The sequence below is a fragment of the Suncus etruscus genome, chromosome 1 (assembly GCF_024139225.1).
Source record: "Suncus etruscus isolate mSunEtr1 chromosome 1, mSunEtr1.pri.cur, whole genome shotgun sequence".
In the NCBI taxonomy this organism is placed as follows: Eukaryota; Metazoa; Chordata; class Mammalia; order Eulipotyphla; family Soricidae; genus Suncus; species Suncus etruscus.
The window spans coordinates 157,579,412-157,651,085 of NC_064848.1; the positions used below are offsets into that span (position 1 = coordinate 157,579,412).

General features: G+C 35.6%; 3 protein-coding genes and 1 pseudogene across 3 annotated transcripts; 2 read left to right on the forward strand and 2 right to left on the reverse strand.

The window, feature by feature from the left end:
• Positions 1–6,091: 6,091 nt before the first annotated feature.
• LOC126020995 (olfactory receptor 1P1-like) lies at positions 6,092–7,080 on the reverse strand. The gene is given in 2 exon segments (XM_049782613.1): positions 6,092–7,059; positions 7,062–7,080. Coding segments are annotated over 2 exon segments (987 nt in total).
• A 3,865-nt stretch (positions 7,081–10,945) lies between these two features.
• On the reverse strand, positions 10,946–11,920 carry LOC126029098 (olfactory receptor 1P1-like; annotated as a pseudogene).
• Positions 11,921–36,506: 24,586 nt separating this feature from the next.
• Positions 36,507–37,433, forward strand: LOC126021538 (olfactory receptor 1A1-like). The gene has a single exon (XM_049782647.1). The coding sequence runs from the start codon at positions 36,507–36,509 to the stop codon at positions 37,431–37,433; it is 927 nt and encodes a 308-aa protein (XP_049638604.1).
• A 12,881-nt stretch (positions 37,434–50,314) lies between these two features.
• On the forward strand, positions 50,315–51,244 carry LOC126021140 (olfactory receptor 1A1). The gene has a single exon (XM_049782623.1). It carries the CDS (start codon positions 50,315–50,317, stop codon positions 51,242–51,244), a length of 930 nt encoding a protein of 309 aa, XP_049638580.1.
• Positions 51,245–71,674: the final 20,430 nt, after the last annotated feature.

Below are 71,674 nucleotides of genomic sequence, written 5' to 3' on the forward strand. Positions count from 1 at the left end.
TGTGCCCACTTGTTTTATGTCCTGCTTTGCTCTGTACAGATCTTCATTTCAAAATACATACTATGTTGAAAGATAGGATGTGGTCTTTTAGCTCAAATACAGACACAATTATATAATTATTATATATTATAATTATATAATAATTGTACCCACATATTTCTTAAACTATTTTAGGGAACTACAAAGACTTGCTTCAGTTCCTGGCACTGCTTAGAGTCCCCTGAGCCCTGGCAAGAGTAATCTCTGAACTAAGATACAGAATTAAGCCCTGAGCACAACTGGATGTGGCTCTCAGGCTAAAGTAATTGCACTTTTTAGTATATCCAAGATAATAATCATGCTAACATGTCTTTATATTCCTCTATTCTCAGTTACATATTATTTCCTACTATTTTGGATATTTTTTAGATTTATTATATATATATTCATTCTTTTAGTTATGAAAAAGTTGCTATGTTGATTTTCTATCTTCTTCCCATAACACATTATCTTCCTTGATAAGTTCTCATTCCTCTTTTAATAGTTTATTATTTGAGTGTTTCAAGATAGATACTCTGTAAGAAACATTTTATATCTTGAACAGTTAAAAGTAGCTTCATTATATCCTCAAATTTAAGTAACTATTTGGCATAGCAATAACTTTTAGATTTCAAGCTATTTTATCAAACAGAATTTGTTAAATATTGTTTTATTACTTATAGTATGCTCCTAAGAAATGTGATTAAAATTCTATTATTGCTCCTTTCATACAATTGTCTTATCTTTAGAAACATTAAACATTTCTCAACAGATGTGGCTGGAGCAATAGTCAAGTAAGTTTAGTACTATGTTTTGCTTTTGTTTAGAGATTCATGGATACTTTCATTCAGACGTTATCATGTGGTATATCTGAAAAATTAATCATCATTGTTTCATAAGATATATTCTTTCATTGCATAATTTTCAGTTTTATTTCCTTGACATTGACATTTTATCCATATCCCCTATATCATCTTTTCTCTTAATATTTACCTTTATTTTCTATGCCTTTTAAAGTAAAATATTTTATAAATGTGACATTTTGGTTTGTTTTATTTTTTGTTTGCTCATAGTACCAGAGATCAAATCCCAGTTCTCATGAAAGGAATAAAAGTTTACTGTGAATAATTTGTAATCCACTTTGGTCAAAACAAAAATGTTTATTAAAAAATAAAAGTAAAAAATAAAATAAATGAATCTTAAATGAAAAAAAAGTGTATGTCTTCCCTCAGATTTTGCCCCAGAGGGAAAGTTGTATCCTCCATGTCCCTTTATTAATCATCTTGGTTACAATTAACATATGTTATCAAAAGTTATCAACTGCTTTGAGAGCTGACAAGACACTCTATTTTTTTTTGTCTTGTTTTGTTCTTCAGCTACACCTGGTAGGCCATTTTATAAACCAAAACATTTTGACTGGTGCACGAGGAGAAAGTAAAACTAAAATTTAAACTTTGCACTTCAAAAGTACAATTTATTATAAATTCAACAAATAATTTGAGGAAAACATACCTGCAAGATAAAATTTTCTGAGATTTCCTCCCCTGGAGATATTGATGCAATTTTTTTTACTTATTTTCTTGGCTAATCAGAATTGTCCCAATCTCTATACAGGTTCAGTCTCCTTTAATTCTCTTTTATTTTCAATATTTTAATACTTTAATTTTGAATTTTTTTTTTTGTTTTTGAGCCACACCCGGCGGTACTCAAGGGTTACTCCTGGCTGTCTGCTCAGAAATAGCTCCTGGCAGGCACGGGGGACCATATGGGACACCGGGATTCGAACCAACCACCTTAAGTCCTGGATGGGCTGCTTGCAGGGCAAACACCGCTGTGCTATATCTCCGGGCCCGAATAATTTATTTTTTAACCACTAAAGATTTTGTAGTTTACAATATTATTATTAATGATTTCTTATCACATTATCCCAACAGCACACCCATCACGAGTGCACTTGTCTCTCTTTTCAAAGATGACAACACTCTTCCCTTTCAATATCCCACCCCACTATATCAATTGTGTAACTCAGTTTTCATAGTGGGTTGCCTTTGGTCTGTTGTCTCTACTTGCTGTGTATCTTTAAGTATCACATATAAATGAGATTATTTTGTATTTATCTTTTTCTTTTTGACTGACTTCAATTAGCATTATATTCTCTCACTTCAAACATATTGCTGCAAATGTCATGATTTTATTCTCAGGGTTGCATAGTATTCCTTGAATATATATACATATAATATGCATATGAGTCTTTTTTGAAATTATGTACTGTTTGCTCTGGGGGTCATACCTGGTGGTATTACTAATTTGGTGTTCAGAGATTATTCCTTGGAGGTGTTCAGAGTACAAAATGTTATTGGGTTTTGAACCTGAATCTCCTATAAGTAAAGCACACATGCTGATTTTTGTGGTTTCACACTTATTTTATAATTGATAGTTCTAAATCCTTAAAGAATAATGTCTGAATTTGCATAGGGATTGCATTAAATCAATATAGTAGTTTAGGTAAGATGGACATTTTGATAATTTATTTTTCCACCTTATGAGCATAGGATGGTCCTCCAATTCCTTAGGTCCTCTTCAATTTTTTTCTGAAGTGTATTGAAGTTCTCGTGGTAATAGGTCTTTCACCTCTCTTGTTAGATTGATTTTTAGGTACTTGATAGTTTTAAATACTATTTGAAATGTGCTGAACTCTTTTTATCTCCATCTCCTATGATTCATTATTTGTATAAAGAAATGCAACTGTCTTTTGTGTATTGACATTGTAGCTGGCAATTTGCTGTATTGGTTTATTGTTTCCAGGAGATTTTCTGTGGACTCTTTAGTTTTTTCTTATGTATATCATCATATCATCTGCAAATAGATATAGTTAGATTTACTTTTTCACTATTTGAATTCCCTGTTTCCCTTTTCTTGTCCAATTGCTAGTGCTAGGACTTCTAATACTATGCTGAATAAGAGTCAAGACAATGAACAGCCTTGTCTAGTGCCTGACCTTAGTGGAAATGCTTTCAGTTTTTTCACCATTAAGGGTTATGTTAGTTGTGGACTTCTTATAGATAGCAGTAACTAACCTGAGGAAGGTTCCTTCCACCCCTATTTTACTGAATGGATGTTGGATTTTGTTAAATGCCTTCTCTGTGTCGATTAATATGATCATGTGGTTTTCTTTTAAGCATTGTTAATTTAAGCATTGTGTGAAATTTAGGATCATAAGCAGGTAACTAGAGATAAGACCTTGAGTAATCCATTCTGGGAGATGGCCAAAGATGAATAAATCATAAATTATAGAATTATGACTAGAACAGAACAGAACATTAGAGACTGATATATCTGGTTGCCCAAACAGAAATGAAAGAGAAATAATCAGTAAGTGTCTATATAGAACTAGCAGCTGGGACTCATAGTAAGTCTCATGAGTACACTCCTGCCTTTATGTAATATTGACCATAAGATCCTTAGCAACAGGCAGAAGTTGTATGTCTCATGCTGTATACTTCTGCCTTGAGATATTTTGGTAAAGTAACCAATCATTAGACCAGTCCAAATCCTTTTAGGCATTTCCCTGAGTTATTGAAATATGTAAAGTAGGAAAGCTATAGCACTCTTCTCTTGAAATTATCTCTCTTGCTCCCCACTTCATGTAAAGTCACCTACATGATTTAGTAGTCAAGTGACCTACAAAATAATTTGTGAACAACCTGGGAGACCCAGCGATTTTTAAGGAACCACTGCTCCCAACATCAGAAACAACCTAACTCAATAATGCTCTCATTTAAGCCTTGCAGAGTTAGAGTTCCTGCCCTGGTAGAGTTAAAAGTTTGTGAGGAAAATGAAAAACACTGATCCCCACCCTCTCTCGTTAATGCCTTTGGAAGAAATTACTTCTGGTTTGGGGGACCATATGGAATCCCGGGGAATCAAACTGTGGTTCGTCCTAGGCTAGCATGCACAAGGCAGATGCCTTACTCCTTCCGCCACTGCTCTGTCCCTACAAGAAACTCTTTTGAGGCCTTCAGGTTGACTAAAAATTAGGAAATAAGTAACTTGAATCTTTGGTGTTTATGTGTTTAATATATCAGACTTACATTATTATGCATAAAGATGTATTCAGGTTCAAAAGATATTTTTGAAGTTTCTTTATTAAAATAGTCAAAACCTTAAGAATTTTCTTCTCAAAATATCACATTGAGGGGCCGGAGAGATAGCATGGAGGCAGGGCGTTTGCCTCGCATGTAGAAAAATGGTGGTTTGAATCCCGACATCCCATATGGTTCTCTGAGCATGCCAGGAGCGATTTCTGAGTGTAGAGCCAAGAGGAATCCCTGAACGCTGCCGGGTGTGACCCAAAAACCAAAAAAAAAAAAAAAATCACATTGATAGTATAACAAATTATAATCATGTGTTAATAGGCATGATAAATAAGAATGGCATTTTATAGATTAAACATTTATAATCTAAGTGATGTGTGAGAGATAGTTCTGCATGTATGGAATTTATTTGACTTTTAAGTGGCCAATCTGGTTATATCACAAGTACCAGATATGGTCCCCCCCAGTCTCCACAAGTAAGAATTCCTGAACACAGAGATAGGAAACGCTTAGCACAGTCAAATGTGGCTTCCCAAGTACTGCCCCTTCTCTTCTGAAAAAGAGAAGTGACTTAGGCAAGAATCTTGAGTACTGGGCACAAATCCAGAGATATTTACTCATGATTTTTTTTTCATTTTCTTTGTCTCTGTCCTCAAACTTAGTTATGACTATGAACTCATTCTGAGTATTGGTATAGAGTTTGAACACAATAAAACCCAAATTTATAACCTAAATATATGTGTATCAGCCTTGATTGAAATAGAAAGGCATGTGTTTCAATAGAGCAAATGACAAAAACACAAGAGTTCTTTACTGATATGCACATACCAATATATGTAATAAAATTCTACTTGAGATACTAAGACTTCAAGATAGCAATACACTGGTCACTGTAATATGTTATTTATTTAGGTTTTATAAATTTTATTTAGATTTTATAAATTATGTCATTGAAAATATATAACCTGTTCTATAATACCAAGAGTTTAGCTTTAAGCTAAATATTTTTACTGACACTCATAAGGCATTGTTTATTTTTATGAAAAAGTATTTACTCATTAAATTTATAAAGCCTATGCCACCTAATAATGATTTCATGTTAATTATTCTTTTAAGTTTGTGTTATTAAGGCACTATGATTTAAAAATTATTTATATTTGGGTTTTAGACTTACTATGTTCCAGCACCAATCTCACTATCAGTGTTATCTTCCCTCCAACAGCGTTTCCTGTTTCCCTCTGACCCACCAACCAATCCTCATACTGCCATCATGTCAAGCACACTTATTAATTTTGGTTGTTGAAGCGTGGATCCCTTGTTTTGAGCATTGCTGGCTGATTCAAATATTTAACTATACTACTCCTATACTACTGATATACTCAGATTCCCTTGACCCATGCTTTCCATTGCTATCCATATATCTCTTCTTTCATCGATTTCTTTCCTTCTCTGTCCTTCCCCTTATAATCAGAGACCAAAAAGTGATCCAGTCATTTCCCTTCCAAACATTGCATTCCCTCATCCTATATACCACATATAAGTGTGATCAGCTCATGTTTGTCTTTCTCCTGGTTTACTTTATTTAACACAATATTATTCAGTTCCATCCATGTTGCAGGGAATTGAATTTATCTTTTCTTAAGTTCAGTGTTTTTATTAGTATCACACTTTCATAATTATAACTACATAATTTTGATAAGCTAGAATGAAAAACTACATCGATACTTTAAAAATATGAGCAGTATAAAATGTATTCCTCCTATACAAAGCTACTTTATAAGACAAATAATGACTAAATAAGCAATTCAAAAATTAACTTTAGAAAATATAATTTTTCCTAAATACTATCTACCCCATAATGAAATTTACAAAGGAATGTGATTATGTGGGATTCAGTAAAGGCACATTAGAGGTAGACATTTGGTAATATTTCTCACACTATCAGCTTAAAAAGGACACCTGAAATTTATAAATAAAAGCTATTGGACCCTCAAAAAAGAGACTCTCCCTCTGAAAAGTCTCCCCAGAGCTGCCTTTATGTCTTTATTTCTCAGGCTATAAATGAATGGATTTAGCATGGGTGTCACCACTGTATACATGACAGCAGCTGTTACATCTCCTTCCACCACATTGGAGGAAGTAGATGATGGGAACAGGTAAGTCCTGAACACCGTTCCAAAGAAAAGAGTAACAACAACAAGATGGGACCCACAGGTAGAGAAAGCTTTGCACTTGCTTTGATCAGAGGGCAACCTGAGGATGGCTGAAACAATACAGATATAAGAGATCAATATCAGTGCACATGGTATTGCAACGGCTGCTCCCCCCACATAGAAGAGTACCAGTTCATTGACTTTCGTGTCAGAGCAAGACACCTTCAGCAAAGGCACCAAATCACAGAAGAAGTCAGGAATGATTTTGTTAGGGCAGAAGGAAAGGCGAAATAATAGGAAAGTATGGATCATGGAAATAAAGTTGCTGAAAGTCCAGCAGGTGGTAATCAGAAGTATACAGCGCCTGGGACTCATTATCATAGTATAGTGAAGAGGGTGGCAGATGGCCACATAGCGGTCATAGGCCATTGTGGCCAGGAGGAAGTTGTCCATATCCCCAAAAATCAAGAAGAAATAGAATTGGGTCAAGCACCCCCCATAGGAGATAGACCTGCTCTGGGTCTGAATGTTCACTAAAGCTTTGGGCACAGTGGTGGAAGTGAAGAGGATGTCTGCACAGGACAGGTTGGAGAGGAAGAAATACATGGGCATGTGGAGGCGTTTGTCAGTGCAAATAGCCAGGACAATGAGTAAATTGCCAGTCACAGTGACTAGGTACATACATAAGAACACCAGGAACAAGACGTGCTGTTGGTCAGGCTTCTCTGAGAGTCCCCAGAGGAAGAGCTCAAAGCTACTGCTCTGGTTCCCTCCTTCCATGATCACAGAAGAGAGATGTCTTTATTAAGTCCCATATTTTTCTCTAAATTAATTTCACTCAAATGGTTGGTGAGCATTCCATTCTTGGTATTCTAGGAAAAAAAGTGCCCTTAATATTTTGTTTTGTAGGTCACAACTATGTTAACTATGTATTTTTCCTGAGCACTACTAAATATGGTGTCTTAAGAAGTGTTAGGACACAATTTAAGCAGATTATAGTAGCTTTATTGTTTTAGGTTTCTATACTCCTTATTTATTTATAGCATCATTTCATCTGTTATAAACCTTTTATTAACCAAGCTATGTGTTAATTTCATTCACTAATTATAAACATAAATATGAATTCATCATATATTATGCATTTCTCATACATTAAAATAGTACAAGCATATTTATTACCTTCAAATATTTCTTAGTATTGGGCCAGAGTGATAACACAGATGTAGGACGTTTGTCTGCAAGCAGCTGACCTGGAACGAACCAGGGTTCTATCCCCAACATCCCATATGATCCCTTGAGCCTGCTAGGAGCAATTTCTGAGCTAGTAGGAACCACTGGGTGTGGCCCAAAACACAATATATATTTTTTTCTAGGTATTGGTAAAACTACATACCAAAATTCTGTTAATTTCCTCTCTTCAGCTGCCTTCAACTCACTCTTGGATCTCATAATTTTCTTGTCCTTATTTTTTTTTACTAGACACATTATTCTAAAGACATAGTTTCCTGGTACCTATTTGGTCAAAACCAAATATGACTATTGATTAGTTAAATAACTATATTTAGTAATTATATTGGGTAAAGAAAAATAATGAACTATAATTTCCAAAAAATTAAAAACTGGTTATATGCATTCTTTAACATGTTTTTCTGCCTCCTTCCACACATATACATACACTTCCAGTAAAAACTAGACTGGGGTAGAAAAAGATTTTCTTAGTCAAAATATGTATTTTAGTATCATTACAGATGGTTATGAGCAGAATATTGAGGTAAAATGTTAACAAGTGTGACCAATAAAAAGAATTGAATGGTTCAGGGATACAAAGAAGGAATTTTGAGCAGAGATGAAAAGAGATTTTAGAGTGAAATGAGGGCTGCTAGTCCAATTTGAGGGTTTTGTTAATGAATCTGATTAAGTTATTCATATATGTATCTGCAAGGTATTCAATATATCCTAAATAGCCACTAAGGCTTAGGCAGAAGTGGAATTATGGCTTGTGTAACAAGATTAAAAATCATGTTCTTCCCATATTTGGAACCAACTAAGAGTTAAATCATTGAAAAGAAGATAAAAAAAATCACATTAGTCATGCTTTGGGTGCCAGATATTGAGGTTTGATCCATAGATTACATAGTCCTCTGAACATCATGAGGAACAACCCTGAACACCAAGCCAGGCAGCTCCTAAACAGTTTCTAATGTGCTCCAATCTTTAAAAATAATTGTAAACCTGGGGCCAAAGTGGTGGCACAGTGGTAGGGCATTTGCCTTGCACAAGGCTAACCAAGGACGGACCACGGTTGGATCCCCCTGGAGTCCCATTTGGTCCCCCAATCCAGGAGCAATTTCTGAGCATATAGCCAGGAGTAACCCTTTTGCGTCACCAGGTATGGCTCAAAAACAAACAAAACAAATGAAAATAATAATTGTAAAAGGTTTTGATATAATTATTTTGACAAGTTATAATATATATAATATTCACTAACTTGGTATTTGTTAATGAAAAAAAAAGCATGAGAATGTTTCAGCTTTGTTCAGCAAGTAACTTAGATACTCCTGAAATTAAATATTGTATATTTTCCTTTCTACAGTCTAACTAAAAAAGACACTTTCTTAGAGTGCTCAAGAATATAAAATCAATAGACATTCTGAACTATTTTCTCTGGGATTTGGGATTTTCTCTGTGTGAAGAGAAACACTTCTCACCAGTCTCTCCACCAGTGTAGGACTACAAGGTCTCTGTCCTGCTTCTACATCCTTCCTGTACTGTGAGCATCCTTTTTGTCTACTCTCCTCCATATCTCTTTCCTATGATCCTCATTTGGTGAATCCTACCTATCTTGATCTTCTGATTAAAAAAAAACACTTTAGATTAACGTCTTTCTTCCAAACTAAGAAACTGTCAAGATTTAACTATATTCTCATAATCAAATGTTAAGCTTTTTTCTTTATTTTTGATGAGAGAATATTCACAGCTAAAAACCATGCCTTATTTCACCTTCATATTACCACTGAATTAGGGTATACTTGGTCAATTATTTTCCCATCACTATGAGATGTGAATTTGTAGGTTGGGTCCTTCCCCAGCTATGAAGCTTAACTTCCTGCTAATAGTTATTTCTAGAAACATCTCTGGATTCTTATTACATCTTCCATCTTCTACATAATTAGAAATTAGCATAACAAACTACCCAAGTTTCTATACTTAATAAAAATGAACTTAAATCTAGCTTCTTTACCTTACTGCAGAAATATATTTCAAGGCCTTAATAGAAAAAGACAGCTGATAAGTTTTTCTCAATTAACTTCAGGAATAGTCCCAGGAATCTTCGTCTGAGTTTGCCATGAAACATTTATATCCCTATAACTTCAGTTTGTTTTAGGTGTCCTGTGGGAGACTTTAGTTCAGTAATTGTCCCATGTCTTATACATTCCCTTAGGAACATTTTCTGAGAGTGTAGATATACTCTAACAGTATTATGATTTGTTCTAAGAAATTTTATTTGAGATCTTTGAGTTTTGCTTAATTGAAAAGACACTTTATCTACTAAAAGTATCTTCTTTATTCATTAATATTTAAAATAGATGTTTACTTAAGTCACAAAAGACCTCAAAAAATATTTGGATTTTTTCTGTATAACTTAAAATATCTGAAAATGTAAACCTCTGGTAACTCATAATTTTATATGTATTTTATCCTACATTTTATGATGACCACTGTAAGCAGAAGGAGGTATAAGGGGAGGGAATATAATGGAACACAATAGTATCTGGACTTCCATTCAGAAGTTGATGAGAACCAAGGAACATCAGAAAAAGTGGTCTCCAAACACTTCAGACTCTGGACATGTTCTATGTACTATCTTAAATTTTTATGTGAATGGTTCTGGGTCACTGATGATTGGCCTCCCTCCAGAATATGCACCCAGCATTTTTTCTTGAAATGTAATTTTACTATGATGATATCCATCACAGACTATTCCACCAGCACTTCTGTACTGATATTTCCCTTTTTGCGATAAAAGTCAATAAAGCTTTATAAAGAAAAATTAACCTTAAAAACACAAAGTCTTTTTTTTACAGTGCACTTTGTTAAGTTTATTTGCACCTATCTCATATAGAACTTCACCAGAAGAAGATGAGGGAATGTGACCCCCAAATGAGGAACTTATGAATTACAATAGTCACATAACTGAGATGATGATGATATAAAGATAAATCTTGCTCTGTGTCACACAACATTGCCCTGGTTTCAAAACACAAAGTCTTATGGGCTAGTATGATAATATAGTAGATAGAACATTTGTCTTGTAAGCTTGTCTGTCTTCAATCTTGATATCCCAGATGGTCCCTCAAGCATTGCCAGGAATAATTTCTGAATATAAAACCAATAGTAGTAAGACTTGAGCATTACTGATTGTGCCCCCAATAAAAGAAAGAAAAAAGAAAACAAAAATAACAAGAAAGAATTTAACTTAGCATAATTAATTTAGGATTTAATTTAGCATAATTCAAATTTTTTATTTTCCCAAATCCTTGTCCATATCATGGGGAGTGTAGTGGGACATGGATTTAAGGGGGTGTGATTATGTAGATTCAGAAATGGTATAATTGAGATAAAATTCTATGAAGCTTCTCACTAGAAGGTACAAAAATATCTGAAATTTAGGGATAGAAATTAGTTGTCCCTCAAAAAAGAGACTCTACTTCTGAATAGTCTCCCCAGAGCTGCCTTCATGTCCTTGTTTTGCAGGCTGTAAATGAAAGGGTTTAGCATGGGTATCACACTGTGTACATGACAGCAGCTACTATTTCCCCTTCTACAGAGTTGGAGAAAGATTAGGGGAACAGATAAGCCCCAAATACCATCCAAAAAAAACAGAGCAACAACAGCAAGATGGGACCCACAGGTAGAGAAGGCTTTGTGCTTCCCCTGGGCAGAGGGAAGTCTGAAAATAGCTGAAACAATGTGGATGTAAGAGATGAGGATGAGTATAAAAGGGATGGCAAGGACTGCTCCCCCTAAGCAGAAGAGTACCAGCTCATTGACCTTAGTGTCAGAGCAAGACACCTTCATCATGGATACAAGATCACAGAAGGAGTCAGAAATAATTTTGTTAGGGCAAAAGGAAAGGCAAAATGTGAGGAAGGTGTGGATTATGAAAATAAATTTGCTAATAATCCAGCTGGTGGTAATTGGAAGTATGCAACACCTAAAGCTCATGATCATAATGTAGTGAAGAAGGTGGCAGATGGTCACATAGCAGTCATAGGAGAAAACTGTACATATCCTCAAAAGTCAAGTAGAAATAGAGTTGGGTCAGACATCCCACATAGAATAACGTGCTCTGTACTTGGATGTTCACTATGGCATAGTGGTATAGTGGTAGAAGTGGAGAGTATGCCGGCATAGGACAGGCTGGCAAGGAAGCAGTACCTGGGCATGTATAGGTGCTTGTCAGTGCAAATGGCCAGGACAAATGAGCAGATTGCCTGACACAGTGACCAGGTACATCTGCAGGAACACCAGGAGCAGTATATGCTGCTGGATTGAACTCTCTGAAAGTCCTCAGAAGAGGAACTCTATGCTGCCATGCTGGTTCTCTCCTTCTATGATCCCAGAAGTCAAAGAGATGACTTTCTTGACTACCATATTTATTCTCTAAGCATACTTCACTTTATATGGTTAACAAATTTACCATTCTTAGTACTCTGTAAAAGTAAAAGAATACCTTTAATATATTTCATAGATCACAACTATTGTATATATAGCAAAGTACTCAGTACAATATACCTGGAAGTGTTAAAGCACAATTTAAGAAATTTGCAATCATGTTTTTGTTTTGCTTTTCAGTACTCCTTTATTTTAATTTCTCTTTCATCAGCCATAATCTTGGAGGGTTGTAAAATTTTCATTATTTAAGTCAAGTGCATTAACTCCATTCATTTATCACAAATATACATACCAACTCTGTATCTGATATAGTATTTTTCTAGTACATGTAAATAAAGGAATCACATTCTTACCCTCAGACCTATTCATGGAATTAATAATTGTATAACAGAAATTCTATAAATTAATATTTATTATCATTTTCTCAACTTTCTTTAAGTTGTTTTTGATATATATTAAGTATTTTAAATTGTAAAAATATTAAATTTTTGATACTTTTCTATTCTAATTTATCATGACAAAGACAATATTCTGAATTCTTAATTGCATGTTACTTTCTGTCAGAAACTAACTTGAATAGCAACCAAATAGCCAGCTAACAAGTGCAACTCAGTAATGATCTCAGTAGATGAAGGAACCATGACCTCCAGTTTAAATTAAAAAATTTATTGGATGTCCTCTTTAACCTCTTTCCCTGTCCATATATATCTATATTTACTCACTTCCAGTAAAAATTAGATTGACGTAAGTTAGAAACATTTTCTTAGACTCTAAAATGCATCCTAGAGGAAGCCCTGAATGGTTCGAAAATAGAGAAAAAAAACTGCACACGAAGTGAGGAAATAGTAGAAAGTGGAAAGCATACTGTGAGTTGAAGTTAAAATTTGTAGGAATATAAAATAAGAATCTGAAGCTTTAGTCAATGTGTTGGTGAGGGTCACTTTATAAAGCATTGAAGTATTAGAGTTGGAAAAAAAAAACTTAAAATCATTTTTCTTTCCCCATGAGTGAACCAATTGAGAGTTAGACATGGAGACTTTCATTGAAATGAAGGGGGAAAGTTAATTGTTATGCTTTGCCTCCCAGAGCTTTGGATTTGATCTCCAGCATCACAGGACCCTGAAACATCATTTTAACAGAAGATACAGAAACATGAAATACATCCCTATTCATAGATTGAAGGATTAATGTCTAAATACAATCCTACCTAAAACACTCTATAGATTCAGTGCACTACTATAAAAGTACACTTGATATTTTTAAAGACATACACCTAATGTTGATGAAATTGATGAAGAGTAATAAACCCATTCAGACATCTAATGCAGTCCTATGAAGAAAAGATAGGATGACTATCTTTACCAAACTTTAAAGCCACAATTATCAAAACAATGCGATACTAAAATAAAGACATTTTCTCAGATCAATGGACTAGAAATGAAAACCAACCCAAAGATAAAAGATGCTAAGTTCTGATTGGAAACCTCAGATATAAAAACAGCTCATCTTAGAAAAAAGTAATGAAGAATAGAAAGTGGAACAAGGAATATCTATCTCTTCAACAAGTGGTGATGAAAAACTGGTCAGTCATATATAGAAAAGTTATCTCATACCATGCACAAAAGCAAAATAAAAATGAATTAAAAATCTTGATATTAGATCTAAATTCATAAATTATATTGAAGAAAACATAGGATCCTTCATTATACTAGATGTAAAGGTATATGCAATGATTCAATGTCAAAAGCAAAGCAAAAAAAGAGGAAAAATAAACAAAAGGGAATATAAAATTTAATCATATCTTTTGCAAAAAAACAAAAAACAAAAAACATTTCCATCCTCAGATGTTTCAACAGATGAACCTTGTCTTCACAGGAGAGGTCTGGGGGAATCTTCCAAAAACCCTCTCTACTCCAACAACGCGGACCATAGCTTGACAAGGGTGGGGCTCAGGAACCCCCAAAACACCTCTTAAAATCCAAGTATGCACAAACCAGACCCTCTCCTAACTTTCCTTCCCCCGGATGTTACAGCCTCTGACACCAAAGTCCCGCACCTGCCCAGGAGCGGGCTATGCAAACTGCCCATACTCTCACTGCCCCCCCCCCCAGCAAACCTTGCTGACCAGATGGTTCTAGGATATCAGGCCTAATGTTTCTTTCACTTTAAAAATATAGAACACCAAAACCAGAAGAAAAATCCAACAAACTAGTTTGCAACATTTATATCATACTTGGGTTACATCAAATACCTAGAATAAATAAACCCTAAAAAAAGATATACTTCCAAATACCTCTTGTACAATTAAGCAAACCACTTTTATAAACACCCTGAAATTCCAGCACTCCAGCCCACTAAATGCAAAGAACAATAGGAAAGCTAAGAAAGACCCCAGCAGCTGGGGGTATGAGAAAACCTAGGAAATTTCCAAGTCCTCCAAAGTGCATGAATCTTATAGATGAGGACCTAAAATCAGCATTTAATGTCTTAGCATTGGAAATAAAGAAATTACTAGCCCAAGAAATTAAGAAATTCATAGATGAACAATTCAATAAACTCAAAGAAGAACTTTTCAGAAGATAAGAGAATCAATACAAATGGACCTAAAAGAACTAGAAAATAAACTAGCAAGCCATAGTAGCAGAATTACACACATGGAGAATTGCATGATTCTTGAAGACAAAATACAAGCCAGAAACAACAAAGAAGTCAATAAAAAAAATTGAGAAAAAAAAACATTGGAAGAATATGTAATGTACTTAATGAACAAAAACAAAATAAATAATCAACAATTTATAGGAATACCAAACAGGGAGGAAAAGGGAAAAGAGGAAGAACAAGTAGGGAGGGAAAAATAGCAGGTAATTTTTCCACTCTCTGGAAAGAAACTCTATGCCAATCCAAGAGGAGAAAGGAGTACCAAACAAGTAGACCCTAACATAACAACACTACGACACATAGTCATTCAAATGGCAAAAAAAATAGAGAGATGGACTTTTCAAAAAAAAAATCTCAAGTACAAAGGAAGGAACATAAGAATCAAACCAGATATTTCATTTGAAAATGCAGGCAAAAAGAGAGTGGAACTTTAAGCTACTGAAGAAAGAAACTATCTTTTTCAAACTACTAAATGAAAAAGATTCCAACCTAGAGTCCAAACAAACAAACAAAAAAAACCTTCAGTATTTGTGCTAACCAAACCGACTCCAAATGAACTACTCAGAGATCAATTACACAAACCAAACACCCAATTGTAACAACAACCCTACACAATATATAACAGTATATATAACAATATATATACATATATAACTATATGTACTCTCTGTCAATGACTTCCTTAAGTTTCAATGGACTAAACTCTCCCATTAAAAGGCACAGAGTAGAAGGTTGGATCAGGAAACAAAACTTGGATATCTGCTGCCTGCAGGAAACACACTTAAAAGTTCAAGCTATAAATTTGCCTCATTTTGTTGTATTTTATTTTATTTCTTTCCTTCAAACAGAACCACATAATTTGAACCATTTTGTTCCACCTCACAAACTGAGGGGGAAATAATGGAGGGTACCAAGACCAGACAGTCATGTGAACATTAAGTATAAATAAAAAATGATCAGACTTAAATACCAAATCCAATGACAATATAATCCACACCCAATCTACAACATGCTAGCCACGGGGGGGGGGGGACCACTTATACTAACAATCCGGGAGGTAAAAAGTGGGGGATATGGGGTGCATGTTGGGTACAGGGGTGGAGGGAGAACAACATTGGTGGTGGAAATGCCCCTGATTCAATGTCATTATGTACCTAAAAAATTACTGTGAGAGATTTGTAATCCACTTTGGTCAAAATAAAAATCAAAAAAAATTTTTAGGCTAGACACAGGCTTAGAGTAAAAGGATAAAAAAAAAATCTAGGACGGCCATACTTATATAAGACCAAATTGTATTCAACCTCAAGAAAGTACTCAAAGACAAAGATGGGCATGATTTATTGATCAGGGGAACATTAGACCAAGAAGAACTAACTCTGATCAACGTTTCTGCACCAAATTTAGACCCAGCAAAATATGTAGGGCTTTTGCTAACCTAGAGAAACATATGGACAAAAAGGTGACAGTAATGGGAGATTTCAACACACCATTATCATCACTAGACAGATAGTGATATGGAGAACACTAGCAAGTACATAAAAGTCCTAAATGAGAAACTAGAAGAACTACAACTAAAGGACTTAGTTCATCCATCATCAGAAAACATAATACACATTATTCTCAAGTGCACATAGAACCTTCTCTAGGGATAGATTATGCTTTACAACACAAGTATAACTTACATAAAGTCACAAATATAAGAATTATACCAAGTACCCTATCAGACCACAAGGTAACAAAGATCAAGATTGACAGTAAAAAGATGTGGAGAAAATATAACACCTGGAAATTAAACAACATGCTGCTCAACAAGAACTTGATCAAAGAGAAAATCATTGAAGAAATAAAAATATTTTTTAAACAAATGACAATGAAGAAATATATGGCCAAAATTTATTGGACACAGAAAAAAATAATTAGGAGGGAACACATAGAAATACAGGCATACATTAGGAAAAAAGAAAAATGAAAAAATCAACAGCTTAAAGGAACATTTTAAGTATCTGGAAAACCAGCAGGAAAGGAACCCAAACAAGGATAGAAGAAAAAAAATAATAAAAACCAGAGAAGAAATCAACAACAACAACAAAAAGAAAATAATAATCAATGAAACCAGGAGATGAGTTTTTTTGTTTGTTTGGTTTTTGTTTTTGTTTTGTTTTTGGGTCCCACCCAGCACGATCAGGGGTTACTCCTGTCTTTGCACTCAGAAATCGCTCCTGCCAGGCACCAGTAACCATATGGGATGCCGGGATTTGAACCACTATCATCCAAATTCTCTGCATGCAAGGCAAACATGCTACTGCTGTACTATCTCTCTGGCCCCAGGAGCTGGTTTTTTTTTTTTTTTTTGAAAGAATAAGCACTGAGAGAAAAATCACTGGCAAGACTCACAAGGAAAAAAGAGAAAACATTCAAATAAATCATATCACAAATAAAAGGGAAGAGATTGAAATACAATACATAGTGAGGTCTTATTATGGACAACTGTACTCAGTTAAGTTAGAAGAAATCAACAGACTCCTGGAAAAATATCATCTTCTGAGACTTAATGAGGAGGGAAATAGAAAGCCTAAATAGGCCAATCACAAGAAAGAAATTTAAAACAGTAATTAAGAAGCTCCCTCAAAATAAAAGTCCAACACCAGATGGTTTTACAGGTGAGTTCTATCAAATATTTAGAGAATTACTACCATTGAATCTTAAACTCTTCCAAGACATCAAAACACAGGAATCTTCCCTAGTTCCTTTTATGAAGCTAATATGACACTCATTTTTAAAGCTGACAAAGATACCACCAAGAAAGAAAACTACAGACCAATCTCACTAATGAATATGAATTCAAAAATTCTTTTTTAAATATCTTTATTTAAATACTTTTATTACAAATGATTGTAATTGGGTTTCAGTCATGTAAAGAACATCCCCCTTCACCAGTGCAACGTTCCCATCACCAATGTCCCAAATTTTCCTCCTCCCCACCTCACCCCCACCTGTACTCTAGAGAGGTTTCCTACTTCCCTCATTCATTCACATTGTTATGATAGTTCTCAATGTAGTTATTTCTCACTCTTTGTGGTGAGCTTCATGTTGTGAGCTGAACCTTTCAGCCCTCCTCTCTTTAGTCTTTGAGAATTATTGCAAAAATATCTTTTATTTTTCTTAAAACCCATAGCTGAATGAGACTATTCTGAGTCTATCTCTCTCCCTCTGTCGTATTTTACTCAGCATAATAGATTCCATGTACATCCATATGTAGGAAATGACTTCCTATATATGGCTTCTGCTTTCCTGACGGCTGCATAATATTCCATTGTGTATATGTACCACAGTTTCTTTAGCCATTCATCTTAGAAAACCGAATCTAACAATAGATCAGAGAGATTACACATAAGAACCAAGTGAGTTTTATCCCAGGAATTCAAGAATGGTTCAACATATGCAAATAAATCAACATCATACAAAACATCAACAAAAAGAAAAATAAACCACATGATCATATTAATCCACACTGAAAAGGCATTTAACAAAATCTAGCACCCATTCATGATAAAAAATACTCAGCAAAATAGGAGTGGAAGGAACCTTCCTCAAGTTAGTTACAGCTATGTGTAAGAAGTCCACAGCCAACATTATCTTTAATGGCGAAAAACTGAAAATATTTCCACACAGGTCAGGCATTAGGCAAGGCTGTTGACTGTCACCACTCTTATTAAACATAGTATTAGAAGTCCTAGCAATAGCAATTGGACAATAAAAGAAAAACAAAGAAATTCAAATAGTGAAAGAGGAAGTCAAACTATCTCTATTTGCAGATGATATGATGATATACATCAAAAACCCTAAAGAGGGGCCGGAATAGTGGTACAAGTGGTAAGGCGTCTGCCTTGCTCATAATAGCCTGGGACTGACTGCGGTTCAATCCCCAGGAGTTCCATATGGTCCCCCAAGCCAGGACCAATTTCTGAGAGCATAGCCAGGAGTAACCCCTGAGCATCACCAGGTGTGGCCCAAAAGCCAAAAACAAACAACAACAAAAAAAAAACGCTAAAGAAGCCACAGAAAAGTTCCTAGAAACAAAACAAAAAACCAGTACAGTAAATTGGACAGCTGCAAAGTTGATACACAAAACAGAGTTGCATTCCTTCATACAAATAATGAATCATAGGAGATAGAAATAAAAGAGTCCATCACATTTTAAATAGTATTTAAAACTATTGAGTACCTAGAAATCAATCTAACAAGAGAGGTAAAATACCTATACCATGAAAATTTCAAAACACTTCAGAAAGAAATTGAAGAAGAATAAGTAATTTAAAGACCCTCCCATGCTCATAAGGTGGAAAAATTATTATCATCAAAATGCCCATCTTATCTAAACTACTACGTAGATTCCATGCAATCCCTATGCAAATTATGCCATTTTTTTAAGGACTTAGAACAATCAATTATAAAGTTAGTGTAAAAACCACAAAAACCTAGGTTAGTCAAATTCATACTGAAAAATAAGAATCTGGGTGGTATCTCTTTACCTAACTTGAAGCTGTATTACAAAGCCAGAGGAATCAAAACAGCATGGTACTATAACAAAGACAGTCTCAGACAAATGAGTTAGAATAGAATATCCAATAACATACCCCCAAATATATGCTCTACATCACTAATCATCAGGGAGATGCAAACAAACACTGTCACACCTTTATTATTATTATTTTTAATCCTTATCCTTTAAGGGAAAAAAAACAAGAATTTTCTGAACTTAAAAACAAATAACTGTAGTAGAATGCCTGTCTCGAATACAGGCAGTGGATGGGAAGGGGGGAGGGGTATTGGAAGGGTGGAATGTTACACTGGTGGAGGGGGTGTTCTGTTTGTGACTGTAACCCAACTATAATCATTACTTAAATAAAAATATATTAAAAAAATAAAAAATGAGGCCAGTGTGGTGGCGCTAGAGGTAAGGTGTCTGCCTTGTCAGCGCTAGCCTAGGACGGACCACGGTTCGATCCCCCAGCATCCCGTATGGTTCCCCCAAGCCAGGAGCGACTTCTGAGAGCATAGCCAGGAGTAACCCCTGAGCATCAAACGATGTGGCCCAAAAACCAAAATAAATAAATAAATAAATAAATAAATAAATAAATAAATAACATATGAGAAAAGGGATCTATACACAACTACTATTCAAGGTTTCCCTGTCAAAGATTCTGGTCTAATCAATCTAGTCTCTAAATTCCATGCAACACTGTAACCTAAGGCTTTTGCATTTAACTGCCAGCATGACTGACCAAAATTTTCAGGAACTCCCCAGGCTCCCTGGACACTGATTATAAAACCCCTCACTCCCATTTTCCTCAAAAAATTACTTCAGGGGACCGGCGAGGTGGCGCTAGAGCTAAGGTGTCTGCCTTGCAAGCACTAGCCAAGGAAGGACCGCGGTTCGATCCCCTGGCGTCCCACATGGTCCCCCCAAGCCAGGGGCAATTTCTGAGCGCTTAGCCAGGAGTAACCCCTGAGCATCAAACGGGTGTGGCCTAAAAACCAAAATAAATAAATAAATACATAAATAAATACATAAATAAATTGCATATGAGAAAAGGGATCTATACACAACTACTATTCAAGGTTTTCCTGTCAAAGATTCTGGTCTAATCAATCTAGTCTCTAAATTCACAGACTATTTGTCTCCTGGGCTGAAATGTTAAAAGCCAAGATTAATGATGATAATGGGAAGTATAGCTTTCCAAAGGATGGTGATAAGATATCCTTGGAGACTCTTTTCTGTGTAAGCCAAAGTTTTCTAATGAAGGTAAGAAAGTAAACAATTTTGGTTGCCTACTCTCTAAATTCAGTTTAACATTTTAAATATATCTAAATTACCTAGACATTTTATGCCTCATGTATTTTTATGGAGTTAAATATGCATTTATTTTTCCTGATACCACTATAGTAATTCTTATAAATCCAGCTGTACATTTAAGCAATATAAATATTTCTATAATTATGAATTAATTTTTGGTAATTTTCACAATTTTAAAACTTTTTACTGAAATTTGATGCTGCTTGTTTAGAATAAAAATTTTGTTTACATCAAATTCTTAGATATTAAGTTAGATATACTTACCATGTGACATACTTGTGTTTCCACAGCTTAGGACAATCTGATGAGTTTCAAAGTGGTGGTGGGATTGCACTGTAGTGTATATAATTTTGGAACTTGGGTTCTCTATTTGTTTTTAGCATCTAAATAAATATATTTCTGTATTATGTTTAAAAAACAAAATGGTTATGATAAGGTCAAGTTTATCAATATGATTTCATTTAGAGCAATGTAAGATATAAAAGTAAAAAAAAACTTTGGTTTCCTATTTTATAAACCTCTGCTATATGATAAAAATAAATAAAATTTTACAGAACAAAAAAAAGAAATAAAAGAGGACAGAAGAAGGGGCCGGAGAGATAGCATGGATGTAAGGCACTTGCCTTGCATGCAGAAGGACGTCGGCATCCCATATGGTCCCCCGAGCCTGCCAGGAGCGATTTCTGAGCGTAGAGCCAGAAGGAACCCCTGAGCACTGCCGGGTGTAATCCAAAAACCAAAAAAAAAAAAAAAAAAAAAAAAACAAAACAAAAAAAAAAAAAAAAGGACAGAAGAAAATGGAGACATATATCTTGTTCATGAATGGAGGATTAACATCATTAAAATGGCAGTACTCTTCAAAGCATTGTACAGATTTAATGCAATTCTTCTAATGATACCCATGACATTCTTAAAAAAAAAATGGGTCAACTACTCCTGAAATTTATTTGAAACAATAAATACCCACGAATAGCTAAAACAACCTTTAGGAAAAAAGATGGGAGGCATCACTTTCCCCAACTTTAAATTGTACTACAAAGCAATAGTCATTTTAAAAAACATGGTATTGGAATAGACACACCCTCAGATAGTCAGACTTGAATATTCAGAGAATGTTCCCCAGACATACAATCAATTAATCATTTTTATATAATTTTATTGAGACCAATGTGAATTATAAGTGTTACACAGTTATATTTGTGACAGTGAATTAGGTCCATTTCACCACTAGTGTTGACCTTCTTCCACCATAGTTCCCGCATGCATCCCATACCTCCATCCTTAGACCCCTGGACTGCTGGTGTAACAGGTCCTTTTTGTGTGTAACTTGTTGCACAAGCTTTGTGTGTAGCTTGTTTATGTCTCTTGATTCTATTGTTATTGACTTTGGATTAGGTGTTTAGGTCTGATCATTTTTTGTTTCCACTCAATGCTCCTGAAATGCTTAGACCCTGGGTTCCCTCCACCTTTTTTTTTCTCAATTTGTAGAAAGACAGAAAAATGAGGCAAAACAAGAAAATTCATATTCTATGGTTCTGTTTTTAAAAACAAGCAGGGTGTAACCCCTGTCTAGAAGCTATAAATGTAAATGAAATTTAAAAAGAGAAGAAAGAAAAAGAAAAAAGGGGCTTATGTGGCAAGTTGTATATTTGTTTTGTTCTGTTTTGTTGCATAGGTGCAGTAAATATGGGGAAATTAGAAAGAAAAATTTTTTGGCCTAAGAAATACAGGGTGTCTCTAACCTTGAAGCAAGCATACTGTCATGAGACGGACTATAGACTCTGGACATGTTAGTTGTCAAACCCCAAGGTCTTTCTTTATGGTGCCAGGAAACACTCCGCTCATTCAAGATTGTCAAAGTCCCTCTTCTATAATTAGAATTCTTGGGTTTTGCACTAATCCTTGGGAGACTAGGATAGAATCTTTCTTTATGGTCCAGGAAAAGTTCTGCTAAGTGGCGGTTGTTGTAGTCAGTTTTCTATAATTAGTGATCTTGTTTTTTGCACAGATCTTATGATGGAGTGTCCTCTGATTTCATCTCACCATTAGGTGCTGAGGTAGGGAAACCTGCCTTTAGATCAAGATTGTTGCTCAGATCAAGATTGTTCCTCATCATTAGGATGTCATATGAACATACTCAATAGAAGGGCCGGTAACAAAAGTTTATGGTGTTCAATTGTCTTTTAAAGTGGTCTCTCCAGGGGCCGAAGAGATAGCATGGAGGTAAGGCATATGTCTTTCATGCAGGAGGTCATTGGTTCAAATCCCGGCATCCCATAGGTCCCCTGAGCCTGCCAGGAGCGATTTCTGAGTGTGAAGCCAGGAGTGACCCCTGAGGACTGCCAGGTGTGACCCAGAAAATAAAAATAAAAAATAAATAAATAAAGTGGTCTCTCTGGTCATAAGCTTTAGATCATAGTAGCAGACACAATCAAAAGTAAATGAATAAATTGAAGTATTTTGTCAAGACATTGTCATAATGAGCACTGTATTTGGAGCACTGAATTGCAAAATTGGGGTGTCCAACCTCCAAGAACCTCTTTGGACAAAGAAGTTGGAGTTATTTTACACATAGTAAAATCAAAGCATTAAAACATACTGATAGTAAGCACTGCAGTGGAAGTCTCTGGCTTCCAATCATATTCTGCACCTGATTCTATGAATAAAAATAGGTTGACTGATGGGACCAGGGTGGTGGCGCAAGCAGTAGGTCATCTTATTTGCACACGCTAACTTAGGATGGACTACTGTTTGATCCCCAGGCATCCCGTATGGTCTTCCAAGCCAGGAGCAATTCCTGAGCATAGAGGAGCCAGGAGTAACCCCTGAGCATCATCAGGTGTGGCCCCAAAACCAAAAACAAATTTTAAATGGTTGACTGAACACCTGTTAACTATAGACAGCTGTTTTCTTTTGTTGCTGTTATCATTTTATTATAAAAGAGAGTCAAGGCTTTTTGTTTCTTCTTTTCCACTTGATTTATTCCATTCTCCTCACTATAACCTGGCACCTACAGTATCTACCATTGAGACCATTGTGTTACTTTATGGAGTTATTCTAAATACCATATATAAGTGATATCATTCTGTATTTATCTTTCTTCTTCTGATTTACTTCATTTAACATAATATTTTTCTATTTCCATCCATGTTGCTGAAAATTGCATGATTGTATCATTTATTACCATTATGTATATATACCACATCTTCATGATCCACTCGTCTATTGTTGAACATCTAGGTTGATTCCAAATCTCAACTATTGTACTTAGGCTGGAATGAATAGTGGTGTTCATACATAAGTTTGTATGAATGTTTTCTATCCTGTGGATAGATACCCGAGAGAGAGATTGCTGGGTCATATAATGTCAACTTCTAGGAATATAGAGAGGCTGAAAAATATAGAAAGAATAAAAATACTGGGGCCGGGCGGTGGCGCTGGAGGTAAGGTGCCTGCCTTGCCTGCGCTAGCCTAGGACGGACCGTGGTTCGATCCCCCGGCGTCCCATATGGTCCCCCAAGAAGCAACTTCTGAGCGCATAGCCAGGAGTAACCCCTGAGCGTCACAGGGTGTGGCCCAAAAACCAAAAAAAAAAAAAAAAAAAAAAAAAGAATAAAAATACTTTAGTGAAACAAATTGAAATTGTCCAACATACAGCCTAATACATTTTAAACTATCCAAAATAATAACTGCTTTTATTAAAGAAGTCTTTCCTAATTAAGAAGTGTTGGAAACAATAATAAAAGATATTTCCATTACAAGGATGAACTATAAGATACTGCATTAAATGAAGTAAGTCAGAAAAAGAAGGATAAATACAGAATAATATCATTTATATGCGGTTTTTAGAATAACTGCACCAAGCAACACAAACGTTCTAATTGGTAGTTGTTTTGAACACCATTGGCCCCAAAGTAAAGTGGGAAGAACAGAAGCAACTGAGTGTAAGAGGATAAACACAAAAACTTACATTCTTTCCTATACTTCAAAGAGAACTTCAGCAATGAATACAGATGTTTAGATTGAGGAGGTGTCCAATCAACTGATCTTTACAGATGTCTAATAAAGTTCTAATGCTTTTACCACAGAAACTGATGCAGGATGCATTTAGAGGCCATGGACTCCCACTACAGAACTCACTATAAGAAGTTTTAATGTCTTAATTTTACTATGTCTATAATAACTCCTTGATCTTTTGTCCACAATGGTACTAGGAGATATAGATTGGTCACCCTAGTTTTACAGTGCAATGTTATAGTAGACTTAGAAAACAGTGCTCATTAAAATAATGTCATAGCAAAAATTTTAGAAATTCATTTTTACTCGATTATGCCTGCTAATATAATCTAATGTTTATGTCCACAGATAACAATGGAATATGCAATTGCATGTGATAAACACCTGCTACAGAGTTCATTCATTGAGAATGCTATTGTAATTTGTTTTCAATTTTAGGTAGTTTACCATTATACTATAATGCTCATAATTTCAGTTTCTTTTAGAAAAGACCCTCAAGACCCTCAAGCTCAAGACCCTCCAAACCCTCCAGACAACCAGTTCACATGGTGTAGACTCCTCTTACAGTGCTCATTACCTATCGCTTAGTTTTCTAAATTTGAAAATTATTATTGTTTTTAAAAATGCTCTATGCATAACCTAACCCAAGAAGACTTTCTTCATTCAAATAACAGGTCTGAAAAACTCAGTAAACGAATTGAATGACAAAATGGATAAGCTCTCCAACAGGGTAACAGAAGCTGAGAATAGAATTAGTGCTGTGGAAGATGAGAGAAATAACAACTCCATACAACGGGAGAGATTGGGAAAAAAACTTAAAGCAAATGAACAGACAATGGAAAAATTAGTCAAAGAATGGGAACAGATGAAAATAGAGGTCTATGATAAGCTCAACAGAAACAATTTAAGAATCATTGGAGTCACAGAGACCCAGGAAAAAAATTTCCAGGAAGAATCAACGGTCAAGAACATCATTAAAGAGAAACTTCCAGAGCTAAAGAATATAGGCGATCAAATCCTGCATGCCTGAAGAGTACCAACCAATAAAGACCTCAGAAAAAATACCCCAAGACACAGCCTAGTCACAATGACAAATCCCACAGATAGAGACAGAATTCTGAAAGCAGCAAGATCAAAAAGGGAAATTACATTCAAGGGAACATCCTTGAGATTTACAGCAGATCTGTCACCAGAAACACTCAAGGCCAGAGATTAGCAAATAAAATGCATTGAATATTTATCCACTGGTGTGTACCCAAAACAAAACAAAAACAACAAATAACATTGGAAAACTAGATAGCCATAAGTAGAAAAAAGATATTGAATATCTATCTATTTTACTCTCTTTTTAATATATATGTGTAATTTTCCAGATGTAAGCATCAATTCTTTTATCAAATGTTTATCAAATGTTGAAGTAACCAGCTTTTACTTTATTCAGGATAATTCTTCTTTGCTTTTATTTATCTCGCTTGGGCAGGAAGTACCTCTGAAATGGTCCCCTACCCTACCTGTTCTCCATCCATGAGGATGGTTCTACTCTTCCTACTAAAGATCTCACGTCAGAGAGACTTCTTCCACTTTTGGTCCCACAAATAGTCTGTCTGCCTTTTGGTACCCTTTGCCTGCTTGCATATAGCTTGTGGTGGAAGATCCTAAACTTGTTTTATTTTCCTAACCTGTATGGGTCAAGTATGGTTAACAAGTGTGGTTAATTTTCCTAACCTGTATCCGCCAAGTGTGGTTAAGAAGGCCTCTGGCATGGTGGTGGCCTGCCGAACCCCATACTCCTAGACTCCCGGTTCCCAGAAGGAGAGAGATCCTTCAAGAAGCTGGGAGGCCAGAAGTTCAGAGCCCCACCCAGACCCTCCCTAAGGAGCTGAATGGATACTCTAATATTTTTCAATAGCCCCTCTCTATGCAGTCTCTAAGAGGGTAGTTTTCTTCTATACTAAAAGAAAATTTTTGTTTCCTCAAAAAAAAAAAAAAAACCCTAACCTTTAAAAAAAAAAGAACTTTAAAATGTTCCCCAAAAGGGGGGGTTATCAGGGACGGACAGATAGCACAGCTGTAGGGCTTTTACCTTGCATACAGCTGATCTAGGACAGGGTGGTGGTTCAAATCCTGGACTCCCATAATGTCCCCCCAAGCCTGCCAGGGCGATTTCTGAGCACAGAGCCAAGATTAACCACTGAGGGCTGCCGAGTGTGATCCCCTAAAAAAGGGGGTGTTATATCTTACAAAATGCATTCTTACACTTCACAGGGTCTTCCACATATGTAGTAAATAAAGGCTGAACCCTGAATACCACTGGGTGTGTACCCAAAACAAAACAAAATAAAAACAAATAACATTGGAAAACTAGATAGCCATAAGTAGAAAAAAAGGCACTGGAATGATATTTCAAGCCATTTAAGAAGGTTAACTCAAAGTGGATTAAGATCCTTTTCTAAAAATTTTCTACATATATATTAGGAAAACAGACTCAAAAAAAATCTCCAAATTTTGGACTTCAGGGATGTTTTCAATAACCTGATTTCACTAACAGAGGTATAAATAAACAAACAAATAAATCAATATAAAAAAAAAAACAAACAAATGGATTGACATCAAATTAAAAAGGCTTCTAGGTAAGTCATACTTGCTTTGCATACAGCCAACCTGAGTCCTCATATGGTCCCCATACTTCAACAGGAATGATTCCTGAAAGCATAGACAAGAATAAGCTCATAACACCACCAGGTGTGGCCCCCAAGATCAAATTAATCAATTAACTAAAATAATTTATTTTAATATTTCACATACCTAAAGGAAACTGAACTAAAGTATAAAAACATACTACTGAATATAATTATACTACTTAAATATATTTAAGAAATATCTTCTTAAATATAATGTCAAGGTATTGAGGACTAAAACTAAAAGAGATAAAGGGGCCAGACAGAACAGGCAGTTTACAGGACCTTAAAATCCAGAATACTAGCACCTGGAGATGGAATGTAGCCCCAGTCCAAAGAGTTTTTTTTCTCTGCTCTCTCTTCCCTTGAGAAAGCCTATTACAAAGATGTTTGTAAAACTCTAGATGTGAAAAAATCTAGCTTGGATAGATTAAGATAGGTATTTGACCAAAGTATTCTTTTCCTGATGATTACTGAGTCTAGCAATAAATAGTGTACAAAGAACACAGTCGAGGCTTTCTGACTGTGCTGTTCTTCACACCCTGACTCAATACATTTTCTATTTTATTTTTGTTTTGTTTTGTTCTATTAGTTTGGTGGCAGTCCTGGAAGTGCTCAGGACTTAATCCTGACTACACTCATTCTACACTCCTCACTCTACACTCACTCCTGGACTTGCCATAAGGGACCACAGGGATGCAGAGGATGGATCCTATATCATTTGCAAAACAAGTCCTCTTCCCTCTATACTATTGCTCCAGAGCTTTTCTAAAATTTCTTTTTTGTTATGTTATGGTGACTTCTTGGCTCTGTGCTCATGAATAACTATTTTGGGCTCAGGGGGGACCATAGAGGAGGCTGGTTATCCAACCCCAGTTTACTACGTGCAAGGCAAACACCATATCTATTGTATTATTGCTTCTTCCCCCTTTTCTTATATCTTTGCCTCTTTTCTTAATCTTCAAAGAATCTTTGTTTTATTCCTGTTAATCTGGGACTGTTACCCAGTAATAAAGAACTAATATACAAAATATGCTAACGATTCACAAAGCTTAACAACATAAAAATATCCCTGCCAGAAAACATAAGTTGGTATTAACACTTTTCCAAAGACATAAGGATGATTAGTAGGCATGTTTATTGTTACTTATTATTATAGAAGTGCAAATCAAAATAACAATGAAATATTATCTCACCAGTGAACATACCATATTAAGACTAGTAACAACTAATGCTCCTGTGTTCGTTGTAGCATTTTAATACAATAGCCAGAACATGTATATACTTAAAATATCCAACAACAGATAAATGAATAAAGAAATTGTGGTGTATATGCTGAGTAGAGTACTCTGAATTTTTATAAGTGATAAAATCATGCAGTTCACAGAAATATAGATGAAATTGGAGGTTATCAGACTAAGCAAAGTAGTCAGAGGGTGAAGAAAATAATTTCACCCATCCTTTATGGAATATAGAAAGACTAAACAAGGAGATAGTAACAAATAATAACAGTCTTGGTATTCAGTTACAAAAGTTATTAATAAGCAGTGTGTGGCAGGATCTAGAGATAAGAAGATCCAAGTAGAAATGATGTAGGAAAACTATTGGAGGTCATGGGCACATTAGTTGTGTGGTTTTTTACACTGATAATACAAACTTTGACTATTATAGTCATCTAAAATATTACTATAATAATTTGAAATAATAACAAATAAATTTAAAAGGGGTTTGGAGAGATAATACAGTGCTAATGTGCTTATTTTGCCTGTATCTGACCCAGGTTCAATACCAGCATCTCATATGTTCCCCTGAACCAACCAAATTCAGAGCCAGGAGTAATAAGCCACCAGGTTTGGCCAAAGTAAAAATTAAAGAAAATTAAATTTATTCTTCTCCTATAAATATTTTCTTTTGGGAATAAGTCAAATATTTATATTCATTTGACAAATTAATGAAAGTACATTATCTACAAAAAGTATCTACAATGTTTGATATGGAGACACCATTTTATCATAGTTCTCTTTTACACCTTTAAACAGCTTCATGCTTCAACCACTGCCTAATCAATAAAATCCCATAGTAGTGGGGTATCTATAACCCACTGAAAGAAAAATGTGGTTTTTTAGTGGGGTATTTACTACCCCCACTGAAAGAAAAATGGACACTGAAAGAAAAATGTAGTTTTTCGGTAGGAACTATTTCAAATGAGATGCCAGCTTGTACATGTTGTCACAGGATATGATTTTTCCAAACCTAAGTAAGAGTCCTGTGTACTGGACATTTCATGCATGATCTGAGCATACAGTAAATAAATCACAACCAATATGGTGGTATAAAATGAGAACTAAAAATTTTTTATATAAATCATGAACAGAACTCAAAGGAATATTTCAGAGTAACATAAAAATATAATAGTATAAGATTACATAAGTAGAGCTGAACTAGTAAAATAACAGTTTCTATGTAGTAACTCTTTTTAAACAAAGTTTCATATATTAAATCATTTAGACATTAGTACTAATATTTCTTGACATGAATAAGATTTCAAATAATTGTCTGATGTCAATTGCAATCAGAAATATGCAGAATTTGAATTGAAATGTAATGAAAGCTCAAGATCTTCTACATAGTTATCTATAGAAATAAAATGCCATCTTTTCTGTAAGAAATATAATTCACAAGATTATTATTAATCATAACTGCTACAAAGGTGATATACATGAAATGGACTAGTTTATAAATAGACCTAAAGATATAGATTTTAATAAATTTAAAAGATACAAGTAGTATCTGTATGCTAGAAAATAAAGTACATCTTCCCATACTAAGCTTTTCCATGTAGAATTATAGGAAATCTGAGATTGAATTTCTCCTTTAGGGTGACACTTAACTCTTTGTGAGGCTTCAGTCTGGCTGAAATAAAGACCCATTCAACTGTACTGAAATTCTTTACTCCAAAAGGAGTGGCTTCAATTTGTACTGAGCAGCAGATTTTTTTTCAAAGTATACGTGTAAGTTTATTTTTTTTATTTTTAAACAGTTGCTTTATCAGATGTGAGCATGCATAAGTATATCACATATTTTATACATACATATATGTACACAAATTCATACAAGTTGTGAGAATATTAGAGCATGAATATGAGATCATCTGGGATCAAATCTAGGCATTGACACCTATAAGTCATCTGCTCTACAAATTAAATCACATCCCTAGCCTCCTCTTTCTCCTCTTTTCTCTTCTTTTTCTTCTCTTCTTCCTCCTCTTCTTCTCTTCCTCCTCTTCTTCCTCTGCTTATTACCCTTCTTTCTCTTCCTCTTCTTCCTCTTATTCTTTCTCTTTTTTCTTCTATGTCTTCCACTTCTTCCTCTGCTTATTGCCCTTCTTCCTCTTCCTCTTCTTCCTCTTATTCTTCCTCTTCTTTTTCTTCTACTTCTTCCACTTCTTACTCTTCTTCCTTTTCTTCTTCCCCTTCTTCCTCTTCCTCCTCTTCCTCTTCTCACTCTTCCTCCAACTTCTCTTATTATTCTCTTCCTGGGTCTCCAGGACTCCAATAATTCAAATGTAGTTTCTTTTTTTTTTTGATGATATTAGAAATTTATTAGCAATACCAGGACAATAGCACAATAGGTAGAACATTTATCTTGCATGCAGCTGACTCAGGTTCGATCCCTAGCACCCAGAGCCCAATCAATAGTAATCCCTGAGTGCAGAGCCAGGAGTAAGTCTTGAATACACAAACTATCTGGCCATATCAGGTAGCTTATCAGGGAAGGACATAAGGGATCAGTAGAATGGTACCTCTAGACAACAGCTAATCATTTTAAAGCTCATCAAAAAACTAGAACCTCCCTATATCCTTTCCCCTGTATAATCCTATTCATGTCCTTGGGCAGGGTTCGTCTCCTTCTAGAGATGACCCTGACAGGTCAGTTTTGGGACTGTTGGTAGACAGATTAAAGTTTTGCTCAGCTTTCCTTCGACTCCAGACTCTAACAATAACATACCTATATGTATATCCCAGCCCACTAAAGCAATAAATCTCCCACAAATGACAAACACAAAGGCTTGATGAGAGTGACAGCAGTTACATGGGTTAGTGGAAGAATCTATTGAGAAAAATATAAGCAATAGTAAAGTTTACTAGGGAAATCCTGTTAACAAGGAAGTGGACGAAAGAGGGGAGGAGAGCAAGGCATCTAGTTAAATACAATGGTCATTTAAAATGTGAAATGCCAAACCAATCAGGGAAGTGGCTAAAGGGTGAAGATAAAATCTTAAAAGAGGGCCACAAATCAGATATCAATTCTTTCAATCTTTGTCAAAGAGATTTTATAAATGGTTAAAAGGCAGAAAATAGCCAACATTTAAAAGAAAGATACATTGTAGGTACCTTCTTTGACCCTATACTCAAGTCCAAAGGGATGAAAGAGAGTCTCTCTTTCCTGACACATCTGAGTCCTGGTGAGAAAGCAGGAAAAAGTCTCACCTAAGTATACAAGGCCCAAGAATCAAGCAAATTCAAGAGGATAAAGCAACAGCAAAGAAAGGCAGAACCCAAAGCTTCAGTGACAGATCAGTAGGCATTTCAGAGCACATGGAAGGAGGGGAGATGCCAGTACCTTCTTAACTGTTAAATTAAGTAACAGTCATACCCAAATAACCACTGGGATTTTGTCCTAACTTTTCATACAATACTCAAGCCTACTGAGGGTATAAATCAGAATCAAGCAACTAAAGGATGCATACCAAGAAAAGGTAAGCAAGCCATTACTCCCAATCCCACAGTAAAAGCCAAAGATTGTTCAGTGATATGGATTCAAAATCCTGTTTGGGGAGGCGACACAACCATAGGAAGCTGTCTATAGACTTAGATCTGGAATTCATCGATCTGATGCCACCTGCATCCTACTGTTAAGTATGCTTTTGAGTTACTCAAAAGTGGTGGGTTTGTTTTATATTTTGTCTTTATGTGGTTGGTTTATTTTTTGATGTGAGCATAGGAAAAAATCTGCTGAGATATCTTATAGAAGCCAACACAGGAGCATGAAAACATGCTATGTGGTTGTCTGAAAAAGTCCCATGCTGGCTTCCTGAATCCTACTTTGTGTCTGGGAATGAGGAATCTGTTGAATAGTAGCTTTTTAAAAACAGGTCACTCCTTACTCTCAATATGAAAGGTTTGTTATGCAAAACTCATGTTCTAAAGATTCAGCTTCCAACATCCCTGCAAAACTTGCTATTTTTTCTAACAAATGGAAAGCAAGGAAACCAAGTTAAATCCTCAATGATCCTTCAAAGTCATTTAATTATTCTAAAAGCTTCTCAACTTACTTTCTGGTTATCAATAATGAAGTAGCCAATGATTACAGTCATCACTTATTGGTAAGGGCTATACCCCATATATTAAACATATAGCCATCTCATAGTGATTCTACTGAGTGGGCATTATTAGTATTATTAATCTATCTTTCTAGATGAGGAAGAAAACAATCTATAGAGTGAATTTATCTTTCTATTAAGCATTGAAGTTTCATTGAAATATAGGTCGTTTTATATCTATACATGTGGACTTAAACCTGAATATCAACATTTGAATTTGCCCAAGTCACTTGACTTGCCAAGTGACTTGGGCAAATGTAGTTTCTTTTGAGTTTATCAAAGACTTCTATTTTCATCTGTTCACATTCTTTTAGTTGTTTTTCCATTGTCTGATCATTTGCTTTAAGGTTCTTTTCCCATCTCTTCTGCTGTATGGAATTGTTCTGCATCCCTTCTATCCTCAGCTTGAGCAGCAGATTAAAGGGCCCACATTCCAATATAAGGTGGAATTGGTCAGTTCAACACCTATACATGCAAATAAATACATTATCTCAGAAACCCTCTTGACCATATTTACCTCCAGAAAATAAATATGTAAACAATTGCACTTGAGAACCACTGTGTCTCCTCAGGGGATACCTGTAATGAGGAATAAGTTGCAACAATTATTCTGACTATGGCCTGAATGAAGAGTCAAGGGAGTCAAGTTTCAAGAGACTTTATAACCTGGTACATAATTCACAATTTTTCTTTGCCATAACTTTCTTGTTTCCTTGAGGAAAATTCTAATCTTCAAGCTCCATAAACAATAAAACACACTCTTTTTTTTTCTCTTTCAGCTCTATGGTTGAGAAACTTGGAGATCCTCTTTCCAAACTACCTCAGTTCCTTGACGCAGGAATGAAAGACTATCCCCCTCTTCAGACCAATTGATGACACTTTTTTCAGGATGCCTGTCTCCAAAAGGAATGCTATCAGGTGCTACACAAACTGACTAGCAACTTCCCATTTGTGGAAAAAGAGTGAAGGTCAGAGAACAAGGACTTTTATATACATCTATATTGTTTCCAGAGAAGAGATTTTTCTGATAGTGATGCCAGGGGATAAATAGCCCTCAACTTCACTACATGTATTTTCTCCTTTAGCCTTTAAAAAACTTCCAAGGGGTAAGTAAAATTATAAAGTCATTTTTTATTTTAAAATTTAAAATTATATATAAAGGTAATGAGAAAATTAGTGCTCACATCTTGGCTTCAGACCTCAAATTTTAAATTAGTATTGAGAGAAAAAATCATACACTACACACACACACACACACACACACACACACACACACACTGAACATTGTGATAAGGAAGAAAGTGCCCTCCTCTTAATAATGCTTCTTCTTAGGCTTTCTAAAAGGAAACAAGACAAGAAAATGATGGCTCAGCCTCCTGAAATAATATCATATGTTACTGTTGTGTCTGCACACACGCTCATATCATGCACTAGAAGTCATATAAACACGTTATCTTAGAAAAGAGTTCCAGGGCCACAGAAATAGTACAGCAAGTAAGGTTCTTTATTGGCAAGAATTCGATATTGGGTTCTATCTCTGGCACAACATATGGTCTCCTGAGCCAACCACAAAATCAGCGCTGAGTATATCCATCTGTGCCCCCTTTCCACAAACTGAGCTTATATACATATTATTTTTTATAATCTCAATATTCTTAGGTAAATTATTTTGCTTTTTTGTCTGGGGGTCAGTTTTGGAGGCTTTCTCAGGGTTTACTCCTTCCTGGATCTGTGCTCAGGAATCTCTCCTGGTAATTCTCAGGAAACCATAGCAATGTTCTGGGATCAAACCTAGTCAGCTGTGCGTTAGACCAACGCCTTGTTAGCAGCATATGTCAACATTGAAGTCACTGTCTTATAGTTGCTGTCTATATAGTCTTGTAGTTGAGTACTACACCATTGAGTACTACACCAATCCTTCCACCAATGTTTTATATATTAAATGTTCAAAAACCAATCCCACCTGTGAGTGTGACTTTCCTCCACTAGCATTCCCAGTTTCCCACCAACCATCCTAGTCTGTCCCCTTGTATGTACAAACAAATTTACTTTATATTGTTTGTTAAAACACAAAAGCAAGTGGAATAATAAAAACTTAGATCAACACTTTGAAATAATTGTTATTTCTCTCAATGGTGTTACTAAATTTAGTATTTAAGGATCTACTGGACTATGGTTGGTGTTAGTCGAACCTTCTGTGTTACTGTGCAGGCTCACTGAACTTTCCCATCAGATTTCCTGTGATCCTACAGATCTGGTACTACTATTAAGTTTTGGGGTCCAGGAACTATAGATCTGGAACAAATATGGTGTCTTGTCAACTTGATAAAATTAAGTTGTGGAGTTGGGCATTTCTGTTAGAGGGTATCAAGTGTGGCAGTGGGCTGTTGTGCCTTCAGGGAATAAGGGGAACCTTCTCCTACCCATTCTGAGAGGTCTCAGAGTTTTCATACTGGATCAGACTCCCTTAGAAGAGTTGGCAGCCATCATTTTCATTGGGAGCTGGGTCATTTTTTAATTATTTTACTTACTTACCTGTTTAGGGGGACTGTACACAATTATTTTTCCTATGAATTTGTTCAACTTTTTTGTTTCCTTATTTTAAAAAAATGATGTAAACTTTTTGTAAAAAGCTTGCAGAGGTTAGAAGACTAAATGAGTTTAGTGTAATACTTTTCATGTAGGAGCCTGAGTCAAATGATCCCCCAAGCACCACTTGAAATGCAGAGTGAATAAAAATTCAGGAGTAGGCCCTAAGCACTGTAGAGTTGGCAAACACCCCTTCTTCCTAACACTTCATCCTTGGTCTAAAAATAGATTTTAAACTACTTATATTGGCTATGCAAAGTAAGTTATTTTTATCTACATATTTCTATTCAAGTATGATAAATATGGACATATAGGAGATGTCAACAATGCAAATATAACTAATTTACTAGTAATAGATAAAGCCACTATGAGGTTGCAATGAGGTCCCAAAAGAAATAATGAAGTAAAAAATAATGTAAAAAATGTATTGTTACTATACACAAAGGTTTGGAAAATAAATATAACCTGTAAAAAAGAATAAAACTATACTTTAAAAATGAGGAGAAATTTTATGAAATTGTTTTTCTAGAATATAGTCTGCCCTTTTTTGTTTTTCTTTGGTTTTTTTGGGGGGGTCCACACCCGTTGATGCTCAGAGGTTATTCCTGGCTATGCACTCAGAAATCGCTCCTGGCTTGGGGGACGCCAGGAGATAGAACAGCAGTTCGTCCTAGGCTAGTGCTTGCAAGGCAGATGCCTTACCTCTAGCGCCACTGCGCTGGCCCCTATAGTCTGCCTTTTTTTAATTATTTATACTCTTCTAATGGTTTTGTAGATATTTAAAAACACTACCGGTAGACTCTGATCACACTGAGATTGTTTAGTGAAGAACTTTAAATCAGACATACTATCATCTATATGGCACATTATTTGAATTGAAGTCCTTTCTTCAGATATTCCAAAATGTTGTTCTTTGAATGAGCAATAAAATAAGATGCAAACCTATTTTCCCCATTAAGTTCCTGAGAATAGAGACTTTATGACTATATATGAATATATGACTATATTAGTAAATATTTAAATAATGTGATAAAAATTAATGGTTTATATGCTCATGTTTTTCCATGGGCCTAAGAAAATATCAGATGCAATATAAATTTAATTATTTCCTAAATGAGTATATCTATGGTGTTTGGTGGCACTGCTGGGATTGGGAAAATAACCACATTTTTGCACATTGATAAATTCTCAGATATACATGTGAATAGCTATCTGACAATTTTCCAACTGGTGAATAGAGGTTATTCTAAATACAGAGCATTCCTAGCTTTACCATCTCAAATAGAAGTACAATGATTAAATATGATCAAGAATATATTACTAAAACAATAAATTATTTCCTCAATAATTCTGTATTCATCTTGCCTTTATAAGGGATCTGTGATGGAAGAAAACCAATCCTCTACTCTGGACTTCATTCTCTTAGGAGTTAGCAATGAGCAAGAACAGGAAGAAATCTTCTTCATCCTCTTCCTATTTATTTATCCTGTCACAGTGATTGGAAACCTCCTTATCATCTTGGCCATTCACTCTGACATTCACCTTCACAGTCCCATGTATTTTCTCCTTGCCAACCTCTCTTTTATTGATATTTTCTTCTCCTCTGTAACTATCCCTAAGACACTGTACAACTATATCTTACACAACAAAGCAATATCTTTTGGGGGGTGCCTAGCACAAATGTATTTTATGATTTCCTTGGCTAACACAGACAGCTATATTTTGGCTGCAATGGCATATGATCGTGCTGTGGCCATCAGCCGTCCACTCCATTACACAACAATTATGAGCCCACGGACTTGTGTCCTGTTAGTTGTTGGATCATGGATAGTTGGAAACACTAATGCCCTCATCCACACATTGCTCACAGCTGGTCTGACTTTCTGTGGAAATCTGGAAGTAGCCAACTTCTACTGTGACATTGTCCCTTTGCTCAAGTTATCATGTTCTAATATCCAATTTAATGTAAAGATGATGTATCTAGGAGTTGGTGTTTTTTCTGTGCCTTTAATATGCATTATTATATCCTATGTCCGGGTTTTTTACACAGTCTTACGAGTTCCATCTACAAAAGGTGTACGCAAAGCCTTCTCCACCTGTGGTTCCCACCTCACAGTTGTTTCATTGTATTATGGGACAGTCATGGGCATGTATTTCCGCCCTCTGACTAGTCACAGCTTAAAAGATGCTATATTAACTGTGATGTACATGATTGTGACTCCAATGTTAAATCCATTCATCTATAGCCTAAGAAACCGAGACATGAAGGCTGCTCTGAGCAAACTATTTAGCAAGAGAATCTTCTTGTAATCAATATGGGTTTATACATTGGAGACTTCAGACACCAATTAGGATGAATTTTGGAAATTCATCTCGATGTCAGCATATTTCAAGAACCTTCTTTTAATCTTCTCAGTCAGAAATTTTTTGTCTTATTATTATTATGTCTTATTATTGATATCTTAGTAATTATATTACCTCTTATTCAGTCACTTTGTATATTTTTCTACTGCTCTGTCACAGTAATTGACAAAATATATACTGGATTATGGGACTCATGTCTGTTATTGTCCTCTCTATTAGATTAAAATTAAGAAATACTGAGAGTCAGCCTTTACATCTCTGTTAAGAATAACAGAACCTGCCTTGTCACTAACATAAGATATGACCATCACAATAACTCATTCTTTTCATTGTTAACAAACTATTCAAATGTACTTTATGTTAGCAAGTATTTAATAATTACTATGAAAGCAACTTCTGCTGGAAAAACTGGTTGGCCTTAGCAGCAGGGATAGGATGTGGGGTTAAAAGAAGAAAAGAAAAGAAAGCAACTTCTTAATATAGGATTTGTCTTAATATATAACTCTACGTGTTTTTACAATTTGATGATTTAAGAAAAACCCAATGAGTAAAAGTGGAATTAGTATGTATTTATTAAAATATTGTCTCAAAAGGGGCACAGTGGTCGGGAGCTTGTCTTGCAAGCAGCTGACCAAAGATGGACCTGGGTTTGATCCCTAGCTTCCCATATGTTCCCTGAGCCAGGAGCGATTTCTGAGCACATAGTAACCCCTGAGTTTCACTGGGTGTAGCCAAAAATAACCAAAAAATATGTATTGTCTCAAAAATATAATCTGACAATGATTATACATAAAATACCTTGTTTTACAGTTGGGTTAATTCTATAAATAGAAATCATATAAATGTATGTTTAAATTGATTAATAGAGATTTGTATGCATGCCATATCTTAAAAGAGAATAAAGGTTTTTTAAAAACATTTGAGACTATAAATTGCAAAAATATGCACTTCTAGAACTAAGAAAATAAAAAGCAAATAGCCTACAGAAAAAAATGGCGACATATATGATGTTCAAATATCTGAAGAAAGCTGTCAAATAACTTAGCACTTAGTCTCCACTTAAAGTATTTCCCATGCCTTCATTCATGGAAAGTCTGAAACCTCAATAGCATTGGCTTTCCTTTGGTGATATGATTCTTGTTAATCTTTGCTAGAAGATGAAGAATTTATAAACTCAGCCTAGGTATAATTCCAAATATAGTTTTCCTATTCAATGAGAAAATTAAAAATTTTGATGCTCCACATTTTTATTTCTTTACTAACCCATCTTGTATTCCCTCACATCTTAAATAATATGCTCATTTCCCCCTTATTTAGCTTCTAACAATTTTTGAGGCTTCTATGTATATTTCTGCAAAGTACAGCTTGTTTTAGTTGTTTTCCATTATGTAAAAGGTTTTTAACTATATTTTTAGAATTTACATTTTGTAATTATTATTACATTGCTAAGATGAAATAAATTTTATCATGTCTCTGTGGGTGACTCAGAAAAAGGGGTTTATGTATTGGATGGAGTGATATATCCTAATTACTAAGTACATTGAGTTTCTTCTTCTTCTCTTCTCTTCTTCTTCTTCTTCTTCTTCTTCTTCTTCTTCTTCTTCTTCTTCTTCTTCTTCTTCTTCTTCTTCTTCTTCTTCTTCTTCTCTCTCTCTCTCTCTCTCTCTCTCTCTCTCTCTCTCTCTCTCTCTCTCTCTCTCTCTCTCTCTCTCTCTCTCTCTCTCTCTCTCTCTCTCTCTCTCTCTCTCTCTCTCTCTCTCTCTCTCTCTCTCTCTCTCTCTCGTTTTTGGGCCACACAGAACCATGCTCAGGGGTTACTCATAACTCTGTGCTCAGAAGTTGCACTTGGCATGCTCCGGGGACCACATGGGTTGCCGGGAATCAAAACCAGGTCCTTCGGGATCAGCTGACTTTTTCATTTAAAAAAAAAATGAAGGTATAGATGAACTATCTAGATGCAACGTTAATGTAGATAAACTGTAGTCATTCTTTTTTTTTTTTTTTTTGTGGTTTTTGGGTCACACCCGGCAGTGCTCAGGGGTTACTCCTGGCTCCATGCTCAGAAATTGCTCCTGGCAGGCACGGGGGACCATATGGGACGCCGGGATTTGAACCGATGACCTTCTGCATGAAAGGCAAACGCCTTACCTCCATGCTATCTCTCCGGCCCCAGTCATTCTTTTTTTTTTCTTTTTGGGCCACATCCTGTGACACTCAGGTGTTACTCCCAACTATGCACTCAGAAATCCCTCCTGGCTCGGGGGGATGCAACACCCAGGATCAAACCAAGGTCCGTCCTGGATCTGCCATGTGCAAGGCAAACACTCTCCCGCTGTGCTATTGCTCCGGCCCCCTTTAAGTCATTCTTATAATAACAAAAGTCATATCTCCAAGTTAAGTCACTAAAAGTAACATTATGTTAATGGGAAACAAACTAGTAAGTAATCTAATAAAATTAGAGCAAATTATAAAATGTATAAAATTAATTATATTTAATAATTTATAAAAAGAAATGAAAATTAAATTAATATAGCAGAGTCATCTTCTCTGAGCCCTCATTCCCCACAGAAAACACATTAATTCAGCAAATATTTATGAAATAACTACAAAATAGACTGTGAAAAATCTATCTTTGTAACTACCTTTGACTTGAAAGTTTTCTACTCATCAGGGAAACAAAGAATCAACTTTACTAAACATAGCAAAAAATATTTGGGATACTTCCTCCCTAGAACATTTTTTGTTATTAAATCATGCATTTTTTGTTTGTTTTTGGGCCACACCTGGTGACGCTCGCTCCTGGCTTGGGGACTATATGGGATGCCGGAGATCAAATCACGGTCTGTCCTAGGATAGAGCATGCAAGGCAGATACCTTACCGCTTGTGCCACCACTCTAGCCCCTAAATCATGCATTTTTAAATTAAATCTGTGATATAGAGAGTTTAAAAGTCATTGCTACTAGAGTCCAGACTCATAGGGTGAGACCAAGAAACTGGAATAAAATTTAATACTTTAGTCTATCTGCCAATAAGGCCCCCACATTGGCCAGCCAGAACCATCTCCGGAAGGAGATGAGCCCCACACAAGATCTTGAGGAAGATTATATAGGGAAGGATATAGGGAGGTTCCAGCTTCCTGATGATCTTTAAAATGATTGACTATTGTAGAGGTACCTTCCTATTACTCCATTATCCTTCTCTGATAGGCTACCTGGTATGGCCAGGTAGCTTTGAGCAGTACTAATGGAAATAGACTTGTGAAGACTTACCATGTGATTCTTACAAAATGGCATCTCTCCCTGCTCAGAACCTGAAAGAAGCCTGTCATGTGGCCTTTACAAAATGGAGTCCTTCCTTGTTCAGAACCCACGTCCCAACAGTTGCTAGTGGAGTTTCAGTCATAGAATGTTGCAACACATATTCTTTACCAGTATTCATTTTTTTTTTTTTTTTGGTTTTTGGGCCACACCCAGCGGTGCTCAGGGGTTACTCCTGGCTGTCTACTCAGAAATAGCTCCTGGCAGGCACGGGGGACCATATGGGACACCGGGATTCGAACCAACCACCTTTGGTCCTGGATCGGCTGCTTGCAAGGCAAACGCCGCTGTGCTATCTCTCTGGTCCCCAGTATTCATTTTCTACCACCAATTTCCACACTTTCCCTCCCATTCTCCCACTGCCCCAGCCCATCTCTATGACAAATTTGTTTCTTCTCTCTCTGTCTCTGTCTCTGTCTCTCTCTTTCACTCTCTCAGTTCTTCTTCCTTTTTCCTTTAGGCACCAGTTTGTAATACTGTTCCTAAAGGAGTATTATGCATATCACTTAACTTCATTTTAGCATCCAGTTTTTTTCCAGAGTGATCATTTCCAATTATTATTATCTTATGTTTCTCTTTCCTAACTGCACTTCACCACCATATCATATTTATTGTTTTTGAATATTATTCTCATACTATTTTTAATATACCACAGATGAGAGCAACTATTCTTTGTCTCTCTCCCTTTGACTTATTTCATTCTGTATGATACTCTCCATGTCTACTCATGTATAAGTAAATTTCATGACTTAATTTTTCTTAACAGCTGGTGTAATGTTGCATAGTGTTAAATGCATTATGGTTTCTTTACCTACTCATTTGTTTTCAGGCACTTGGCTTGTTTACAGATTTTGGCTATTGTGAATAGTGCTAGAATGAACATAGAAGTGCAGATGCCTTTCCCTGGATTGTGTTTTTGGGCCCCTAGAATATATTATCAGGAGAGGGTTGTTGGGTTCCTAGTTCTTTGCAGAAAGTACATATTGTTTCCCCATAAGGAAAGACCTTCTCCGCACATCCATGCTAGCACTGATTGTTCTTGATGTGTGCCAGTCTCTGTGGTGTGAAGCAATATGTCACCCTTAGTTTGATTTGCATCTCTCTGATGATTAATTATGTGAAGCATTTTTCATGTGTCTTTAGGTCATCTGTATATATTCTTTAAGAAAATTTCTGTTGGGGCCGGGCGGTGGCGCTGGAGGTAAGGTGCCTGCCTTGCCTGCGCTAGCCTAGGATGGACCGCGGTTCGATCCCCCGGCGTCCCATATGGTCCCCCAAGAAGCCAGGAGCAACTTCTGAGCACATAGCCAGGAGTAACTCCTGAGCGTCACAGGGTGTGGCCCAAAAACCAAAAAAAAAAAAAAAAAGAAAAAAAAGAAAATTTCTGTTCATTTCTTCTGCCTATGTATTTCTTTGGGTTGGATTTTTTTTCTTTTCTTTTGGTTTTTGGATCACACCTGGCAGCACTCAGGGGTTACTCCTGGCTCCACGCTCAGAAATCACTCCTGGCAGGCTCGTGGGACCATATGGGATACCAGGATTCAAATGCCTTACCTCCATGCTATCTCTCCGGCCCTGGATTTTTTTTCTTGTTGAGCTTTACCAGTTCCTTATGTATCTTAGATATTTACCCCTTAATAGATAAATATTAGGTGATAATTTTTCCCATTTCTTGGTAGTTTTTTTTTTATCTTGGTCATCATTTCCTCGTCATTTTCTTTGAGGTAAAGAAGCTTCTTAGATAGATGTGATCCCATTTGTTTATCTTTGTTTCCACTTGCTTGGTCAGTGGTGTATTATCCTTGAAGATGCCTTTAGTTTCAGTGATGCCTTTAAAGTTAGTTTCATCTATAGACCTAAAGCTTTAGGTTTGATAAAGAATAAAAAAGGTCTTTAATCCAAAATAACAAGAGACCTTTGAGATAACTTCAACAGAAACAACATAAGAATCATTGGGGTCCCAGAGAGTCATGAATAAAACCCCTATGAAGAAGCTACAATCAAAGACATCATTGCTGATAGTATTGTATGCATATATTTTATATATCCATAACATCCATCTTGTATTGTGACCTTGATACTGCCCTACAAATCTCATTTCTAATATTTTACTGCCTCAGTCCCAACCCTTATTTCCCCCTATCTTCTCAGTAGGTGCAGCTCATGACATGAAGCTCACCACATAGAGTGATGAGTGCAGTTAGAGAAATAACTACACTGAAAACTATCATACAATGTGAATGAATAAGGGAAAAAGAAAGCCTGTCTCGAGAATAGGTGTGGGTGGGGTGGGGATTAGATAGATCTGGGAAATTGGTGGTGGGAATCCTGCACTGGTGAAGGGGGGTGTTCTTTACATGAATGTAATCATACAACTACAATTATATTTGTAATCATGGTGTTTAAATAAAGATAATTTATTTTAAAAAAAAGAATGGCTGAATGCTTAATTGGTTATGATATAGGCCACTCATGTGGTGGATAGGGTATGAATAAAGCTGATACTTCCTGAAGCCTGACTGTGAGTGAGATTTCTACCCGCTGCTCTCATGAACCTCCAGACCCACTGGCTGAAGGGGGTTGCAGAGCCACATGGCCTGGAATGGCACAGAAAGGCCCCTCCATCCATCTCCATCCAGTACCGTCATTAATTATTTAACACTACACCCCATCTTCCTCCTTCCTCACCCTCTGCCTATATTCGAGACAGGCATTCTACTTCTCTCACTCACCAACATTGTTATGATAATTAGTGTAGTCATCTCTAACTAAACTCACCACTCTATGTGGTGAGCTCCACATAGAGAGCCAGTCCTGCCAGCCCTCATCTCTGTTGTCTCTGGGCATTATTACAATAATGTCTTTTGGCTTTCTTAAAAACTCATAGATGAGTAAAATTATTCTGTGTCTATCTCTATCCCTCTGACTTATTTCACTCAGCATAATAGATTCCATGTCAATCCATGTATAGGAAAATTTCATGACTTTATCTCTCCTGATGGTTGCATAAAATTCCATTGTGTATATGTGCCACAGTTTCTTTAGCCACTCATCTGTTGAAGGGCATCTTGGTTGTTTCCAGAGTCTTGCTATGGTAAATAGTGCTGCAATGAATATAGGTGTGAAAAGACATTTTTGTATTGTGTTTTTGTTTCCTAGAGTATATTCCTAGGAGTGGTATAAATAGATCATCTGAGAGCTCAATTTCCAGTCTTTTGAGAAATCTCTTGTTTTTCATAAAGACTGAACAAGACGACATTCCCACCAGCAGTGAATGAGAGTTCCTTTCTCTCCACATTCTCTCCAGCACTTATTGTTCTTATTCTTTGTGATGTGTGCCAGTCTCTGTGGTGTGAGATGGTACTACACATTTAAATTCTCAGAGCAAACACAGATTCAAAGTATAAGGTTAGAAGATAATTATCCAAGCAAATAACCAAAGTTGATACAACGGCCACCTGAAGCTTATCTGGAGAAAAATGCAACTCAACAAAGTTTCAATATTTATAATGTACAAAATCTGATGATTTTGGAAAGTTGTCCAAAAAGTATATAAATGCTAGTAAATAGGTATTATTAGGTAGCATTGTTGCAGCTGTAGTGTAAAAGCAATAAACTGTAGAATTAGTAATTTAAAGGTTAAATGTTTCTAAAAACTCTGTACCAATTTAGTTGGTTAATAAGAACGTTAAGGGCTAGCATGATAGCATAGCTGGTAGGCATTTTGCCTTGCACACAGCCAACCCAGGTTCATTTCCCATCATCTCATATGGTCCCCTGAGCCTGCCAGGAGTAATTTCTGAGCACAGAGCTAGTAATAACCCCAGGCCTCCCTTATTTACAGCATGTTATTAGCTTACAGGTATGACAGGTATGATCCAAGAACCATAAACAAAAAATGTCTTGAATATTAATTCATTTGATCCTGCAAACAATTTTATGAGGATAGTGCTGTTGTTGCTGTTATTGCAACTAAAAATATCATTAAATGTATTTTATTAATGTCTCAAAGTCCACTATGACCAGAAATAAACAGAACCTCAATCAAAATTCAGACAGATCTAACTCTTGATCATCCATAGTCTACAGAAAGAGGTCACCCTGCACAGGAGGTGCTATTTTATTCTATGGTCATTAACCATAGCCAATGTAAAGGTGCCGCATACATAAAGTTATTTAAATTATATCATAATTTCTACCTCTAAAAATACAATTTTAAAAATAAATCCCAGACATTTACTATTAAAATACTAGAAAAAGATGGAGCAGGGGTGATAACATAGTGGATAGGGCTTTGTACATGGCCAACCCAGATTCAATCCTGGCGTCCCAGCTTTACCCCCACTGAGCTTGCTAGGCATGAGTTCTGAGTGCACAGCCAGTAGTAATAGCTGAGTAATGTCAGGTATGTCCCCAAAACAAAACAATCAAAACATACTAGAAAAAGAAAGTTTGCCCAGATCAAAGACATAGAAAAGGAGGCTTGGATTCAATCCACAGTCAAGTGATCCCACAAGCACCACTGAGAGCAACTCCTGAGCAGAACACTAGGAATAGCCCCTGAGGAAAACCAGTTGTATGCCTCCTGCCCAAAACAAAATTTTCTTTTCATATAGAAGGTGAAATATGATTCTTATTTGCTAATGTAATACCAGAAAAGTTGTACCACAGCTCCTTGTATCCTAAGATGCAGCTCTAGTTTGTAATAAATTTCAAAGAGGGTTCCAGAATTCAGAAGAGAGGCTAGACTAATCCAGCTCAGAACTCAGACCTTGGAAACATACTTTCTGGAAAACTCTCTTGCTTCACTTTTTCTTCTGGAAAAAAAAAAAAACCTCTACTTTTAAAAGACTACTCTGGAGAGGCACTGAATCCCCCTCAGGATATAGCTGGCAGTATAATGAATCTCAACAATTACTTTGACTGTGGCCACAAGGAAGACCCAAAGGAATAGTGTTTCAGGAGACTTATAACCTAGTGTATAACTTACAATTTTCTCTATCCTATGAACCTTCCTGCTTCTTTTAATAGGGAGAATGTGCTTTATGGTCACACCTTCTGTTTTAGTACCTGGAAATTCAGACTTTGGTTTGCAGGACATCCTAATCTGTCTTCTCTTACTTAAAATAGATGACCCACTCTCCTTCATGCCTCAGTTCCAAAAGGAATGTTAGCAGGTGCTAAACCAGCTGGCTGTGAACTTCTCATTTGGTAAGGAGTGAGGGTCACAGAAACATATGAACTAACACCCTGGTATAAACCGAATTTTAAAGAGACACTTTTATGACAAAGATAACAGGGACACATAATTAACAAGTGTGTTCCATGAATTTTCTTCTTGGGGTCTCCCCAAACCTCCAAGAGGTAAGTAGAACCATCACATTGTCAAACGGAAAAATTGTGAATTGAATTGTCAAACATTCTGTGTAAAAGTAGTAAAAACTAAGAATAAAACATTGGCTGGAAAGACAGGGGTTAGAGAGAAAAATAGAGGGAAGTGAATGAGGTAGAGTGGAAGAGAGAGAAAGAATATGAGGAAGAAGTTGTTTTGATTTACCTACCCCAATTTTTTATTATCTGATTTATGTGTGTACGTGGGTGCGCACTTTTGCTGAGCCATATACAAGCCTATAAACTTAGGAACTAAAATCCATACAATGTCAAGTTATATTAGAAGTTCATGTTATTTCATTATCAAAACACTTATGGGTCACTGCACTCAGGACATTTCTTTGGCTTTGCCTATTGCATTTCTTTGACCTGATGCTATGAGGACATACTGAGTCTCTTCTAACCCAGATACTAGGGAAAAAAAGCACTGCGTCTACTCTGTCCCTATCCTCCAAACCATTATATTCATGTGATAGAGATTTCAAAGCACACTGTCCAGGATTTTAGTAGCTCCATGTTGTCTGTAAATCTGGCTTCATTCCAACCAATTTGAGCCACTCACTCGCCTACTAGAATTCATTCTGATGCATTTCTGGCTTCTATCCCTGGGGGGTCTTTATGGTTCTTTTTATGAGGATACCTCACATCTGACTTTACAGACACTGAAGTTCCTATCTCGGACACTTCTATCCTTGGTTTCCCTGTGTCTTTAGCTTGTGCACTAATTTTGCCAACCTCTTATCCTTTTCTAAGTCAACTTTTTCTTACAGTCTTTAATCCATTTATTTTTTTGATTGTCCTTGCATATATTGCATTTTGGAATATAATTAGTCTTTGTGTTGATTCAAACTACAATATAATCAAAAGTTAATTTCTAGGCTAATTTCCTTCCTTAATGTGGTTTCTTCACAATAACTTGGCAACCCAGAATGAGAAAAGTGAAAGTATGATATACTGTATTAAGGTTGAAGATTTTTTTTTGAAATATACACAGCCACAGGAAACATGTTAGTGAAAGGTAAAAGTGTCAGAACTGAAATTATTATGACTTTGTTAAAACTATCAGAATAACATGGCCAGGGATGTTATTCAACCCTGGGTTCAATTTCTAGCACCATAAATCCCACCAACATCTGCCACTAGAACTTTGTGTTGCCTTGGTGCCACAGAAAGCACCACCAGAGTCCTACAACAATAGGAAACTGATAAATACATTATGTGTTAAAAAGTCAAAGAGAATTACCTAACAACATTTTGACATACTTGTTCAGGTTTTGTTAAAGAAATACATATTATAGATACTTGAAACTGTTCACATTAAAAATCTTATTTACCTTTATTATGCCTGAGATAAATAGTGTTCTAGGGTTTAGAGTATATTTCCATTCAGAATTTATACTATTAATATATATGTGTATTATTTAATGCACTAAAATAAGCAGTTTTTTGTTTTATACAGTATATAAAGTCCATATGTAATTCACTAAAATATTCATAGGTTTGTTATTTTATACAGAATATAAATGCATATATATAAACCATTTGGCACATTTTTCAGGATTTTTTTGAGTCACACCCACAGTGCTCAGGAGTTACTCCTGGCTCTGTGAGCAGAAATAGCTCCTGGCAGGCTCAGGGGACCATATGGGATGCCAAGGATCTAACTCGGGTCTGTTTCAGGTCATCTGCATGCAAGGCAAATGCCCTACCTCTGTACTATAGCTCCGGCCCCTTTCAGAATTTTAATTATACTATCAATATTATTATTTTCTACTAAGATATAAATGAGGAATTTTTAATACTGTTTTCTCATTTTGTTCTTATTTAAGTGTAAGAACTGTAATATGAGTTTAGACCAAATAACATCTCTAGAGAGATATTATAGATATCTCTAAAGATTTCCCTGGATATTCATGATTAATCTCGAGAATACCATTTGATTTTCTCTGAAGATAGTCATATCTTCTACAAATTTTATGCTTTTGATTTTTCCATTCCAATTCTAACATATATAAAGTTGTTGTGATGTTACTTCAAACTACTTCAAATATTTTATGCAGAAACCTTAAATTCATACTGATCTATGGCCACATTTACTATATCACAGATGAATTTAGATCCCAGAACTTTCTGTATCGGGCCTTATTTGTGCTTGGATAATTGAAGGAGACTTTATAGCGTTAAAAGTGGCTTAAAACTTCAGTGTCTTTTTTTTTTATTTCTGATACCCATATTTTTCCAGTTCTTTTAGAGTTTTAGAGATGTGTGCAAGGCAAATGCTATCACTTGGGTCCTTCTGTGGTGACTTTTAGAGATGTTTAAAAAGGACAAGTTTGCTCTTCAAGCCTGTAACCTCTGTTGAACTCATATCTCACTTGATTGTCTCTCTCTGTCCCTGTGCTTTCTTTTGAACACATATTTCTCTTTCTCTTCCTTCACAACTTTCTAAATAATTTTCAGTAAAAACTACCTTGCTTCATTAAAAAATAAATAAATAAATAAAAGAGGAGTCAAGAGTGGAGGCACAAGCAGTAGGGCATTTTTTGCCTTGCATGTGCTAACAACCTAGGATGGACCAAGGTTCAATCCCCCGGAGTCCCATATGGTCCTCCAAGTCAGGAGCAATTTCTGAGTGCATAGCCAGGAGTAACCCCTGAGCGTCACCAGGTGTGGCCTCCCAAAAAAAAAAAGCAAAAATAAATAAATACAAGATCAAATTCCTGTAGATAGGAGGAATGTATAGCATCTTATAATAATTGCATCTTCTATGCCTAGCATATCATTCACATATACTATACAGAAAGTACTGAAAACTGAGAATTAAACTATTTTTATATATGGCTAATTTTTGAATATATGTCATCATAGGAAAAATCATGACTTACTTAGGACATCTTGGACTATGATAACAAACATATAACAAAGTGGATAATTTTTAAAATAGTAAAATTTAGGGTGGGATGGAGGGAGATTTGGGACATTGGTGGTGAAAATGTTGCACTGGTGAAGGGGGTGTTCTTTACATGACTGAAACCTAATCACAATCATATTTGTAATCAAGATGTTTAAATAAAGATATAAAAAAGAGTAAAATTTACTGTTTTCTGAATAGCAATTCCAAGTGGTATCTTTAGTAATGTGTAGCCTTTCTAGGTATCACAGGTTCATTCTACCCCGTAACTCTATCAACTCGTCAGCACCCAGGGCTTTTCATCCTATTGACAGTAGGGGGGGGGGGGAGAGTATAAAGGAAGACTACAATTAAAATCCATAGATGAATTGACTTTAACTCAGTCACATAATCATACCTCAGGTGAGAGAGCCTGGGAAACTTTAGCTCAATGTTAAGTCTTTGAAGAAAAGAAAAACATGAATTTGCCTCATTGCACAAGAATCAAAGAGGAAGATAACTGTGTTCAAGAAGTTAAAGGAGCATTATAATATTTTAGGTGAAAAACAATGATAATCTAAGCTACTATGAAGAGATAATAAATTAATGAAAATATAAATAATATAAGAATTATTCTAATAATAAAAAGCATAGATGTAGAAATAAATTATAACATGGGTGAGTGTCTAAGGGTATTCCAGATATGGGATAAATAAATTTTGATTTAACTCAATAGTAAATACAAACTATTGTTTCATATAATAAAGCAACTATTCTTTGAAATAACAATGATTTCTCTGTAATGGTAAAAAAATAAATGTGATGTTTTTACTTCTCAAAAAAAATAAACCCTTATAATCTATTTACAAAGACAGAACGGGGGGTTGGACGATTTGCAGAATCGCTAAGCATTGAAATAGGAAAAACACTACAAATGCAAGCCTACAGGTATACTAAAACAGAAATTGAAGTACCTAGTGAGTTGGGTGTATCACCAATTGAAATAATAATAATAAAAGATTGAAGAGAAAATATTTGAGAATATTTATACTGAAAAGTTTTTCACAAATAAAACTGACAGAAGGTAGCAGTGAAAATACGTTTTAATAGGATTCTTAGGAAGGAAATAGACTTGATTTTGCTAGGGCTGGTAGATAAAGAATTATTACTCACTGTAATTTTATTTACAATTCTAGGTAACTGTCTCCCCATTCTTACTAAAGGAACCATGATAGAAGTAAATAAATCCTCTACCCTGAATTTTATTCTTCTTGGAATTACTGGACAAAAGGAACAGGAAGAAATCCTCTTCATCCTCTTCCTCTTCATTTATCCCATCACATTAATTGGAAACCTCATCATCATCTTGGCCATTCGCTCTGACTTTCGTCTTCACAATCCCATGTATTTTTTCCTTGCTAACCTCTCCTTCGTTGATATTTTCTTCTCCTCCATAACCATCCCTAACACTCTGGCTAATCACCTCTTAAACACAAAAACCATCTCCTTTGGGGGATGTCTGACACAAATGTATTTTATGATTGCTTTGGGAAATACAGATAGTTATATCTTGGCTGCAATGGCATATGATCGGGCTGTGGCTATCAGTCGTCCACTTCATTACACAACAATTATGAGCCCACGGTCTTGTGTCCTGTTAGTTGTCGGATCTTGGGTGGTTGGAAACACTAATGCTCTCCCTCACACTCTGCTCACATCTAGGCTGTCTTTCTGTGGAAACAGGGAAGTAGCCAACTTCTACTGTGATATTACTCCTTTGCTCAAGTTGTCTTGTTCTGACATCAAATTTAATGTTAAAATGATGTATCTAGGGGTTGGTGTTTTCTCTGTGCCCTTAATATGCATTATTATATCCTATGTCCGGGTCTTTTCTACAGTCTTACGAGTCCCATCCACCAAAAGTGTGCTCAAAGCCTTTTCCACCTGTGGTTCCCACCTCACAGTTGTTTCGTTGTATTATGGGACGGTCATGGGCATGTATTTCCGCCCTCTGACTAGTTACAGCTTAAAAGATGCTGTGATAACTGTGATGTACATGGCAGTAACCCCAATGTTGAATCCATTTATCTATAGTCTGAGAAACAGAGATATGAAGGCTGCCCTCCGAAAACTCTTCAGTAGAAGAATATCCTCATAACCAATGTAACTAAAGTCATCATTAAGAATGCACTTGAAGGGACCGGAGAGACAGCACAGCGGCGTTTGCCTTGCAACCAGCCAATCCAGGACCAAAGGTGGTTGGTTAGAATCCCGGCGTCCCATATGGTCCCCCGTGCCTGCCAGGAGCTATTTCTGAGCAGACAGCCAGGAGTAACCCCTGAGCACAGCCGGGTGTGGCCAAAAAAACAAAACAGAACAAAAAAAAGCAAAGAAAAAAAAGAAAGCACTTAAAGATCTATCTTCTTCAAAATGTTTTCCCTTTCAAGAAACTGACATTCATATTTTCGGCTAGAAATTCTTCTCAAAAATCTTAAAATTCAAAAAAATATCTTACTTAAATGATCATTTTACATTCATTACTGTCCGTTGACATAATGGTAGCTCAAGATTAGTGGGTTCATGTCCTTACTTGGCTACGAGGAGAGTAAAGTTGAAAATGGTGAAGCTCATCTTCTATTTATACACATATAAATAATTTAAATACTACCACTGTCACAAATTATAAAATCACAATGGCTCATATATTAAAGATTATAAATCACTATTCAAATTTCAATTTTTATCATACCTGTCGTATTTTTGCAGGTTAAGAGCTGTTTCAATCCATCACTAGTTTTACAGTCTTGGTCATACAATGCATATTGAATAATCCTTGGTTTCATTTGTGATGCACAAATGAAATTATCTGTCTAAATTGTAATAAGATAATGATGAGACATAAACAAATTTAACATTATTTTCAATAGCATTTAAATCTTTAAATTATTTCTCCTGGGGAGAGTTGATTAAACTAGTTTAAGCAATCTATTTAATCTACTATTGATCAAACTTGACCTCTGCTTATCAGTTTAAGATTCTCCATTACTAAAATAATGCATTTATTGAATAGTCTGATTTTTAAGTAAAGCATTAAGACTCAATTAATGCATGATAAATTTCTGTTCTAAGTAAATGTAACATGAAATAAAGCTACAATGACAACAATTTTGAGTGCCAAATAATGTAAAGAAAAACAGTATTGAAAATGATATGACTATATTTTCTAGCATGGCCAAGGAAGACAAGACTTTGATTCTGCTGGTCACAGGTATATTATAAAGGGAATTTTTCCCAAGAAGATAACCCACTGAATGTCAAAATACCCACTATTTACTTCACTAACAATTATTTGCTTCTCTCCATAATAAAATTGTAAAGCTTTTTCAAACTATTAACAATATGTAAATGATTATCTTAAATGCCATAATTCTATACAAGATGATTTTTGAAGACATAAATTGAGTCTCAGAAAATGTGCAATTTTTCATTTTTATGTCTGAAATTTTATTTAAAGTGGTTTTATTTATTTAATTTAGTCTCATAGGTTACATTACTGTTAATTATAAGGTTTTATTTCAATAATAGAGTATTCCCTTTCCTCCACCATTGTCCCAATTACTCCCCTGTCTATTTTTAATTATTAATTTTTATTAATATCTTTATTGAAGCACCTTGATTACAAATATGATTGTAGTTGGGTGTCAGTCATGTAAAGAACACCCCCTTCACCAGTGCAACATTCCCATCACCAATCTCCCAAATATCCCTCCTTCCCCACCCCACCCCCACCTGTACTCGAACAGGCTTTCTACTTCCCTTATTCATTCACATTGTTATGATAATTGTCAGTGTAGTTATTTCTCTAACTGCCCTCACCATTCTTTGTGGTGAGCTTCATATTGTGAGCTGGACCTTCCAGCCCTCATCTCTTTTGCCTGAGAATTATTGCAAAAATGTCTTTTATTTTTCTTAAAACATCTATGGAAAGGAGACTATTCTGCATCTATCTCTCTCCCTCTGACTTATTTCACTCAGCATAATAGATTCCATGTACATTAATGTATAGGAAAATTTTATGACTTCATCTCCTGATGGCTGCATAATATTCCATTGTGTATATGTACCACAGTTTCTTTAGCCATTCATCTGTTGAAGGGCATCTTGGTTGTTTCCAGAGTCTGGCTATTGTAACTAGCACTGCAATGAATATAGGTGTGAGGAAGGGATTTTTGTATTGTATTTTTGTGTTCCTCGGGTACATCCCTAGGAGTGTTATAGCTAGATCATATGGGAGCTCAATTTTCAGTTTTGTTTTGTTTTCAATTTAATTTTTTTTTGTGGTTTTTGGGTCACACCCAGCAATGCTCAGGGGTTATTCCTGGCTCCAGGCTCAGAAATTGCTCCTGGCAGGCACGGGGGACCATATGGGACACCGGGATTTGAACTTATGACCTTCTGCATGAAAGGCAAACGCCTTACCTCCATGCTATCTCTCCGGCCCCTCAATTTAATTTTTTTAATAATTTATTTGAGCACCATGGTTACAAAAGTGTTCATAGTAGGGTTTCAGTCATAGAATGTACACCCCCTTACTAGTACAACTTTCAGGCCACCAATGTCTCCCATTTCCCTCCACCACCACCTCCTGCCTGTCTTTGGGACAGGCATTTTATTTTTCTTTCTCACTATTTTTATGTATTTGTCAGTGCAGTTATTTCTCTAACTGTGCTTACCATTCTTTGTGGTAAACTTCATATCATGAACTGGTCCTTCAGGCCCTTGTCTCTATTGTCTCTAGGTATTATTACCATATTGTAGTTCATTTTTTATGTATATCCCACAGAGACTATTCTGTCTCTATATTTCTCTCTCTGACTCATTTCACTCAGCATAATTTCCATGTCCATTCATGTATAGGTAAATTTCATGACTTCATTTTTACTTACAACTACATATCAACTGCACACCACAGTTTCTTTAGCCACTCATCTGTTTTTGGGCACCTGGTTGCTTCCAAATTATAGTGACTTAAATAGCATTGCAATGAACATAGACGTGCAGAGGGCATTTTTATCTTTTTTATATATTTTTATCTCTATTTAAACACCGTGATAATAAATATGATTGTAGTTGTATGATTTCAGTCATGTAAAGAACACCCCCCTTCACCACTGCAACATTCCCACCACCAATGTCCCAAATCACCCTACTACCCACCTCACCCACACCTGTACTCTAGACAGGCTTTCTACTTTCCTCATTCATTCACATTGTTAGGATAGTTCTCAATGTAGTTATTTATCTAACAACACTCATCACTCTTTGTGGTGAGCTTCATGTCGTGAGCTGCATCTTCCAGACCTCATCTCTTTTGTCTCTGAGAATTATTGCAAAAATGTCTTTCATTTTTCTTAGAACCCATAGATGAGGGAGACTATTATGTGTCTATTTTTCTCCCTCTGACTTATTTCATGCAGCATAATAAATTTCATGTACATCCATGTATAGGAAAATTTCATGACTTCATCTCCCCTGATGGCTGCATGATATTCCATTGTGTATATGTACCACAGTTTCTTTAGCCATTCATCTGTTGAAGGGCATCTTGGTTGTTTCCAGAGTCTGGCTATTGTAAATAGCGCTGCAATGAATATAGGTGTGAGGAAGAAATTTTTGTATTGTATTTTTGTGTTCCTCGGGTATATCCCTAGGAGTGGTATGGCTGGATCGTATGGGAGCTCAATTTACAATTTTTGGAGAAATCTCCATATCGCTTCCCATAAAGGTTGGACTAGACAGCATTCCCACCAGCAGTGAATAAGAGTTCCTTTCTCTCCACATCCTCGCCAGCATTGCTTGTTTTCCTTCTTTGTAATGTGTGCCAATCTCAGTGGCTTGAGATGGTACCTTAAAGTTGTTTTGATTTGCATCTCCCTGATGATTAGTGATGCGGCGCATCTTTTCATGTGCCTTTCGGCCATTTGTATTTCTTCTTTGACAAAGTGTCTGCTCATTTCTTCTTTCCACTTTTTGATGGGATAGATTTCTTTTTCTTATAAAGTTTTGAAAGTGTCTTGTATATTTTGAATATTAGCCCCTTATCTGATGGGTATTGGGTAAACAGTTTCTCCCACTCAATAGGTGGCTCTAGTATCCTAGGCACTTTTCTTTTTTTTGAGGTGCAGAAGCTTCTCAGCTTAATATAGTCCCATCTGTTTATCTCTGGCTCCACCTGTTTGGAGAGTGCTGTTTCCTCCTTAAAGATGTCTTTAATCTAAATGTCATGGAGTGTTTTACCTATGTGTTGTTCTATATACCTTATGGTTTTAGGCCTAATATCAAGGTCTTTAATCAATTTGAATTTTACCTTCATACATGGTGCTAGCTGGGGGTCTGAGTTCGCTTTTTTTGCAATTGTCCCAACACCACTTGTTGAAGAGGCTTCCCTTGCTCCATTTAGGACTTTTTGCCTGTTTATCAAAATTAGATGATTGTATGTCTGGGTAACATTCTCTGATTACTCAAGCCTTATCCAATGATCTGAGGATCTGTCTTTATTCCAATATCATGCTGTTTTGATAACTATTGCTTTGTAATACAGTTTAAAATTGGGAAAGTAATGCCTCCCATATTCCTTTTCCCAAGGATTGCTTTAGCTATTTAAGGGTGTTTATTGTTCCAAATGAACCTCAGAAGTGTTTGATACACTTCTTTGAAGAATGTTATGGTTATTTTTAGAGGTATCGCATTAATTCTGTACAATGCTTTGGGGAGTATTGCCATTTTAATGATGTTAATCATGCCAATCCATGAGCAGGGTATGTGTTTCCATTTCTGAGTGTCCTCTCTTATTTCTTGGAGCAGGGTTTTATAGTTTTCTTTGTATAGGTCCTTCACTTCTTAAGTCAAATTGACTCCAAGATATTTGAGTTTGTGTGACACTAATGTGAATGGGGTTGTTTTCTTAATGTCCATTTCTTTCCTATCATTACTGGTATATAAAAAGGCCATTGATTTCTGTGTGTTAATTTTGTAGCCTGCCGCATTGCTGTATGAATCTATTGTTTCTAGAAGCTTTTTGGTAGAGTCTTTGGGGTTTTCTAAGTATAGTATCATGTCATCTGCAAACAGTGAGAGCTTGACTTCTTCCTTTCCTATCTGGATTCCCTTTATGTCTTTTTCTTGCCTAATCACAATAGCTAATACTTCCAGTACTATGTTGAATAGGAGTGGTGATTAATTTTTCTTAATTTATTATATATCTTTACTTTTCAGTTAAAATTAATTATTACTTAAAAATAAACAATAATTTACATTTACTAGAATTTATACACAGGTATTGGAGATGACAATTTTTGGCTTTTAAGCCTTGTTCTCTCAAATACCTAGGATTCAAATTTCAAAATTATCTTCTTTTTAACCAAAGAGGATTTTATTATAAATGCTTATAGATCAATCATGTAGAATTAAAGTATTTTAATTAGAGAACTTTCTAAGTCAGCCAATGGAAGTGTTGAACTTATTATCTGTATCTATATATTATCTATATCTATATCTCTCATCATAAAATGTGGAGTGTTGGGATCTGTTTCGTTTACTACTATTTCTTCAGCATTAGTGCTAGCATGTAGTAGTTACTCAACACATTTATGTTAAATAGAATAAAAATAAGCTTTGAAATATGTTAAGTAAATAATACAATGAAATTTATTTGGGGGGATTTATTTTGCTATTGTGGCTGAGCTCAAGTTCTGTGAAGCAAACCCAAGCCAAATATTATGAGATATGTCAAATATTTTTCATAATGAAATATTGAATGACAAAGAGAGTAGGATAAAAAAATCTGAGAATGTACATTTTAGAAGAACTCCATATCAGTTCACTTTACTATTCTGCCAAATTTATACTATTACTCTATAAATTAAAGGAAGTTTTACCTCTTCTATAATATTTTCTACAATATTTAAAAGAATTAAATACTAATGAAAATCATTGCAATTATATGTCAAGTCATCTCAGTGATCAACCTTTCATTCTGTAAAACATGCTGTCCTGAAGTAATTTTTTTTTCTTGGTTTTTCGGGCCACACCCATTTTTGATGCTCAGGGGTTACTCCTGGCTAAGTGCCCAGAAATTGCCCCTGGCTTGGGGGGACCATGTGGGACGCCGGGGGATCGAACCGCGGTCCTTTCTTGGCTAGCGCTTGCAAGGCAGACACCTTACCTCTAGCGCCACATCGCCGGCCCCCTGAAGTAATTTTTTGAGGAAAATGCGAGTGAGGGGTTTTATAATCAGTGTCCAGGGAGCCTGGGGAGTTCCGGAAATTTTTGGTCAGTCATGCTGGCAGTTAAATGCAAAAGCCTTAGGTTGCAGTTTTGCATGGGCCCTAAGTCTCTGGGGCCAAATATGGAAATGCTTAAGAGCATAACAGGATTATGAAAATGGAATTCACTGTATGCACTGCATATATGGTAATCCTTGAAATATTCTGTCTATTCCCCAACTTTAAGAACTTAAGGCTCTACTTTAAATTATTTTGTATATCAATTTCTTGTATTGATTCAGTCAGAAAAGACTATAAAATTAGCATTTGTTTTAGCAAATCAGTTTGGATTTATTTTTTGTGTGTGTGGTTTTTGGGTCACACCCGGCAGTGCTCAGGGGTTACTCCTGGCTCCATGCTCAGAAATTGCTCCTGGCAGGCACAGGGGACCATATGGGATGCTGGGATTCGAACCGATGACCTCTTGCATGAAAGGCAAACGCTTTACCTCCATGCTATCTCTCCAGCCCCCAGTTTGGATTTATTTAGAAAGACAGAATAGCATTCAATATTTTTAAACCAAGACTATTTAATATAGGAAGTTATGTACATACACATGACCTAGAAGAAACTAATGTAATAAATGTCCAGGTAAGTCAGAGGTTATTATTGGCAATAATAATAATTATTAATATTATCGGCTACTATCAGCTAGGAAAGTGGTATTACTAGAATTCAGAAACTCAAAAGATGATTGACCACTTATCCAGTGGTCAGATCTTTGAGAGGACAATTGCCAATAGGTCCTCTACTGGTTGAATGACCATAACTTTTTATTCCTGAGGGATTTGAATCCTCAATGTCTTTTAATTGGTTGCTTCTGTTCATCTCTACTACTGGGCATGGGAACACAACAGGAACCTAGACATAGTTATAAATATAGCTCTTTATGTCTCCCATTAAATAAAACAATTCAGTTTCCTTGGTAATTGTGTCAGTCACTTCAGCCCAAAGAGAAATTTATTTTTGGCTCATGCTTCACAGAAAGGTGTTCTGATTTTATTGAATCTTAACAACATAATAGCAGTTATTAGTAAGGTAAACCACAAAAAAATTCTTATTGACATCCTTATATAAAGTTGTAAACCACATTTTGAACAAAAATACACAGCTTTAGGAATATTTATTTAATAAAATAAATTTAAACTAATGCAAGACAAAGATAAGAATGGGATTCTGGATGAGGCTATTCAAGAAAAGAAAATCAGGAGAATACAGTTGGGATATACCATATACTTAAATGCAACTAGTTGCTAATGTCCTTATTCTCAGACAGTTGTTTATTTGGAGGTTTTATTAGTAGTTGAAATAGAAGGTAAGGGAAAGGGAGAAAGAGAAGAAAAAACATAAACTTCATGAAATAGTGATAAAGGCACTTCTTACATAAAAACTGAGTAGATAGGATTAAGGAAGCAGAGAGTAGTAAGACCAGTGATTTAATTAGATAGCTGTTAGAGCAACTTAGCAGTGACACTGAGAAATGTAGGTAAAAAAATAAATTTTTATTTAGAAAATATAAATAGTAGAATGTGTTGAGATTATGAAAGTAAAAAAGTGAGAGTATACATAATTAAGTAGGTAGTAAGTAGGATATTAGGTTGAGCTACTAAATAGGAAGCAGTGCCTTTAATGAGTATAAAAGAGTAATTTTTCCTTTTGTGGTGTGGGAAATCAAACTGAGGGCTTTACATATGCAAGGAATGTTCTCTATCACAGAGCCACAATTCTAAGAGATCAAAATTGGTTCAATTTAAAGCATAGCTCCATTTTCAAGGGTTCCTATGGCACATTCAATGGAAGGCATTCTATTATAAAATATAATGAAGATATGAAACTTTGGAGAATTATCAAAGCATAATGAATGAAGTTGTCAAGAAAGTTATAGAAATAAATTAAATCACCTAAAGGCATGAAACTGAGACTTAATCCTGAAACTCTTTATAGAATAACTAAGTTTTTAGAAAATAAAATAGCATGCAAGATGAGAGTTTTAATGGAGAATATAAATCACTTCTACAATCTAGAATTTGTCAAGTTACATATATATATATATATATATATATTTCCTTTTTGAGTCAGTCATAGCATATGACAATATATCTTCAATGTTTCATCACATTAATTGGATACTCAATTATCTATCTTGGAGGTAAAATTAAGTGTAGTAAATGAAAGGAAGTGATAAGTTTCAAAAAACAAGTTGAAACATATTTAGTTAAAGGAGCTATTTAGTTAGATGTCAAATATGGAGCAAGACACCACAAAGAGTGATGAGTTTAGTTAGAGAAATAACTACATTTTGAACTGTCCTAATAATGAGAATGTATGAGGAAAATGGAGAGCCTGTCTAGAGTACAGGCGGGGGTCGGGTGGGGCGAAGGGAGACTTGGGACATTGGTGATGGGAATGTTGCACTGGTGATGGGTGGTGTTCTTTACATGACTGAAACCCAAACACAATCATGTATGTAATTAAGGTGTTTAAATAAATTTAAAAAAAATATGGAGCAAGAACAATAGCACAATGATAGGGCATTTGCCTTGCAAGTGGCCAACACAGGACCCACTTGGGTTCGATCTCCAGCATCTCATATGAATCCTGAGCCTGCCAGGAGGAATTTCTAAATGCAGAGCCAGGAGTAACCCCTGAGCACCACTGGGTGCAGCCCCAAAATCTAAATAAATAAATATCAAATATGCATATGAGTATATTAATACTTATTTCACATATTATTTCTGCTTCGATTTTCAAATGGACCCATATCTTAAGAAATAACACTCTCTTACAGGGAAAAAAGAATGCTTTAATATGTCAAGTGACTTATTCAATACCTTTCAATTTCTAACAAGTCAAAGTTTTGAGCCAAATTTTCTCATGCCTAATGCCCTTTTGACCCTGAGAGCAATATAAAATACTGAGCGGTATGTCCATAACTCAAGATATGTTTCCTAAGAGACACAGCCAGGATTTTGACAAGCAGAGATAATCCTCTATAAAACGAGGTATATTGGTCAGGTGTATTAGAAGCAATACAAAACTTAAAAACAGAAGTGAAAAGTGTTCCTTCACTGGTTGCATTCTCACAACCTTAAATCAATTCACTCAAATTTATCAATACAAACTGAAGGTCATATCAAGGAATTCCACAATTATTATATAATGATGTCATAAATAGCAGCTTTCATACTCCATTTGTGCTTTGGATTTCCATGAAGTCACGAAAACTTTTCAATCACGTGGCCCTAGAGTTTGAACACTACAGCAAGAAGAATTAAATCACAATCAAAAAAATTTTTTTCTCTCTTTAAAATTCTGCCTTCTCTATTGCTAACTATCAGGAATGAAATGTCCTCTGAGGACAGTTGTTATCTATAGTTAATGAGGAACAGTGGGGCTAAACTCTCAGATGGTTCCAGCAAGCCTTAAAAGATCTCCATGAGCTGCTTAGCCCTTGACTTTCTATATCCCAGGAGCTATTGAACAGATTCTTAATTTCTAAGTGATACTAACTTTTTTTCCACACAAAAATGTAACAAAGCATGAAGCTGCATGGTATGCATTTTATAACTATTAGGTTCTCTTTTTTATTTTGACATTAGTTACCCTAATTTTACACCTAAAAAAATCTCACATCTAGAAAAGTTAAATAGCCTTCCCAAAGTCACACAGAACAGCAGTGGTGCTGTAATTCAATCCTAGGTAGACAGGTTCAGGAATTTGTTGCTTTTGCCACTATGGCTGGTGCTCCTCTAACTCACATTAAAAGGAAATCCTTATCAACTTAAGGCTCTTTATTTTCCATCATATACAGGCACAAATGAAGACATCGCAATCATCTTTGCAACTGGCATATCATATAGACTAACAATGAAAAGATATGATGTTAAAAGAGGGAATATGTTCTTTCAAATTTACATTTTCTGGGGCCAGATTTATCGTAGTGTGAAAGAGTGCTTCACATGATTGACCCCAGTTTAAGCCAGGAGTAAACCTTGAACATTACCAGATGTTCAAAACAAAACTAAACAAAACAAAAAGAGTTTCAAGGTCAGCCCTGATTTTGATCCCAGGAATTACATGGTCCCCAAGCACCACTCGGTATGGTCCAAAAAAAAAAAATAGAAAAAAGAAACAATTTTTTTAATTTTAGTTGAGATAAAATGGTTCAGTAATATTTTAGCTTAGGATATTGCTGAACAAAGTTATTGTGTCCCACCATCACCAAAGGGCCTATGACCTTATACCATTGTCCTACTAAAATTGCCTACACCAAATCTTTATTCCCCTTTATATCTCTCCCCACAATTTGTTAAGAAGTTTGTAATCAAAGACCAAGACTTTGTTATTGTTTAGTACTATCTATTCCCTTATGTTGTCTCTCTGTGTTACACAGGTGAGATTATTCTGTATATGTTCTCACTATGAGTAATTTTTCTCAGCATAGTACCTTCCATTCCATAAACCTTCCAGGAAACTGCATGATTTTATCTTTTCTTACAGCTGCATAATATTCCAGTATATATACAACATTTTTTACTCATCTGTTGGACATTTGGGTGGTTTCCATATCCTAGCTATTGTACTAAACACTACAGTAAACATAGATGTGCCTACCTATATCTTTGCCAATATGTGTTTTTTGTTTGGAGAATAGATGACACAAAGTAAAATCAGTGGGTCATATATGACTTCTATTCCATATGACTTCCCACAGAACTTGAACTAGACACATTCCCACCAACAGCAGTGGATAAGGATTCCTTATCATATCCCTGACAACATTGATCATTTTCAGTCTTTTTGATATATTCCATTCTTACTAATATGCGATGCTATATCATTGTTTTGATTTTATTTTCCTGATCATTTTTGATGGTTAAAACTTTCTCATATGCCTGATGGCCATCTTTAATTCTTCTTCAGAGGACAGGATATCTATTAATCTTTCCCTATTTTTGATGAGATGTTTGTTATTAGGGGGGCGAACAGGGGGCACAACCAGCTATGCTTAGGACTTGCTTCTGGTTCTGTCACTATCCTGGTGGAGCCTAAGGTACCATATGTATTTCTGAAAATTAAACCAAGCTCAGTTGCATGCAAAGCAAATGCCCTACCTGCTGTACTGTCACTCCAATCCTGTTGAACTTTGTGAATGCTTTGTAAATCTTTTTTCTTTTTTTCTTCTTTTTGTTATTATTTTGGTTTGGGGCCACACAAGCAGTGCTCCTGACTCTCCATTCAGGAATTATCTCTGGTGGTGTTTGAGGGATCATGTGATATCTAGCATCAAACCCAGGTTGGCCATATGCAAGGTATATACCCTACCCACTGTACTATGGCTCTTGCCCAAAAGCATTATATATATATATATATATATATATATATATATAGGCTATTCATTCCTTATCTGATGTGTTGTGTACATTTTTTTTCTTTCAGCAGGCTGTATTTTTAAGTTAGCACAATTTTCTTTTGCCATAAAACAAACTTTTTAAAAATCTGAGGTAGACCCATTTATTAGTTTGGTTTGGGTTTAGGTTTTGTGTACCATATTCAGTAGTACTCAAGACTGAATCCTACTCTATATTCAAGGACCATACCTAATGATGCTCAGGGCTAGAGATCGAACCAGGTTTGGCTATATGCAAGGAAATTGCCTTAAAATCTCTTCAAGTTCACCAGCCTCTCGTTTGTTTATTTTTGTTTTTATTATCTTTGCCAATAAAATCAAATCACTGAAGGTGTCTCTAGGTTCCCCATCATGCAGTTTTGGTATATTTTTCTTAATGTATTTTATGTATTCTGATATCAATATTTTAACCCACTTAGAGTTAAGTATTATTTATGATATAAGATACAGTGCCAAATTCATTTTTTTGCATATGAGTATAGTTTTCTCAGCACAATTTGTTAAAGGTGTCTTTTCTTTTTCCACTGACTACATCAAGTCTTTGCCATAGATTTACTGTTTATAAATACCTGGACTATTAATTCTGGTCCATTGGTTTGAGAGCCCATCCTTATTCTAGTACCATACAATTTGATTATTATAACTTAATAGTATAATCTGGTCAGAAAAGAAATATCTTGCACTTTCTTTTTCTCAAAACTGGTATGGTTATTTGAGAATATTCAGGATATCCATACAAAATTTTTTTGTTTTTGTTTTGGGGCCACACCCAATGATGCTCAGGGGTTACTCCTGGCTATGCACTCAGAAATTGCTCCTGGCTTGGGATGATGAGGGATCAAGCTGCTGTCCGTCCTAGAGTAGGGCATGCAAGGCAGATGCCTTACCACTTGTACTACTGCTCTGGCCCTGATATCCATACAAATTTGAAAAGAATTTGTTCTAACTTATTTTTTTAAATCAGCAGAATTTTAGGTTTAGGTTTTTAGGTGCTCAGGGGTTACTCCTGGCTATGTTCTCAGAAATTACTCCTGGCAGGAGGACCAGGGGTGGCAGGGATTGAAGCCAGGTTGGCCATGTGACAGACTGTACCCTACCTGCTGAGCTATAATTCCATCCTTCATCAAAAAATTTTATAGAGATTGCTCTGTATTGAATAATTTTCTAAGTAGGAATGTCATTTTTATAATATTAGTTGTTCCAAGCCATGAACCTGAAATGTTTTCCCAAATTTTCACATTCACTTATTTCCTTCAGTAATGACAAAATAGGATGCCTGTCTTAAATACTGGCAGGGGGTGGGGAGGAGGGAAATGGGGGGGGGGGGCATTGGTTGTGGGAATGTTGCACTGGTGAAGGGGAGTGTTCTTTTTATGAGTGAAACACAACTACAAACATGTTTGTAATCATGGTGCTTAAAGAATTATTTAATAAAAAAGAAAAGAAATGTTTTTATTTTATTTACTTTATTTCTTTAAAATTTTTAAAGCACAATGATTTACAAAGTTATTCATAAGAAATAACTTGAAAATAAGTTTATGAATAAATTCATAAGTTGAGTTTTAAACAGCACCAAATTCATCACTAGTGTCAACCTTCACCAATGTTCCCAGAGTCTTTCCCATACCTCTCTCCCAGCCTGCCATCTTAACAGCAACTTTCAAAGTTTGGTTGTAAAGTTTAGAGCCTCATAATCTCAGTATTGTTGACTCTGTGGTTTGGATATTTACTTCTGTCCTTCCTTTACACCACCTATTTACCTGAATTCCCTTGACCTTTGCTGCACACTCTGCCCTGTTATTTCATATCTCTCCCCCCCCCCATCCATGCTATTTATCTTTTCCTCTTTATACTCTGGGTCCAAGAGTGATCTAGGGAACTCTCACTTTAAACTATTGACTTCCTCATGCACTTCTTCTAAATACCACATGTCAGTACTGTATTTATCCTTACTTTATCTTCCACTTCAACCCCTATTGCACAGCAAATTGCATCATTCTTTATAGATATTTAATATTTCATTGTACATATGACCACATCATGATCCACTCATCTTTGGATCTAGGTTGATTCCAACTCTTAACTATGTACTGAGTGCTGAAATGAATATTGGTGTGCATACATCCTTTTGAATGAATGTTTTTCTATTCTGGGGATAGATACCCAAAAGTTGAATTGCTAGGAGATATGGCAACTCGATTCTAAGTTTACTGAGAGCTCTCCATACTGTTTTCCATAAGGATTAAACCAGATATCATTCCTACCAGCAGTCGAAGAGTTCCTTTTTCACCACATCCCTGCCAACATAGAGTGTTCCTAGTATTTTTCCTATGTGCCATTTTCACTGGTGTAAGATGTTCATCTGGATTTCCCTAATGATGAGTTATGATGAGCATTTTTATGTGCCTATTGACCACTATTAGTCTTCCTCAGAGAAGTGTCTGTTAATTTCCACACTAGTTTTCAGTTTCTTTGCATACTTTAGATGACTTTCTAGTATGTATGGATCATACGCCACATACATATGTCATAATCTATATATTATTAAAATCTTTCACCACATAATTTCTTCCCCCAATCAACAGATACACCATTTTTATGTAGCATAATTGAACCTTTGTAGAACTAAAGACTACTTTTTAGACATATAATATCCTGTAATGGCATTATGATATCCTGTAATGGCATTATGAGTTGTTAGTCACCTCTGCATATTAAAAAAGCAGTAACAATTTGCTGATTAACATAGAGAAAAAGAAAAACAGCTCAAATGATTATAAAAAAAAATTCTATTTTAGGGGCCAGAGAGATAACATGGAGGTAGCATTTTGCCTTGCATACAGAAGGATGGTGGTTCGAATCCCAGCATCCCATATGGTTCCCCGTGCCTGCCAGGAGCAATTTCTGAGTGGAGAGCCAGGAGTAATCCTTGAGCACTGCCGGGTGTGACCCAAAAAACAAAAATAAATAAACAAATAATAAATTTTAAAAATCCTATTTTGGTTTTATAATTTAATTTTATGGTAGTCCCACTATGTAGATTTACTTTAAGAGACAAAAATATTAATGCCCTTGCTAAGATATGTTTTTCTCTTTTTTAAATTTTTAAAATTTGCTTTATTTAGGAGCTGGAGCAATAGCGCAGCAGTAGAGAGTTTGCCTTGCACGTGTCTAACCCAGGACGGACTTTGGTTGGATCCCTGGGGTCCCAAGTGGTCCCCCAACCCAGAGGCAATTTCTAAATGCATAGCAGGAGGAATCCCTGAGCATCACTAGGTGTGGCCCAAAACATCAAAAAAAATTGCTTTATTTAAAAACTGTGAATTACAATGTTGTTCATAAGTCTCTTTTCACAGTTAACAGTTGTTCATGATTGAATTTTAATCATACCATGTAGAACACCTTTCATCAGTGCATATTTCCTTCCACCAGTATCCAATTTTCCTTCTGCCACCTTCTCTGTGAACCTCTTTAGAAAACTTTTTCTTCTCTTTTCTTTCTCTCTTTGTATCTCTCTTATTTCCCTTTTATACACTGTGGTTTGCAACATTTTTACTGAAATATGATCATACATATTACTTTATCTCCTTTCAGCACCCAGTTTTGGCCAGAGTGATCATTTCCAACTATCATTGTCATAGTTGCCCCTTCTCTAACCTAACAACACTATTTGTGGCAAGCTTCCCACAGTGGACTGGTTTTCCTGGCTCTCAGCTCTACTGTCTCTGAGCATTATTATCATGGTGTCTTTTTTATTATACTGCAGTGAGTGTGATCATTCTATGTCTATCCCTCTCCCTTGACTCATTTTGCTAAGCATAATACTCATCATATCTAGCCATGTATCAGTAAATTTCACGACTTCATTTTTCCTAACAGCTGAGTAGTTAGTTTTTCACTGTATAGATGTCCCAGAATTTCTTTTTTTTTATTTAACAAACTTTATTACATACATGATTGTATTTGGGTTTTAGTCATGTAAAGAACACCACCCATCACCAGTGCAACATTCCCATCACCAATGTCCCAAATCTCCCTCCTCCCCACCCAACCCCCGCCTGTACTCTAGACAGGCTTTCTATTTCCCTCGTACATTCTCATTATTAGGATAGTTCAATACATAGTTATTTCTCTAACTAAACTCATCCCTGTTTGCGGTGAGCTTCATGAGGTGAGCTGTAACTTCCAGCTTTTTTCTCTTTTGTGCCTGAAAATTATTATTGCAAAAATGTCTTCCATTTTTCTTAAAACCCATAGATGATTGAGACCATTCTGCGACTTTCTCTCTCTCTCTCTGACTTATCTCATTCAGCATAATAGATTCCATGTACATCCATATATAGGAAAATTTCATGACTTCATCTCTCCTGACAGCTGCATAATATTCCATTGTGTATATGTACCACAGTTTCTTTAGCCATTCATCTGTTGAAGTGTATCTTGGCTGTTATACCACTCCTAGGAATATACCCTAGGAACACAAAAATACAATACAAAAATCCCTTCCTTACACCTATATTCATTGCAGCACTATTTACCATAGCAAGACTCTGGAAACAGTCCCAGAATTTCTTTATCCACTCATCTGTTCTCAGATACTTGGGTTGTTTCCAGATTCTGGCTATTGTGAATAGTACTCTAATGAGCATAGTGGTGCAGAAGGCTTTCTTCAAAGTATTTCTGAGCTTTAGGGTACATTTCTATGAATGGTATTGTTGGGTCATATGAAAAGTCAAGTTCTAAATTTTTAAGAAATATCCATACTGTTTTCTAAAAAGGCTGAGCCAGCTGACATTCACACCAGCAATAAATGAGAAGCCCATTCTCCCCACATCTACATATCCTCTAGTTCTTGTTCTTTGTGATATGTGCCATTTTCTGTGGGGTGAAATATCTCATTGATGCTTTGAGTTGCATATCCCTGATGAATAATAATGTGGAACATTTTTTCATGTACTTTTTGGCCATCTGTATTTCTTCTTTGAAGAAGGTTCTGCTCATCTCTTCTGCCCATTTTTGCTCATATTTGTTTTTCTCTTTCTACTGCCTTTTAAATCTTAGATATTAACCCCTTATCAGATGGTTATTGAGTAAATAGTTTCTCCTATTCCGTGGGCAATCTTTGTATGCAAGTTACCAATTCCTTTGAGGTGCAGAAAATTCTTAGCTCAATGTAGTTCCATTTGTTTACTTTTGCTTACACTTGCTTAGCCAGTGGTGCTTCATCCTTGAAGAAACTTTTAGCTTTGATATTATAGAGTGTTGTACCCACGTTTTCCTCTGTGTACCTAATAGTATCAGGTTGGATATCAAAGTCTTTAATCCATTTTGATTTGACCTTTGTGCATGACTTTAGAGTTTGATTTCACTTTTTTTGCATGTAGTTGACCATTTGTCCCAACAACACTTGTTGAAGATGCTTTCCTTTATCCACTTTATATTTCTTGCCCCTTTATCAAAGATTGCTAATATATCCAAGCATCAGTTTCAGGATATTCAAGTCTGTTCCATTGATCTAAGGATCTGTCCTTATTCTAATATTTTGCTGTCTTAATGCCTACTGCTTTATAACACAGATTGAAGTGGAGAAAGTGATTCCCCCAATCATCCTTTTTACCAAGAATTGCTTTAGCTATTTATGGAGGTTTGTTGTTCCATATGAGTTTCAGAAGTGTTTGATTAATTTCACTGAAAAATAAATCCCATATAGGGATTTCATTAAATCTGTACAATACTTTGGAAGTATTGTCATTTTTATGTTAATCTTCCCAATCCATGAGCAGGGCTATGTGTTTCCACTTCCTTATGTCCTCTTTTATTTGCTAAGGTCTTTTTTTTTTTTTTTTGTATCACACCCAACTGCACTCAGGAATTACTCCCATCTGCACTCAGAAATTCATGGCATGCTTGGGGGATCATAAGGGATGCCAGAGATCAAACTCAGGTCAGCTGATGCAAGGCAAACACCCTACCCACTGTGCTATCGTTCCAGCTCCAGAAGGTATTTTTTTTTAGTGTCACATAAAACTTCTTACTTCTCCATCTTTTCTCCCTAAGTCTTCTCTTCTTTTTGTGCTTCTCTTTCAGTCACTCCAATTGCCGCCAATACCTCTAGGCTTACATTCCTACCTCAGAATTCTAAGCGAGAGAAAAAGCTTCTTTCCCCAAGACTTTCAGAGTCTTGGACTTGACCATTGATGGACCAAATTTAATTGATGCAAGCTTTTTTTCATACATTTTTAGATGCTACTTTGGCAGCATATATTTTATATCCTTTTATTAATTTCTTTTCTTTTCCCCTCATTTCACATTTTCCTGTTTAATTATCTGAATATTTAGTCTAGAATTTGTATTTATCTAATCCTTGCTTCCTTTTCCTCTTTTACTTTTTTTTATTTGTTGCTCAAAAAGTTCCAATGCACATCCTTATTTTTTTAGTCCACTTATACAATATACCACTTATAAAAATGTTAACTTCTGTATTTGTATAGTTTTTGTTATCTGCACCTCACTTTTCTATAGTCATAATATAATATCTTCATACATGTTAATGTTCACACATTGATGTTATCTAATTTTTACTTAAACTTTTATATGTATTTTTTTCTTTCTTTTTTCTTTTTTTTATTGTAAGAATTTATTCAAGAGACAAAATTAATTAACATAATGAGGTAAACTAACATAACATAATATAGTGACATAACATAACATATAATATAATTGATATAATAATACATGTAAGTCAAAGAAAGTTTCTGATTAAAAACAATTTTTTCCATAATGGCTTACATATCTTTCACAGTAGTATTTTAGGTACATATTAACATTGAATCAGAGGAAAACCCATCACCAACTATGTCCTCCCCCCATTCCAGTTCCCTTTCTACAACCCATACACCCCACCATCACCCCCCAAGCTGCTAGAGTAGGTGGACCCCTCTTTGTCTGGCTTACTATTAGTGATCACATATCTGTTTGGTCCTGGAACCCTCCCTTGTTTCCCCCTCTATTTAAGAGGCAGAGCTAGAAATATCGAGGTATGTGGTTTTGTTTGAAGGAAAGAAAAGCAATAGATTGGGGTACAAAATAAGAGCGGAAAAAAGAAGTCAAAAGTCAAAAAACTTTTATATGTATATTTTTACTTAAAAAGTAATCATACTTTAGATTATTCTGGTCCTAGATTATAAGATTGAGAAGGACAGTAAAGAAAATAAACCAAAGTTAGGGAAGTAAAAAGAGACAGGCTGGAGGGGAAGGGAGCAGGAGCCTCAAATACATTGGCAATATAGAAATGTGACAAACCTATATATCTGAACCACAGAATCAACACAAGATCCCAGCTTCAACAATCAAACTTAAAAATGTGCCTATCAAGAAGACAGGCTAGGAAATAAAAGAAAAACTGTAAACATTGGTGGAGCAAAGTTGGCATGCCTAATATAGGGATTACTCTTGGAACCTGAAACTTAATATGAGTAACTTCTCAAATCACAATGCCTTAATAAAACTTTAAAATAAAATTAAATTAAAATTTTAGGATTTTTATATATTTTCCTAAATACTTCTTAAAGTGCTCCTTATTCTTTACTAAAATTGCAATATATTGTATGTTATTTTTCAGTTGATGAGCTGATGCTTATGTTTACTTTAGTATTACTTTTAGTTCATGTATGTCAGCAAATAATTTTCTTAACCCTCTTTAACTCAAAAGTTATCTTCAGTTATACTTCAATTTTCACTGGATATATATAAAAATATAAATATTTTCACTGGATTTAAAATTCTGTGTCACAATAAATAAAATCTGAAACCAGAACAGTGTTCAAAAATTGATGGCTGGATAAAGAAACTCTGGTACATAAACCATAATGGAATATTACTGGAATATTACTCTGCACTAGAAAAGATAAAGAAATTAAATTTGCAGCTATATGGAACCTGAAGAATATCATACTGAGTGAAATTAGTCAGAGGAGAGAGACTGACACAGAATGATCTCTCTAATATGCAGATATAAAGAAACAATGGAGGAATAGTGAATATGCAAAAACAATGGAACATGAGAACTATTATTCAGTAGGAAACATGCCACTTGAGGGGCCTGGGATATCGGACAGGGAGGGGAGAACATAGGGAGAAGCATTCAACCAGGAGAAGGAAGTGGTTCTGAAAGGTGAGAAAGAATTATTAATGAAGCCTATCAGCAACACTATTGTAAACTAGTGTTAAATTTTAAATAAATATATGTGTGTATACATGTATATATGTGCATATATAGATATAAAGCAGAATAGTAAGTGAGAGGCAAATTTTTCTCTGACTTATATGGAAACAAATGTATTATGGTCAACTATGTAAACTATGTGATGCATTTTCTTTAAATAAAGTAAAAAAAGCAATAAAACTAAATTATGTGTCAATAGTTGGCTTGGTTTGTGTTCTCTTCACACTTATCAGTATTTCCTAGGTGGTGTTGTTTTTGGTCTTCATTAATTCTAGCAAAATTCCAATAGCAATTTAAATCACTGTTTTTTATAAATGTAACCTCTCATTTTTTTTGCTTCAGAGTATTCTTTATCATCAGGAGTTTGGCTATGATATACCTCTGTATGAGGTTGGTTTTTTTTTTTAACTTGATTGATGATGGATTGATGGATTGGTTTTTGGGCCACACTCAGCAGTGCTCAAGGGTTGCTCCTGGCTAGCACTCAGAAATCACCCCTGGCAGACTGGGGGACCATATAAGATGCACGGAATAGAACTGATCCCTCCCAGGTCAGCTGCATGCAGGGCAAATGCCCTACCACTGTGCTATCTGTCTGCCCTGTATGAGATTTTTTTGTATTTATCCTCT

Coding starts and splice junctions, on each gene's coding strand:
- LOC126021538 (XM_049782647.1), top strand. CDS start 36,507: ATGGAAGAAAACCAATCCTCTACTCTGGACTTCATTCTCTTAGGAGTT.
- LOC126021140 (XM_049782623.1), top strand. CDS start 50,315: ATGATAGAAGTAAATAAATCCTCTACCCTGAATTTTATTCTTCTTGGA.